This window comes from Mesocricetus auratus, unplaced genomic scaffold (assembly GCF_017639785.1).
Source record: "Mesocricetus auratus isolate SY011 unplaced genomic scaffold, BCM_Maur_2.0 Super-Scaffold_100008, whole genome shotgun sequence".
NCBI classification, from domain to species: Eukaryota; Metazoa; Chordata; class Mammalia; order Rodentia; family Cricetidae; genus Mesocricetus; species Mesocricetus auratus.
Genome location: NW_024429192.1, coordinates 23,969,245 through 24,041,333, shown reverse-complemented (window position 1 = coordinate 24,041,333; position 72,089 = coordinate 23,969,245). Strand labels below are relative to the sequence as shown.

Genomic DNA, 72,089 nt, shown 5'->3' with positions numbered 1-72,089 from the left:
TTAAAAGTTATTATTATAAACAATTTAGGTTAATTAAGGAATTTAATTTAGTAGTTAGTCATCTATAACAATCAAACTTTCAGTCATGTTTTCAAGGTCAAAAAGAAATATATTATGGACTTCAGGGACTTCAAAAACCTACAGACATGGCATATAAGATGTTTCAATAACAAGGGTTTTCTTTTTTTAATTATTTTTGTTTAGGTTAGAAACAATCTTGTTTCACATGTCAATCCCAGCTGCCTCTCCCTCCCCTTCTCCCCCACCCTTCCCACCAGGTCCCCCAGTCCACCACCCAATCTCCACTCCAATCCCCAAGGAGGGTGAGGCCCTCCATGGTGGATCTCCAGTAACTGTCATTTCATCCAGGGCAGGGCCTAGGCCCTCCCCCAAGAGTCCTGGCTGAGAGAGCCTCCCATATTGTAGCATGGGCACTCAAAGTCTATTTGTATGACAGGGCTAAATACTTCCCAAGGCCCCATAGATTACCTAGGCCTCCTCACTGATACCCACATTCAGGGCGTCTGGGTCAGTCCCATGCTTTCCACACAGCCATCAGTCTGGGGTCCAAGAGTTCCCCCTTGTTCAGGTCAACTGTTTCTGTGGGTTAAACCAGCCTACTGTTATCTCCTTTGCCCATCAGTTCTCTCTTTCTGACACTGGATTCCAGGAGTTCAGTTCAGTGTTTATCTGTGGGTATCTGCCTCTGCTTTCATCAGTCGCTGGATGATGGTTCTGTTTCCTAGACTCTCTGGCAGTGGGATTGTATGCTGGTACTCTCCTGATTCATGTCTAAAATTCATAAATGAGTGAGTACATACCATGTTTCTCTTTTTGTGACTGGGTTACCACACTCAGTATGGTTTCTTCTAGTACCATCCATTTGCCTGAAAGTTTCAAGATTCCATTGTTTTTTCCCCCTGAATAGTACTGCATTGTGCAAATGTACCACATTTTCTCTATCTACTCTTCAGTTGAGGGGCATCTAGGTTGCTTCCAGGTTCTGGCTGTTACAAATAATGCTGCTATGAATGTAGTGGAACAGACATCCTTGATGTATGAATGTGCATCTTTTGGGTATATGCCTAAGAGTTGAATTGCTGGATCTTTTGGTAGACTGATTCCCATTTTCCTGAGGAATTTCCATACTGATTTCCAAAGTGGCTGCACAAGTTGGCACTCCCACAAACAGTGTAGGAGTGTTCCCCTTTCTTCACATCCTCTCTAGCATGAACTGTCATTGAAGTTTTTGATTTTAGCCATTCTAACAGGAGTGAGATGGCATCTCAGAATTGTTTTGATTTGCATTTGGCTAGGGATCAATGTACATGCTATAATTATCCCACAGACCAACTTAATCTAAACAATCTTATTGAGACTCCCTTCTCAGATAAGCCTAGGTTTTGTCAAATTGACAGCACAATCATATAAACTTTTCCTCTAAACTTCTTCCTTTACATGAAATACACATTTTCTAATGTTTAAAATATGAATTTATAGTATCATAGGACCTCATAAGATAGATTTTGCAGAATATTGAAATATAATTATACCCTAACCAAGGAAACATTTGGATTACAGAGATTTTCATTTTTTGGAAAATAAACATGCTTTGCTATCAGGTGCAGTGTTGTTCAACCTGCAAGATTGTATTTGAGCTCCTTTGATTTATTTGTGGATAGAATGTAAAGGATGGAATCCATGTTTTGTTATTTTTTTCCTTATATTAGGAAAGTGATACATAATTCTTAGTTTTAATATTATAAAGACAAGGTATTAATGTATTTTAATAGGTTTATTATTGAGATGATCTAATTCTTATGAAACATTATGTGATTTACAATATGCCTGGATCCAAAGCAAACTTATACTTCATGTCATGATAGTATTCCTTGGTCATGCACATCTTCAGCAGATGTAGTGCTGTCTTGCTTGTTACTTCTGTGTCAGCAATCTTCCCAAATGGAATGAAGAGCAGATTGTGCAAGCCAGTCACTACATGGTCCTTCCCTTGAGATTTCTTACTCCATCAGGTGATGTGTAGTACCTAAAGAGGCACAGGAACCATGCTACATACTTGATTTGGAGAATAAATTATAATTAAAGAAGGAGCTGTCTTTTTTCCCCTCTTGATTCCTATATCCATGCTTTGTTTCTGCAATTCCGTTATTCTGTTAGTTTGGTTTAACTTCTTGTGGAAGGAAAAGGTCCGTTGTCTTAAAGTAACATAAACTCAAGTAGGTGATCCTTCCTTTACCTAACTTGAGTCACTACTTGTGTCCTGAGTGGTGGCTCAGTGGGTTAGAAGTCTTCACCGTACAAAAAGAAGGATATATGATCAACCCGTCAAATACATGGTGGGGAAAGAAAGTTTACTCCACAAAGCCTTATGACCTCCATGGGGCACATTAATAATAATAATAATAATAATATTATTAAAATACATGTGATCTACATTGTCATATAATTTGAATATTTATTGTTATACAACATTATGTATAAATATAATAATAATAATATAAAAAAGTAGCAGCTATTCATGGGTGAGAAGCTTAAAACTAGATGATTGCATGTATCTCCCGGTAGTCTTTCTATAGCAATCGTGAACAGAAAAGGAACCACGGCAAAAGATGACTCAGAATTCAGTTTTATTGAAGTGTCATCTCATACGCAATTTCATCCATTTTCAATTAGAAGTAGGCAAGCCATACAGTGCTTGCAAGTGTGAGGATTGAAAATTGTCTCCTCTCATATGATGTGCTCTGTTTACAAAGGTGCTATGTGAAAGGTCAGAAGAGAGAAAAAGGAAGTCTTATTTAGCTATATTTAAAATAAGCCAATAGGTAAAAAGAGAAGAAATTCAGCTGATAAAAATAAATATGGCCATATCTAGAACTAAACAGATGCTCTCATAAATCCTTAATTGACTACAAGATTGGATATGGGTGGCAGTGTTTCAGATGCTACTGGCTGGAGGTAACGAGCCGAAAGTACTAAAAGTTTAAGTGACTCCTAAACTTTATAAAACCTGTTAGTGGCAGACCAGATTTTAAAATTCACCCCTTGATTCCATTAAGTCCTGGAGCTCAGTCCATTAAGTCATGCTGCCTCCATTTAAAACCTATTAGCAGGTCTTTCACATGCCTAGAATTCAGTGTTTGGAGGAATCTATTCATGACAGTTGAAGCAGCATCGCTTTGTATAGGTGCATACATACTTGCTAAAGGTCTCTCATTCTCTCTCTTGCCATAACATTTAAATTCATGAATTAATAATCATGCATGACTAAGAATTTCTGTCTATGTTAAAAGCCTTAAAATAATCCATGTGATTATTTGCAGAGTAACTGATGTTAATTTTGCAAGCTGTGTGGGCTGAACGGATATCTCCTAAATCACTGTGCCTGCTAAAGGGAGGAGGTTAATAAGGCATGGGTCATTACAATTGTAGACCTATCCTAATTTATACTAATGACTTACAGGCCTAACATCAAATAAGAGTCTGTGCATTGGAAAGTGAAATGGCTTGATTAAAAACAATGAATTTTGTGAGCTTTAGTAACATGCAAAGAGAATAATAATTTTTTATGTCATCCATTCAACAATAAAAACAGGTGAATACTTATGCATTCGTTTTACAAATAAGGGTATTCACAGACTCTAATAAGTCAGGTCCTGGCACGATGATCTCTGAGGAGTCTGGATGTGGTGCTTAAGCTTATATTTCGGTGAAATATTTTCAGAAACGAAGGGTAATCTGCTGTAGTAATTTGTTTTATGGAGACTGTTATTGAAATTATTTCTGTCATGACAGGATTTGACCTGTAGATGAAATCAGTTTAGCAGATTTCTTTGTGAACTAACACATAAATAGTCTTGTTTGGATTTTCCTTTATTAATACATATTCAGAAATGACAAAAAATACATGCTATAAAAGAGAAATAGGAGCTAGAGTGATGGCCTGGCACTGAGGTTACCTTTCCAGAGGATCTGAGTTTGGTTTCAAGCACCCACTTGGAGTGTCTCAGCTTACACTCCCTTTGGGTATCTTACCTGTACTCTAAAGCACCCTATTTGGGCCTATGTAGGTAGCCACATATATGTGTGGCAGGCCCAAACAAGTACATAAAACTCAAATATGTTTATAAAATGGGATAAGAGGCTTCAGCATACTTCCTGAGAATTATGCTGCTGTCCCAGGCTCTAAAGTTGCTGAACAAGTAATCAGAGGGTCATCTTAGACCCACTGAGAATGGCGGAGAAAGCCTTCACTTCCATTCAGAAAACAAGTAGATACATGTATACTCACATCCACTGGCTCCAAATGGATATTTATTTGTGCATTGAAACCTTTTACAATTGTGTGCATGTGTACATATGCATCTGGGTTTTCACCTGGATTCATGAAAAATGGATTTTGAGGAAATGACATTGTGCTATTCATGGGTATGTCCCACATATTCTCAGATAAACTATAGCACACTTAAAGAGGTTCTCCTGACACTGGCAAAATATGATAAGTGTAAAAAGGATGGGGATGAAAGACACTTTTAGATCTGGAGGGTATGGCAACTTATCATCATCCTCAGGGCTAGTTTGGCCTGTGTGAGGCTGTGCAGAGATTGGCACTTCTATGCTGACTATAATTACAGCATTTATTATTATCCTTGGCTTAACACAAGGTAGCAAAATTATATTGTTTGGGTACTCATTTCACACAATCTCCATTCTTCAGTAAGTTTCAATTTTGTGAATTAACAATGGCCCTCTATGGGTAAGAATGGTTATTGAAAATGTTAAAGAAAGGTTATTAAAAAGCTTCTTAAAAATTACTATTTCCAGAGCGATTCTGAGACTGTTAATTTTGCAGTGTCTGGTGTTTCTTAGGAGAGTAAAATGGCTGAGGTAAGTGGTGTGAGCAGTTGCAAATTATTTAACCTTCAAGGACTCCCCTATTGCCACACATGGAATGAGACCCATGGTGGTAAAACTCAGAGCTGTAAACCATGTTGTTGAGAAGTAATCTGTTTCAAAAAGGATGCTAGGAGCCATTTCTAAATGATGAGTTACTTGTTATAGGTGGGGCAGCAAAAGAAGAACTAATTAATGAAATAGGCATAGATGCAGATTCATATCCAGAGAGGGGTCAAAGAATGAATGCGTTATAACATTTGTGTACAATAGTCGGCAGTATCTTATTATTCATTCCCATTACATAAGACTGGTACATAATAATTTCATGGAATAAAAATGAATAAGCTGACCTCTGCAAGCCCTATGCATGTTACCACAGTCTCTGTGAGTTTGTGTGTGTGTCAGTTATATACCCTCTTGAAGGCCTTGACTCATTGGTGTCCTTCATCTCAGACTCTTATAGTGTTTCTGCTGCCTTTTCTATATAGTTTACTGAGCCCTAGATTGGGGGAATTTGGTGGGGTCTTGTGCCCAGAAGTAGATGCCCAAGACAAAATGAACTTAACCACATCTTTGGAGGTTCTTTGTCTCATAATGTTGAGTCAGGATATTGACTTTTATTTTTATTTTTCATGTTGCATGTTCTTTCTTTGCGTGTAGATTATCAATTCTGGTTTTATGTTTTTATTCAATTCTAGTGTGTGAATTTGTGTGTCCCTTCATCTATATGTCTTTTGTGAGCTTTTTGGCTCCTTTTCTTCTGTTTGTTGGTTTGTCCTATTCTCGTTTGTTGGTTTGTCTTACCTTATGTATTTTATTATTATTCTTCAAATGCTTGTTTGCTTTCTAATGAAAGAGAGAAAGGTTAGTGACTACTGTGGGAAGTTTTCTTCAAGGATATGAGCATTGAAAAATATTCCATTATCTGACAGATGGTCCTGCATTCACACACATACAGGTATCACTAAGAAAATTCAGTGGGTTTAAAAAGTAAGAGGAAAAAATGGTGGGGGAAAGGTAATATTTGATCAAAACACATTAAACACATGCATGAAAGTCTCAAAACAATAAAAATTTAGGGAAGGGAATTAAAGATGCCAGAATGGTTCCACATAACCAAGAGAACACTTGATGGAAAAGAGAACAAAGAGGTTAAAAGCAAGAGTGTCTTCTCTACTTCCCAGGGAGAGGGTGTTAGTAAGGGATGCCTCCAGAGTCAAGAATTCCTCTCCCACAATAAAAGAAATGTGAATTTAAAAAAAACCTCTGTATAGGAGTGGGAGAGGACGAGGATCTTTGTCAAGGCCCTGCGTGTGCTAGTCAAATGGTTAGGCCCTTTACATCCCCTAGTATTTATATAAAGGGCATATGTATTTATTGTACACTGTATCCTAGAGTTGCCCAGAGATAAACTTTTTTATAGAAAATATTTTAATCTACTTTATCTTCTTTTCCTACATAACTATATAATATAAAAATGTTAGCAAGAAATATGTATTTCAGATATTTTAAAAATATAAATAATTATTTGGATGTTTGATAGTACTATAGCTAATATATTAAATCTATTATGATATATCCTGTTTTAAATTTTATTGCATATAGTACTGAATTGTATTATCCCTACAAGTAATTTGAACAATACCATAGTTCTGAACAAAATAGCATCCCATGGGATTTCATAAAATTTCAGTTGTTTGAAAGTGACAGTATAAGTGGAGTTATCAAGGTGACTTCCATTATTCCTGTTATTTTGTCTGAAGTAACTAATGAAAACCTGTGTCCACAGAACTGAACATAAATTAAATGAAAGCAGTGCCACTGGTTTCCTGTAATAAATAGCAAGCAGACTGTCATGGGAACTTCCCACTGTTTTTCTTTGTGAGTGTGTCCTAGGAACAGAGAAAAGAGTATCTAGTTCATCTCTCAGATTTTTATGAAGTTTACTCTTGTTTTCATACTACTCCAGAGAGAGAATATTGGTGTAATTTAAAAATGAGCTATCTTGGCATTTAATGTGACAATTCACAGCATAAAACATAAGGGGGAAATCTGCATTTATATACAACATGTATTCTGCTGAAAGACTATCAGCTGTGTCGCTTTAATGAATGAAATACATCTTTTAAATGTAATCATCAGCTTCATTTATATTTGAATTTTAGAGCCTAATTCCTCATTTCTGTATACCATAGTTGAGGTGAGGAAATGTGCCAGTTTGGTCAGGTGGGCAGTACTCGCAGATTTTGATGTAGCATTAGAAGCAATTGATTTGCTCCTTGTTAGTACTGGTGTACCCTTTGGAAAATAAGTTTCTCTGACTGGAAAAGCAAGGTGAGAATGATAGTCCTGACTGCTCTGGTCTCTTCTCAGGATATGCTGATAGACAGCTTCACAGAAGGGACACTGCCTACAGTGTAAACTCAGTCATCTCCAGAGCTTGTATTCTTCTACCAGTGCCTTCTACCAGTGTACATTCTTTCCCACCTAACTAATGGTCATTCAGCTTTTTATTAGACTAATCAGGTGTCTTACTCAGGCAAAGCAACACACATTTACATTGTTGAACAAATCAGCATAAACAAAAGTAAACACAGCATTACATAGTTAAAGTAATATTCTGTAACGTAAACAAATATAACACATCTTTACATAATTAAAGTAACATTCCACAACACCTTAGAAATCTTTCTACATTTTTATTGTTTTGTATATTGGTCTCATTTTATTTGCATAATAATAATACTTTAATTTAAACCATTTTAAACATAATTTTGTTTTCATTTCCAGGAGACCTAATCTCACAAGTGCTAATCAATGCCTCCATTAAAATATCTAATAGCCAACCTGGAAGCAACCTAGATGCCCCTCAGCTGAAGAGTAGATAGAGAAAATGTGGTACTTTGCACAATGGAGTACTATTCAGGGGAAAAAATAACAATGGAATCTTGAAATTTGCAGGCAAATGGACGGCACTAGAAGAAACCATCCTGAGTGAGGCAACCCTGTCACAAAAAGATAAACATGGTATGTACTTCAGACATGGCTCAGGGGAGTGCCAGCCTATAATCCCACTGCCGAAGAGTCTGGAAAACAACTTTCATCCAGTGACTGATGGAAGCAGAGGGAGACACCCACAGCTAAACACTGAATTGAACTCCTGAAACCCAGAGACACAGAGGGAGGAGTGATGAGCAAAGGGGTCAAGACTGGCCTGGGTTAGCCCTTAGAAACAGCTGACCTGAACAAGTGGGAGCTCTTGGATCCCAGACTGATGGCTGGGAGGCCAGCATGGGACTGATCCAGACCACCTGAATGTGGGTGTCAGTGAGGAGGCTTAGTAATTTATGGGGCCTTGGAAGTAGATCAGTGTTCATCCCTGGCATACAAATGAACTTTGGGTACCCATCCCACAATGAGGCATGTTCTCTCAGTCTGGACTCTTGGGGAGGGACTATGCCCTGTCCTGAACGAAATGACAGACTCTGGAGATCCCCCATGGCAGGCCTCACCCTCCTTGGGTAGCTGTGACTGACATGTGAAGCAGCTTGTTTCTAATTTAAATTAAAAATATCTTTAAAAAAAGTAAATGGCATTTGGATAGCACATAATAAAGAGGAACTGCTATTAATCTAAAATATATGAAAATATATAGCTATTTAATTTTATTGAAAAACTTTATTATAATATTGGCAATTCTTTGTTTTGGTTGTATATAATCTTTAAATTAAGATTTCCAAATAATATTGGCATTAATCACTTCTTTAAGACTATGAGAATGTTTAATGCTTACTGTTAAAATAAATGACAATATATTTCAAAAAATATGTAATAGCCATAATATCTGCTTAGTATCTGAGAAAGATCATACCTGACATCTGATTTTCATCCAAAAATCCATACTTTCTACCTCATGTCAATAGTAAATAATGATTAAAAGCTATATGTTAAGGCTAATTTTTTTCTTTCTAAGCATTATATTCAATTTATTGGAAAATTCTTAGTTCAACATGTGTTCAAAATCTCTTTGTAGTTAATTTATTTGTCAATATTCTGGCTGATCCTAATAGATACCTAATAAATAACAGAAATTCAATTCTAAAAGTTCTGAAGACTAGACATTATCATCCAGATGTCTGCCATTCAGTGCTCAGGTTTTGGAGAGCATCCTCTTATAGGTTAAGATAGCTATAGCCTTATATTTTCACACTTTACAAAAAGAATAATCTTATTCTCTGCCATTTATTTAGATGGGCACTAACCCATCTTTGAGTGACCATTCCTGTAACCTTATTGTCGTTCCACAACTCCATATCTCTGAATTATCAGTTTGGAAAACAGAATTTCAATGTAATAGTACTGAAGGACAAAACATCAGTAAGAGAGTGTCCTATCTATTCATGACATTATGCCCCTTGTATGACATGTATTTCATTACATTTTGAAGAAATATTTGAAAAAAACTGTGAAAAACATGGCCAGATCAATAAAGACTTCTCTATTTACACTACTTTTTTGTAAAAAGATGAATTTGTGCTCCAAGGTAATAGTGTTTTACAAGCAAAAAAAAAAGCAATGTCACCAGAATAATATAACACCATGACCTAATCAGTTAAATAGAATAATAAGTAGCCAATCATTCTCGAATCCAAGTGTCAAATTGAAATAAGGGGCATTTCCTAATCCCAAGGCTTGTGTAACATTTAAGAAATAATGAAAGGATTCTTCTAAATGCCCTATCTTTTGGATAACTCTCTGTACCTTGTCCCTTGATGATTCTAAGAGGCTTTAATGTTTCCATGTTTGAACTTCTGCACTGCTGAAAGAGTCCAGTTTAGACAAACTCTTGCTCTGTGATCAAACTGTCCTTTTACATGTAGAACTCTGATCTTGATCCCCAACTGTCATGTCCACACCCTCCCAGGAGAAATCTGGCACAAGTTCATTTATAGATCACTAGAGAGAGTCACTCCAGAAACTCTTCTATGTATGTCAGACCTCTTCCTTCTTCCTAAGAGGCCAAAAGTCTTTTGATAGAGTCTCAGGATTGCTTCAACTTGATAAGATGTCATTTTAGAGGCAAACAGTTTTGAAATGTTGAACACTAACATTTATATGTATTGCTTTTGGTCCTGAGTGACATGAAGAATCAATGTTACCTAGATAGTTATCTAAAGAGAAATTTAGTTCTATACAATATTAATACTGTATTACACAGCAGGTAATTCTTTTGCAGTCAAAATTACTTATTTCTGTAGAATATCACATGACTTCTCTGTCCCCCTCTTTGCTTCTAAACACAGAATAGTTTATGATTTATAAATTTACCAATTCAAGGTATTTATAAGCTACCATGGGTGTATAGGCAGGGGGATAAAATGCATTTTTTATTTAGGTTTATTGTTTTTACAGTTGAAAATGTTCAGGATTATTGATATTACTACATTATTAGCTTTGGTGACAATTTTGTTTATTCTTATTCAATATGATTCATGATTTGTAGGGGATAATAAAATACAGAAAGTAAAGTCATTACAAATAAATAATAACTGATTAAATATCTAAACATGCATGCACACTCATATATACCTGTACAGATTATATATATTACTTTGAAACATGGACCAGGACTGTTACAATTGATTTTCTTACTTAATCTAAGTATGTACTTACTTTCTGTCAGAGAACCTAGTATGAATAATTAGAAATTTTAGCAATAAAATGTCATTGCAATTGTTTATAAATTGAAGTCTAGATGCTAAGATTCATCTCCTGTATAAGAATACAATGCAGCCTACTCTTAAGATGTTTCTTAAAATATATGTTAGCCATATTTGAAGAATATTGTAGTATTTGGAAATTTAAAATGAATTTATGTATTATTTTTGGTCAATGTATTTGTAGGCTGAGAGAAAGTCTACTGACTAAAGACTTGCCACATGAGCCTGCAAACCTGAATTTAGCACAGAATCCAGAAAAAAAGCCAGATGCCTACTCCAGGCATCTGTAATACCAGCATGTCGCTACTAGGAAGATGGAAGCAGAGACAAATTCATCACCAGTAGCTTGTGGGACCAATTGACTTCACTTCAATGAGCAATAACTGAGACTCTGTCCTAAGCAATGTGGCCAGTGAGAACTCACACCTGAGATTTAAATTAACACATATTCTGCAACATGTAAACACAAATACGCACACACACACACACACACACACATGCTTTTAGGCTTCTATAACTTATTTTGTATCTTGGATATATTATTGATAAGTTTGTAATAATTAATTTTAAAAGTAGTTTTTGTAACATATTTTGATAAATAGCGATTATGCTGTGAAAATCTTCTGTAAAACATGGTCATATGTGTGAGGTATCATGGAAGACTTTCAAGAGGGGAGTAGGTCTTTGGACTATCTCCCACATGAATTGATGAAGGTTGTTATTACAGTAGGTATTATGACCCTGAGTAGGATATAGCTTGGAAAATATGATATTATTTATTTAAAGAACTTGGAAGAAATACAGAATAAAGTAGTTAGCCTTACATAGGAGAGGGCAGAATAACATTATAACTACCTGCTATATACAGTTCTGTATGATTGTTGTTCCTTGCGTTGTGTATTTAAGAATAGCATTGTGACTTACTTGCTATCTTTCACTTCCAAATGAACTTCCAGGTCACTTAAACATTCCAACACATCATTGAAAAGGATTTGAAAGGATTGTTTTTGCTTAAGCTTGTTCATTTACAATTGTAAGCAATACAAAAGATTGTATCTGCAGATAGCTAATGCATTATGAATATTACTTGCCTCCAAATGCAACCCAAATAGGAGGACTGTTTAGGGATTTATGATGGTTTGAAAAATTTGTCCTTTATGTGCAGTATAGCACTTCTAAAAGTGAAAATGCTGCTGGAAATTTCTCCTCATATTGCTTAAATATATGGAACTTCAAAGCAGCTGGATATTGCAAATAGCATTGCATAAATTATATCAACTTGAATAGAGCAGATTTGAAATGACTAGGAAGAGCGACTATCATTGGCTTTTCAAAGAAAGTGTTGCTGTTTGACAAAATACCATGTACTTCCCACAAACATATGCTAATTTGTAAAATCTGGGTCTGCTTCTCATGGATCATGTTTCCATTCAAGAGTGAGGGATATTTAGTCAGTGTCGTTGTAGTGATACATCAGCATTTTGTACAATTTTGAGCTAGGGTTATAAAAATCAAAGGTGATGATTGATGTTTTAATAACAAACAGCAGAATGAAATAGACATTTTTTGATAAACCAACATTCCATTTCAAGTTTTATTGAAAGCCTTAGCTAGTGATAGAGAAAGCAGTATATGTAAGGTTCAAACTTCTGAGTTACAGATATTCATGATGTCAATTCTGCCATCTTACCTTGATGGCCTCTTTTAGTTCAGCATTTTAAAAGTTTTTGTTTCAATTAAAATGATTATGATGTTTTCCTAATAATAAGCCAGTGAAATTTTTAATACATTGTAACGTGTACTCTTCCCACCAGCTGCCTGACTCAGCCCCCAAGTAACATATGAGACACTATATTAATTATGTAGCTGTTGGCCCTCTGCTATGGTTTCTCGTTGTCTACCTCTGACTTAATTATTAACCCATAATTACTAATGTAAATATTTTACAAGGACTTATCTTACTGAGAATGCAGCCTCATGTGTCCTCACTTCCTGAGATCACATGGTGACTACATTTCCCAGAATCCTCCTCAACTCCTAGTCCCACCTATCTTGCTTCTCTATTGGCCAATAGTGCTTCATTCATTAACCAATAAGACAGACATATTTACAGGATGGCATCTCCCATCAATACATTCATTTCTCATATAGAGTATTTTAATGAATGTAGTACTAACTTAAATGTGTTAATTTTGTTAGATGAAATACTTTAGGTATATATGTATATATATATATATGTGTGTGTGTGTATGTCTGTGTGTATACATACATATATATATATATATATATATAATTTAAATCCTATTAAATTTTGACAGCTAGAAAAAATATTCTCTGTAATGAAATAGCCAGTAATATCTGAGAATGATATAGTCATATCTCAAAACAACTTGTCAGATCTACTTTCAACCTAAATTCAAATTTCCCAGTTGTTTTATAAGCCAATACTATTTTATTGAAATAATTGCATACACATTTTTCCTAATTATAAAACTTTAGTTTTGCCAGAGAAGACTAAATCAACTAAGAATTACATTTTACTTTTTTTTTACAATTGGTACAACTTCTGACTTAAATATAATATGTGTATGTAATTTTTTTTGTTGTGTCTATAAATCTTTACTAACCTCTTGGAGAAAAAGGTATAAGAGAAATTATATAAGTCCTTTGATATTTTCCCTCTCAACTTTTTTTTGGTATTGTTCATACTTGTACTATCAGATACCATAAATTGAATATTCTTCTGTGATTACTTACTCAAATCAGAATAAAACAAGATAGCAACAAACTGAAGACAAAGGCTATTTCCATTTGTTGTCCAACTTTTAACAACTTGACACAAATCTAGACAAAACCTGGAAAGAAGGAGTTTCAGGTGTGTGACAGCTTCAATCAGGGTGCCTGCAGGCATGTTTGTGGACCATTTTCTTGATTAATGATTGATGTGGAAGAGCCCAGTCCACTGTGCCATTCCTAGGTAGATGGGATTGGGCTGTATAAAAAAGGTAACTGAGGAAGCCAGTGAAAAGTATTTTCCTGTGGTCTGTGCTTTAGTTCCTGCCTTCAAGTTCCTGCCTTGGCTTCCCAGGGTGATTGACTCAGAGCCAAATAAACCCTTCCTCCCTTGAGTTGCTTTTGGACAATGCTTTACCACAGCCACACAGACGCAAAGAAGGAGAAAAAGGCTCCCAAAACACAGTTCACTTAAGAACTTCTAATAGAATAAAAACTGGATAAATGCTAGCAGAGAAGCACTGCAAAAAGACTCATGAACTTCAGCTTGTCTGTAAACTCAATGTGAGTCAAGTGTGACACGCCCATCTTAAACAGCCAGTGCTTTGAAGGCTCTATTAGCTCAGAAAAGAGACTGAGACCAGTGGGAGGTGGGGATGGGAGAATCCAACTTTAAAAGCAGTAGAAGAAAGCAAGAGACTCGTAGATTAGAGGAGAGAAAACTCTAGGGGCAGATATGACAGCTGTCTTAAAATAGTTGAAAAACTCTAATATAGAAATCAGGATTAAATAGCAGTGAATGGTTGGAACTATTTTGCATCAGCTTATGACCTTTCAAGTACAAGACAATGTGACTGTGATCAGTATTAACCTCTTCAGGTAAGCGAAAATTGTGATCACTAAAACATAATGTATCATAGCCTATATTTTGAAAATTCCCATCACCGGCGACCTTAATGTTATCTGTGTTCAACAGCAGCGGTGAAAACACCTGAAAGGCAATGCAGAGGAAAAGAGATATAATTGGACCTTGGGGATTTGGCAAGCTCAGCAGGGTTAGTCCTTTTTAGAAACTGTGCTAAGAATAAGCTTAGAATCCCCCAAATCTTGGTGTGTGTATATTCTCTTCCTGGCTATAACCAAGATCTAAAGGATACTATCTTGGGGTTATATCATTCATTCGAAGACTTTGAAGAGTAGATAACAGGCCAATTCTTAAGCCTATTAAGTGAAAATTATGGCACAGCTGACTACAGATCCTCAAAATATCAGTAATTGCTATGGTGATTTAGATCACCTTCCAATGTATCATTTTGAAACCCATTGCTATTGCCATCAGCAACAGTGTGGCATTTAAACAGAGCAATGGATTCCCATCTATATAGGATTATCTAAATGATTGCTTAGAACCCCAGATTAGTTCTATTTTTATCTTTGAATATATGTTAGTTTTATAATAATGCTCTTTAAAAGACATTAATTGTTTATGGGATACAACAGAAGGCTGAGCGGCTGAGGTAAATTTCCAGCTAAATGAACCGCTAGTCTCCCTAGTTTCAAAGGATAGGATTTATAGAACACTACAGAGTGTGAAGAAAAATATGTCATTTGAAGTAAAGATGAATTTCTAAAACAACAGCAAGGTTATACGGAAGCCAGAGTTGCCTCTGTATAAACCACCCAGGTAAGATCACTGGTTCTTCAGTTCAAAGACATTAGAATCCATAGGGACTGGAACAATAGATATAAATACTGGTTTCCTCGGCATCACAACTCTCCTCTTCAAAACAGGACAGCTTAAGGAGATGAAACAATTCTGAGCCCCTGTCAAAAGACCTTTTGACCTCTTAAGACGTCAGTGGAATTTGACATGCATTGCAAAGATTTCTATAGTAGTTCCCTTGAGGCTCATTCAACAAGCACTTTTGACTGACAGGAATTGTACTAGGATGTCCACCTCTGTAAATCTGTAAGAGTATTTTTAGTTATTAAAATGGAGGAAGGGAAAGGTGTAGTCTAGTGAAATAGTACTCATTTGGTAAGAAACCATATGGATGGCCTTGCTTTTCAAGCAAATGAGCTAAATAAAAATAATACAAATTAAGAAAGTCTATGATACTACAATGACAGCTGATTCTATTTGGGGAGTCTTTGTGGGAAAGCTATATAGGAAATTTGAAAACAAATAATTGTTTATAATAAAAAATGATAATTGGATGTCATTCTAGCATAATAGCCTGTTTTTAACCTTCCTACTAGGTTTTTTTGCTTTTAATCATGAAATAACTTACACTTACCATCTAAATAGCCATTTGTAGAGTAAAATCAATAATATTTTCCATTATTTTTTCCATTTCAAAAAGTGAATCGACCTCACCGGGCTGCATTCTAGGTTTATTATAAAGATAGGATTGCTTTTCATTATGTGGACAGTGGAGATGCTGAGCTGATCAGGGGTGATTGATTCATACTTTCTTGCTCTCTTGGTTGACAACAACTAACAATTGGCACATGTGTAAACAGGACTCAGATTAACCAACTGCATAGACACGCTTTATTGGAACTAGAGCCAGGCAGTTTGAAGGAAGGTTCTCTGCTTGCTTTACTGTAGGAAAATACAAGCAGAAGAATTTGAGGAAACAACACACTTTTTTATGGCAAATAAATTTAACATCAACAGGTTGCTTTATGCCTGCTATCTATAAATCCAGGTACAGGAATCTATGGAAATAAAACATGAGCTATGAGCTATTGCCCCTGTTTCAAAGAGGCAACATGCAACTCTCATTTTTTCCTTAATTCCTGCTTCAGTTTAACCAGCGACAGAGAGAGAGAGAGAGAGAGAGAGAGAGAGAGAGAGAGAGAGAGAGAGAGAGAGGGAGGGAGGGAGGGAGGGAGGGAAGGAGGGAGGGAGGGAGGGAGGGAGAGACAGAGACAGAGACAGAGACACAGAGAGAAAGAGAGAGAGGGGGGAGTGGGGGAGGGCGAGAGAGAGATACTCAGGACTCTTGAAGCTGATTCTGATTGCCTGCTGCTTTTGCTAGGCTGTCCACCAGTGTGAGGGGATGTGCTACACCAACTACCGAGTCATCCTTACGATGGCTAACACAACTGCTTGCCAAGATTAAGCGTGGTTACTTAAATATAAATTCCCTATGATAGAAAACAGAGTAATTCTTTAATTTAGTCACATTAATCACATTTCAAATGTTTAGTAACCGAACATGATAAGTGGGACTTTATCATAGAGTTTATAGATTTGACACTACCTTCTCTAAAGAAAGGTGAATGGACACCACTGCAGGAGTCCCTAGAATATGAAAATGGACATCTGAAAGCCAAGAGGCCATGGTTGGAGTCAGGTTTACCAATATTTTATATGCTATAGAAAGCTGCTTGTTTTTTAAATTCTATTTCCTTCTTTTCTCAAATGAGAAAATGAAAATTCATGAAGTCTGTTCACGAATGATGCATACATAGTAAGAGAGTTCTCTTACAATATGTAGCTCAGAGTCACCTGGGGTGGCACGAGCAGACAGATGCTTTTTATTTTGAAAGTTTCTGAATGTAGAACTGCAACTCAAACTGAAATTTGACTTAGTTTCTTTCAAGGGTCAAGATCTAATACCAAGCAAACAAAGCACTTTAAAGTGTTGTGACTGATAGTGAATATTGCCCAATACATAAAAATGCAGAATTGAAAGAATTTTTTATATATAATCTGCATTATCCGTCATATCGGCCAATCTACCAGGGTGATTTGAATTGTAAATATTAAGCTTGTTTTGGTAGCTATGACTGAAATGAAAGTTTAACAGAATACCATAGTTACATTTGTGATTTTATTGAGAGTTGTTTTCACTAGGGAACTCTCAGCCTGTCGGATTAAAATGGTAAAGAGACCTTTTACTGTGAGAGCTTTGACAGTGATCCCCTTAGCAAAGTTTGCTTTTGTGATAATTACACCTACTCTTGTTTACCAAATGAATCGCTGTTCAGTGCTGCTTTTAACCTTGACTGCTTTCCCTTTGATGATTATTTTTTGCTATGATGAGATGCTCAGAAATGCATTGCACGTTTTGCACTGCTCTTTTTCAAGTAATGTTTGCTCTTGGTTTTGTTAAAAGTAGATTTCCAAAGTTCATGTTAGAGGGCAGATGAAGTGGGGAGAGAAGAGCAGGTGTATGTCTTTCATGTACAAGAAGAGGGATGTGTGGTGGGCAGTGGGACTAATGATAACTAATTTCGTGCTGCCCTTGGGCACACCTACCTATCTCCAAACCCACTGTGCATTATGAGGAGAGGTGAAATGACTCAGAGAACCATAGGTGAAGAGGAAGCATATGGTTGCTCATATTAGGGTCATTGTGAAGAGGTAGGTTTCTTAGCAGAGCAGTAAAGATCATGCTCAGACAAAGAACACAGAGATGATAAAATTTGGGCTCCTGTTTTCTGAGCACCCGTGATTTATATGCAATGCTTATTAATACTAATCCAACCTTTTAAGTACCAAATAGAAAGTCTTATGATTTTTCAGTTTCCTAGCCATACGTAGGGGGTGTGGCAGTGGAGGACATAAGACTTCTTTATGATTTTGCTGGCAGCAGTAGGAAGACATTAAGATCAATCAGTGTCAAGACGTTTATAAAGCATCCATCACAGGAAAGGTACCACCAAGGTATGAAGAACCTAAGAAGACCCTAGAAGGCAGCAGCCATGATGTACATCAGTTAGCAACAGAGCAGAGAAGATGACTGGTAAGCCTGTTGGTACCAGGTGCCAGAATTTCACGGAAAAAGAAGGCAGATGAAGTCCTGCTAATTTAATATTGCTATTCCAAAAAGTGTTACCAGGAAGAATAACAGGCAAGGGAAGTATGAACGTAAACAGATATTAGTGTCTGAAGACCATCCCTGTATTCCCAGGAACCTTGGCATAATAGCATGATTTTCCTTCTTGTCACAATGTGGTTCACAAGTCAATGTCTTACTCTTCTGATCTGGGTTTCCTTCTCCAGCAGTGGGTACTGGACTGTCATGCCTGTAACACTGCTCCTCTGAAAAGGAACCCAGAGGAATGTCTGGATCACCATGGAGATAGAAGGTCCTACTAAGTGAAATTCTGAAAATTCATAATTGTTCCTGACTAGAAAAGTCAGTATTCTCTCTTGAAAAGCACACTTCATTTAGCTATTTTTGCCTGATTGTGCCAGATTTAGGGGGTTGGGGTGATTTCTGTCTTTTCAGGTTCATCCTAGTTTGTTACTCCCTGACTTTCATTATTTCTGTTTTGAAAATGTCTTATTTTCTTACTCCATGTGATCTACATGTACAGTGGGTTCTATGAGATGAATTTAAGTACCAACAACATTGGAGTGCTACCCAAATATATACTGCAGGCCAGATTTCCTCCTTAAGCTTCATAGAAAGCTCACCTACATCTTGAATTCATTTTTCCCATTTTACTTTCTATTTACTTGTTTCCCACTTCTACTAAAGTCTCTCATCTTGTTAATTACACAAGAAGAAATATGAAAAAGTGGTTACTAATTCACCCTGTTGGCCTTAATTCTCAGTCCTCTAGTGACAACCCTGGACAACAAAGCTCTTTTGGTTCTACTGTCTCAAAGTTCAGTTTTTCCATCTTCCCTGATCTCTCACTGTTTTTCTTCAAGCTACTTCTCTGTGCTTTTCTTAAACGCTCAGCAGTAACATTCCACACATTTCATATGGCATGTATTATGTGTCCTTAATTGATCTATTGTAAAGTCAGCTTGTTCTTTTAAAAAATGAATAATAAAATTCAGATAGCCTCATCCTAGTAGCCTCCAGAAATTCCTTACTATCACTCTCTATGGTATGTGACAGTTGTGGTATTACCCTGCATATTTCTTCTCAACCCTTAACTTGACTATTCCCCTTCAAACTAACTTTTAAATTCAAGTTTTAAATTTCTGGGTTTTTCAGGTATCCCCTTCTTTTTACCAGTCTCATACATTTTATCATATGTATGTGTATATATCATCTTTATATATCATAATCTATATTATCTGTCTCATTCTTCTGAGGATGACCCTACTTTTCATATCTTAAAAACAGACTTTTCTTCAAGAAAATATTTTTGTGCATTCTATCAGTCTTATTTTCCCAAATAAGTGTTTCCTATAACATCTTCTACTACTAATACACAAAACCAAATTGGAATATAATACTTTAAAGCTCTGCAATCTACTAATAATTGTGTTAACTTCACCTGTCCTTAAATTAACATCGATTGTCCTTAAATTAAGATAAAGGTTCTAACATGTCTTGAAGACATTATACATGTATGCATATACATGGACAGAGGTATATAGAAGTAAATTCACTACTCAATATCACATCAAATTTAAATGTACTGAAGACTCATGAAGACATAATGACATGCATAGGTAATTCTGCTGTAATACCATATAAGAATTCCTAATGTTTGGGTTTTCAGAGTTTCACACTAATAATAATTAACCTCATTGGGAAAAAGGGGCAATAAATGGAGATTTAAAACCTTTGTAACTTTTTAACTTGAGTGTTAACCAACCTTCACACTTAATTTTACTTTTCATAAAGTTGTATTAAGAGTGCTTCTCTCAGTTGCTGGACTAAGGGCATTTCCCTGTCTTGTTAAAAGATATAATCCTGTTATATCTTTTCCAACTCATATTTGCTTGGAAATCCTGCTTGTGAATTTCCATGATTTCCTATTGGCAATTAAGTGGTAGTTGAACAGTGTCAGAAATATTTATTTGAAAAAGAAGCAATATGATATTGGACGTGGACTCTCTTGATGTCTACTGATTCCCAGGTTTAATTTCCGAAGTCATAAAAAAGTGAAGGCAATGTGTTAATTCTTTTCAATCATAGTGAAACAATATGGGCTGTTATAAAAACACTTGATGTGGGAAGGGAGCAGGAGCTCAGTAACAGAATCCCTGGAATGTTCTGGAACGAGAGATACATTGAAGGAGGAAGATGCCCAAAACCGTAGAGGTCACTTGGGAAGTAATAGCTCAAAAAAAGGAAATGGGGTCTGCAGGACTTCTGCGACACTGATGTGGTCAAGCGAGCAAACTCTTAAAGAGATCTGTGTAGTTCAGTTCCTCTAGCTGATTGCAGTATGCTGTCGGATCTGGTGATTACATGCCAAGAGGAGGTGGAGATTTCGTCAAAACAATTTTCTGTATGGAACAGGAAGGTCTAGGAAAAGCTGGAGCCTGCTTCCACTTCTGTGTCTATTATTTTCATGCCTTACTGTCCTGACTTTTGGAAAAGAGACAGTGTTTTCCATCTGCCTTCCAAATCATGTGTAGGTTTCTCTTATGACAAACTGAAATTTGGAGTCATATTGACAATGGAGTCTTTTCACAAGGTTATAGTCACCGTCTAGGCAAGCAGATATATAGAGGGAACCTAAGTAAATGGCTGAAAGAAATAGCAGGCCAGGGAGTATTAAAAAACAAAACAAAACACTCAAAAGTTGCTGGGCTCCAGAGATCATGTGCTTTGCTGTCGTCTCTGCTTTCATAAGAAACTTTTGCGGAGGTGGACTGGATTGGTAAGTTATTAGACACTTTTGACTAGAGTTCCGAACTCCCAGAATGAGATGTGAGGTAGCTAAAGGCCAATGAAAAATTAAATCAAAAGAATGATGCCAGAAATATAGAAGTAAAATATGGTAGACAATGGTTATTCTAAAAAAATACAATCAAGGAAATTATATGGAGTCTAATCTAAGTGACACCGGGTCTTAAAGGTCTTAGAAATGAGAGCCACCTCTCATGAGACTTTTTATAAACAAACCACATGTATTTGGGTCTTTACTTTCGCAAATATTTTCTTCTCTGTCTCTCTTTTTTAAAAAATAAAGTACCTATCTTTATATCTGTAGGTCTCATTTCATGCAAGACCAGGCTCAATTGTCAAATAACCAAGGAAAATATTAAAATTATTGGCACATCGTCTTTCCTTATACACATTCATATTTTTAAAAACATTTATTACTATATTAACTTAGTTGTTTATTGTATTTTTGTAGTACCTGACTTTTTCCATATACACACACTGTATGAGGGCAAAGATGTATTTGAGTTTGCATTTACTCCTTCTCTCACCCTTGAATAAAGTCTAAGGAGTCCTTGTGACCTTGGTCATAAACAATGCTAGGATATTAGCAATAAGTCTTACAACAGTAATGCCATGCCTTAAGCACATTAGTTTAAAGGTCCTGACCTCATAGTCCAGGTAGAACTTTGCCTTTACAAAAGGATTAGTTCCTCATTCAATATATTTTTGGATTTGTGAAGATTTTTAGATGTAGGTATAGTCATAACAGGCTATTTTTATCTGAGTCAGTAGATGACCTTATTCAATACATGGTAAGGAAAATACCAGGAGCCCACTATGTCCTTTTCCAAGTGTTTAGAGTGTTTATAAATTTGGCTGTCTTATTCCAAGTTGGTGTAGTCCTAAACAGAGTTTATGTTTCCTACTATTAGAGACTTGCTATGATTAAACAAACCTGCTGGTGTTGGTGACAACTTTCCATTTGTTCTTGAACATGATTAGCATAATTGATAAATGGCAAAGTGGAATAATATAGATTGTATGAAAAGTTGAATGTATTCAATAATCATTATGGATACAGACTTTTTTCAAATAACCCAGATGAGGATATAAGATAATGGTCTTAGAAAGAAATGGTGCCTTTTGTAGGTCCTATGTAAAAGAATTTAAAAACAGACTGAAAAAAAAATCTTTGAAGTAAAATTTATTGGAGTTTGATAGATACCATAAACAAGACAGATAAGCCAAAGATCTAGGTAGCTTCTGAAAGACATAGGTAGGAGGAAAGATAAAAAGTTGTGTTTTCTAGCCAGATGTTGGTGGCACATCTGGGAAGAACTAGGAAGGGAGAAGCAGTCAGATTCCTGTGAGTTCAAGGCCACCCTGATCTACAGAGGAAGTTCCAGGACAGGCTCCAAAGCTGCATAGAGAAAGTCTGTCTCAAAAACAAAAAAACAAAAAATAAATACAGAAACACATAAATACATGTTATGTTTTCTGAGTTAGAGAGCAGGCACACAGTCATGTGGTTTGCTACAGTTCTTCGGGAAGACTTAAGGTTTAAATTGGTGTCCAAAGGGGGAAAGCAAAACACAAAAGACAAACATGCTAACATCACTAACAACAAAGATATGCTTTCTGAGTGAGAATTCATAAAGAAGGTAGGTATAGCTGTGAACCTGACAGGCAGCAGCTGATTAGGGAGCTGGAAATTATAAGCAAATAGCTTGTTACCAATGTTATTATTCCTCTGTCTTTTTAAACTCGTTTTTAGATATAACACTTTTTCTTGGAGGTTCTGGGACAGATGTTTTCTTGATGGTGACTAGCAAATCAGTTTGGTATAATTCTTAGTGAAGGGATGAACATTACGTATTTATGATCTTACAATCATTTGGGAAGAGCCAGGGGTACTACTCAGGTTCTATTCTTTCCACCAATATGCATATATATGCAACCTAGGTTAAAAAGAATATATGAAAGAAGGAAAGAAAAACCACCATATTCCTCCTTTTCATGACACTTTCTAAATGGGAAGGAAACAATTTGCATAGTGGTGCAAACCTTTAATCCCTGAACTGAAAAAACAGAGTGAAGTGGATCTCTGTTAGTTTGAAGCTATCCTTGTCTACATAGAGAGTTCCAAACAGTCACACCTACATAAAAAGACCCTGTATTAAAGTAGGGAAGGGGGTTTGTGACACTTCCATAATAAAGCATTTCAAATTCTAAAGAGGCCAACTGTTGTACTTTCCCTGTATTGAGCAGGGCATTGGTGACGTACGCCTTTAATCCCAGTACTCGGGAGGCAGAGGCAGGAGGATCTCTGTGAGTTCGAGGCCAGCCTGGTCTACAGAGCGAGTTCCAGGACATCTTCCAAAACAATACAGAGAAACCATGTCTCGGAAAACCAAAAAATAAATAAATAAATAAATAAATAAATAAATAAATAAATAATCACTGTGTTAACAGAGAGACTAGGCAGTTGACTCCTAAACTCATTATGAATGATGGGTTCCATCCCTTAAGACCTCAAGAGCTTTAAGCCTATCAGGGTAGTACCACATTTCTGACAGACTATATAGATAGCAGGGATTAGCCTCAGGGTTGAGTAGAAGGTTCAGGTTTTACTAATGCATTGAATGGAAGTTTGGCCTTAATAAGAACAACAGAAGAGTGAAAGAAGATCTGCTACACAAAGAAATGGGAGGAATATTAAATAAGTCTCAGACTATTTGTGTTGGAACGTGAAAACAACACGGAATAGCCTCATTTCCTATATTCTTTCCCATCATCATGGGTTTAGCAGTAGCATAGGCTCCTTTAAATTACAGATTTTCTTGAGTACTGAAGTCCACATGAACAAAGAAACAAAAACATTGGCATGTATGTTAAAAAGACATCCTTAAATGCCAGCTCCAATGCCTGCAAATCAATGTTGGGCTGAGTGAAACTGTGTTAAAACCAATGAATATGAATAAAAGTTCATGGCAATTGATGCAGGAGTAGATTTCAGTTGTGATTTCATGTGCTGGCATCTATGTGGAGTTTTAGGTACATTCTTGTATTTGATCACTGAGCATTTTCAGAGTAAGAACAATTCTATTATTCCTTTGCCTACTCTGTACTCTGCTTTGTTGCAGAATACATCATTTGTGTTGTTGTTTTTCTTTCAGAAAAAGAGCCTAGTGCTGCAGTAATGGACTATTTATATCATTTGACTCATCTCAGAGAGTAGGGTATTTATCGCGTGCGCGTGCGCACGTGTGTGTGTGTGTGTGTGTGTGTGTGTGTGTGTGTGTGTGTGAAGGTTCTGTTGATTCTGGTCGTCTCTGATTGTTCTCTGATGCTAAAGATATTCTGTAATTCCAGGATACCTTTGAGGTTATGGTCATCAGTTGCGGGGTCCTAGGAACCATCAAACCAAAGCTTCTGGATGAGAGAACTCAGTGAGTACATTCCTTAGTGTTTTTGTGAGTGGCTAAATTTTTATATGATCAAAATGTGTATCCGTGCTTCTCTGCTGTTTAATTATAGGGCCAAGAAATAGGCAGACACATTGAAGCAGCATTCAAGTTAGCAGGGAAAAAGCTAGGGGGATTATTACAGACGTCTGGATGGTGTCCTCAATTCCCCTGTAGTTATTGAATCTCAGCTGTCTGCAATCAAGAACTGAGTCACAAAATCGCTTGTATTGTGTAGCTATTTCAGTTTGACAGACTGCCTTTCAGCATGGAAATTGTGAACAATGCACCAGGTTTTTAAATTTCTAGAAGAAAAAAACACATTTAAATGCAGCTAGAACTTTAGTTATAATAGCACTAAGTATAATTCTACAAAAATATTTTAATAATTATATGAATTTTCAGTAAAACCTCATTAAGTTGAAAAGTAAGGTGCAAACTCCCCTACCACAAGCAGATTTTAAACTAACTGTATTCACATAAACCAATAATTTTATCAAAGGAAAGTAGGGGAATTACTTTGTATAATATACAATTTGGAAAAAAAAGATACCCGATTAATTAGGCATTTCTGAAAACAGCCAAAATATTCTACCACTTATTCTGCTAAAAATGTTTTACTGAGTCGCCATTTTCCTGATACAAAAATTCAAATTTGCAAATGTTTATGTTTACTTTATGTGTGTTTGCATATGACTGTATGCAAGTATTTTATATTTTGCTCATTGGCACATATTGACATTCACGAGAAGGATGCAACGCAGATCAGAGAGATACAGGGGAACGTTTATCTTGATTATTTCCATCAGCATTGAAAATGTCCTTGCCTATGCTCTCTTAAGAAAAGTTTTGGGGAAATCTATGAAAGGAAGCCTCAGTGCTTTTGAAATGCAGCTCCTTTACCATTCAGACAGTATGTTTCCTTTACAGCTTCAAAAATGTAGCAAACGCGTTTTGAAAGACTATTGCATGCTGATGGCTTGGGAAGGCAGCAAGGGCTGGAGGATTTCTGATCATGAATGCCATCAGAACGAATAATCTGTTACCATTCTAATCTCAGCCTAATGGGATAGAGTTACTGTTCTTCCTTTTTATCCTTGTTTTTCTGTGAAATCACTAAAAGGAAGCTAAAATGTTCTGTGTTTTTCACTTTTTTTTAGCTCAATTCAAAAAATACATAGTTTACAAATTAGCATTTTGGATTAGAGGTTTTTCTTTTTACTTGTCTCAAGTGGCTTAAAAAAAGTCTCTCACCCTCCTCCCCATTTAGTTTGTAGTTTCTTTCATCTAGCCAAGGACAGTTGAAATAAATCAAAAGTTATCTCACCCAGGAATTAACTGAAGTAAATAAACAAACAAGCAAGGCTAATAATTAGGCAACTCACTGAATAGGTGAACCAGGTAAAGAAGGAAAGAAATTATTCAAGTTCTAAACCTTTCTACTTGCAAATTAGCCAAAATCAATTGCAGCTTAAGCTTTGCCTCACCTTGATTGATTTTAAAATGGAGCACTTTGTGTTCACATTTTGGGGTGTCCTGAAGGACTTGGCAATGTGTGTCTTTTATAGCATGGTCTGCATTTAACTCTCAAAATAGCTTCTTAACAACGAGCAAACTTTACAAGAGTGTATCCTTGTTTCCCTGTCTTGAGATGGATGGCTCAGTGGGTAAAGTGCTTTCTGTGCAAACATCAGGACTGGAATTCAGATTCCAAAACTCATGGAAAAACATGGCAGGCATGATACACACTTTTGTTTTATCCGAAAACCAGGGAGACAGAGACGGGGAGCTTCTTGCCAATGCATTAGAAAGACTAGCTGGGGTTGGCAAGCTCCACATTATGCAAATGGCAATAGCTCAACAACCAGAGTGTAGAACAATTGAGGAAGATATCTGATGCCTACAGCGGACTTGTACACACACACACACACACACACACACACACACACACACACACACACAAGTGCAGCCACACATATGAAAACGTATAGTTTGATGTTAGCTGTTGGTTTACTCTATATTGCTTTTATTATATTCAGGTATGTTCCTGTTATCCCTGATCTCTCTAAGACCTTTATCATGAAGGGGTGCTGGATTTTGTCAAAGGCTTTTTCAGCATCTAGTGAGATGATCATGTGGTTTTTCTTTCGCAGTTTGTTTATATGTTGGATTACACTGATAGATTTTCTAATGTTGAACCATCCCTGCATTCCTGGGATGAAGCCTACTTGATCATGGTGGATGATTTTTCTGATGTGTTCTTGAATCCGGTTTGTGAGTATTTTCTTGAGTATTTTTGCATCGATGTTCATGAGGGAAATTGGCCTATAGTTCTCTTTCTTAGTTGTGTCTTTGTGTGGCTTGGGTATCAAGGTAATTGTAGCCTCGTAAAAAGAGTTTGGCAGTGAGCCTCCTGCTTCTATTGTGTGGAATACTTTGAGGAGTATTGGAATTAGCTCTTCTTTGAATTTCTGGTAGAATTCTGCACTGAAGCCATCTGGGCCTGGGCTTTCTTTTGTTTGGGAGACTTTTGATGACTGCTTCTATTTCATTAGGGGTTATAGGTATGTTTAGATTGTTTATCTGCTCTTGATTTAGTTTTGGCAAGTGATATCTATCCAGGAAATTGTCCATTTCCTTTAAATTTTCAAATTTTGTGGAGTACAGATTTTCAAAATATGCCCTGATGATTCTCTGGATTTCCTCAGAGTCCATTGTTATGTCCCCTTTTCCATTTCTGATTTTGTTAATTAGCATGCTCTCTCTCTGTCTTTTGGTTAGTTTGGACAGAGGTTTGTCTATTTTGTTGATTTTCTCAAAGAACCAACTCTTTGTTTCATTGATTCTTCTCAGTGTTTTCTTGGTTTCTACTTGATTGATTTCAGCCCTCAATTTGATTATTTCCTGGCGTCTGCTCCTCTTGGGTGAGTTTGCTTCTTTTTGTTCTAGAACATTCAGCTGTGCTATTAATTCTCTAATATGACTGTTCTCCAGTTTCTTCATGTGGGCACTAAGTGCTATAAACTTTCCTCTCAGCACGGCTTTCAAAGTGTCCCATAAGTTTGTGTATGTTGTGTCTTCATTCTTATTGAATTCCAGGAAGTCTTTAATTTCTTTTTTTATTTCTTCCTTTTCCCAGGGATGGTGCAATTGTGCATTGTTCAATTTCTATGGTTTTGTAGGGTTTCTGTGATTTGTGTTATTGTTGAATTCTAATTTTAATGCATGGTGGTCTGATAAGATACAGGGGGTTATTCCAATGTTTTTGTATCTGTGGAGATTTGCTATGTTTCCTATTATGTGGCCAATTTTAGAGAAGGTTCCATGTGGCACCGAGAAGAAAGTATATCCCTTTGTGTTTGGGTGGAATGTTCTATAGATGTCTGTTAAACCCAGTTGGGTCATAACTTCTATTAGTTCTTTTGTTTCTTTGTTAAGTTTCTGTCTGGAGGTCCTGTCTAGCACTGAGAGCGGAGTGTTGAAGTCTCCTACTATTAGTGTGTGAGATTTTATGTGAATTTTGAGCTTTAGTAATGTTTCTTTCATGAATGTAGGAGCCTTTGTATTTTGGGCGTAGATGTTTAAAATTGAGACTTCATCTTGATGTATTTTTCCTTTGATGAATATGAAGTGTCCTTCTTCATCTCTTTTGATTGATTTTAATTTGAAGTCTAGTTTGTTAGATTTTAGGATTGCTACACCTGCTTGTTTCTTGGGACCGTTTGATTGGAAGGTCTTTTCCCAACCCTTTACTCTGAGATGACGTCTGTCTTTGATGTTGAGATGTGTTTCTTGTATGCAGCAGAAGGAAGGGTTCTGTCTTCATATCCATTCTGCTAGTCTGTGTCTTTTTATAGGCAAGTTGAGGCCGTTGATATTGAGGGATATTAATGACCATGGATTGATGGTTCCTGTTTGTGCTTGATTTATTGTTAGTGAAGTTATTTTATGTAGTTTCTCCTCCCTTTTTCTTTTTGTGTTTTGTAAAGTGGGATTATATATTGCCTGTGTCTTTGTGAGTGTAGTTATCTTCCTTGGATCTAGGTTTCAAACTAAATGGAGAGAAACTCAAAGCAATTCCTCTAAAATCAGGAACAAGACAAGGCTGCCCACGCTCTCCATATCTCTTCAATATTGTACTTGAGGTTCTAGCTACAGCAATAAGACAACAAAAGGAGATAAAGGGGATACAAATAGGAAAAGAAGAAGTCAAGCTTTCACTATTTGCAGATGATATGATAGTTTTCATAAGTGACCCGAAAAACTCCACAAGGTTACTCCTAGAACTGATAAACACCTTCAGCAATGTGGCAGGATACAAGGTAAACTCAAAAAAAATCAGTGGCCCTATCATATACAGATGATGAAGTGACTGAGAAAGAAATCAGAGAAACATCACCCTTTACAATAGCCATAAACAGCATCAAATATCTGGGGATAATGTTAACCAAGGAAGTGAAAGACTTGTATATCAAGAACGTTGAGTCTTTAAAGAAAGAAATCAAAGAGGATACCAGAAAATGGAAAGATCTCCCATGCTCTTGGATTGGTTGGATCAACATAATAAAAATGGCAATGCTGCCAAAAGCAGTCTGCAGATTCAATGCAATCCCTATCAAAATTCCATCACAATTCTTCAAGGACCTGGAAAGAACATTAATCAACTTTATATGGAAAAACAAAAGGCCCAAAATAGCCAAAACAACCCTATACAATAATGGAACTTCAGGAGGCATCACCATACCTGACTTCAAGCTCTATTATAGAGCTATAGTCCTGAAAACAGCTTGGTATTGGCACAAAAATAGGCAGGTAGACCAATGGAACTGAATTGAAAACCCTGATTTTTAACCCACACACCTATGAACACTTGATTTTTGACAAAGAAGCTAAAACTATACAATGGAAAAAAGAAATGGTGCTGGCATAACTGGGTACTGGTATGCAGAAGACTGCAGATAGATCCATGTTTATTGCCTTGTACAAAACTTAAGTACAAAAGGATCACAGATCTCAACATAAATACAGCCACACTGAAACTTTTAGAAGAGAAAGTGGGAGATACTCTTCAACGAGTTGGTACAGGAGACCACCTCCTAAACATAACACCAGTGGCACAAACACTGAGATCGACAATTAACAAATGGAACCTCCTGAAACTAAAAAGCTTCTGTAAGGCAAAGGACACAGTCAATAAGAGAAAAAAAGGCAGTCCACAGAATGGGAAAAGATATTCATTAACCCCACATCTGAGAGAGGGCTATTCTCCAAAATTTACAACGAACTCAAGAAGCAAGTCTCCAAAACACCAAAGGATCCAATTAAACGTGGGGTACAGAACTAAATAGAGAATTCTCAAGAGAGGAGGCTAAAATGGCCAAGAGACACTTAAGAAAGTGCTCAACATCCTTAGCCATGAGGGAAATGCAAATCAAAACAGCTCTGAGATACCATCTTACTCCTGTCAGAATGGCTAAAATCAAAAAATACCAATGACAGTTTATGCTGGAGAGGATGTGGAGAGAGGGGAACACTCCTCCACTGCTGGTGGGAGTGCCAACTTGTACAGCCACTTTGGAAATCAGTATGGAGATTCCTCAGGAAAATGGGAATTAACCTACCACAAGACCCAGCAATTCCACTCTTAGGCATATATCCAAATGAGGCAAGTTCATACAACAAGGGCATCTGCTCCACTATGTTCATAGCAGCATTATTTGTAATAGCCAGAACCTGGAAGCAACCTAGATGCCCCTCAACTGAAGAGGGGATAGAGAAAATGTGGTACATTTACACAATGGAGTATTACTCAGCAGAAAAAAGCAATGGGATCTTGAGATTCGCAGGTAAATGGATAGCACTGGAAGAAACCATCCTGATTTGGGTAACCCAGTCGCAAAAAGACAAACATGGTATGTATTCACTCATATATGGATTTTAGACATGGATCAGGATAGTGCCAGTCTGCACTTCCACTGATAGAGAGCCTGGGAAACAGGAAAGAACCTAAAAGATATGCATAGTACCCAAGAGAAGAGGATTGAGACAAGATCCTCTGAATGGATGGGGAACACGGCAAGGGGTGGGGGAGAGTCGGAGCTGGGAAGAAGAGAGGGGGAGAAGAGGAAGAGAGAGTAGGTCATGGGGGAAAGGAAGGTTGAGTGGGGGTGTAGAATAGGGGGAAGTGGGAATCATAGCTTAGAAGACAGATCAGGCACCAGAGTGACCTCTAGTGATCTAAAGGAATGACACCAATTGGGAAGCTAAGCAATAGTGGAGAGACCACCTCGAATGCCCATTCCTGATAATGAACTTGATATCTATAACCATATGGGAGCCTTCATCCAGTTACTGATGGAAGCAGAGGCAAATGCCCACAATTAAGCACTGAACTGAACCCAAGCAACCCAGTGACAGAGAGAGAGGAGTGATGAGCAAATTGACAAAGAATAGGCTGGCAAAACCAGCAGAGACAGCTGATCTGAACAGGGGAGACCCCTTGGACCCCAGACTGACAGCGGGAAGGCCAGCATGGGACTGTTCTGGACCCCTCCCCCCTAATGTGAGTGTCAGTGAGAAGGTCTGAGCAACCTATGGGTCCCTGAGCAGTGGATCAGTGTCTATCCCTGGAATACAAACAGTTATCGTGTGCCCATAGCACAAAGAGGGATGCTCTCTCAGCCTGGACTCTTAGGGGAGTGCCTGGACCCTACCCTGAGTGAAATGACAGACTCTAGATATCCCCTATATCTAGGAATTGGCAATAGGGTGGGAGGCTGGGGGGAATGGGGGAGTGCGGGAGGAGGGGAGAGAGAGGGAACTGGGATTGACATGTAAAACAAGCTATTTAAAATTAAAATAAAAAATTAATAAAAAAGAAAACATATACACATTCATTATCATTGCACACACAACCCAAAGACAAAAAAATATATATATATGATTTAGATTTTGTTTTGCAAGTCACATAGTGGTTTATGTATCCTTGCAAAAGCATCCTTCACTCCCACAAAGAAGGTAAGAAACAGCTTTTTTTTCTGGAGCCAAATATGAGTGATTATGGCCAAGTAATACAAATTCAGCCTAGCCAAAATTCCAAATTCAAGCACAATGATGATTTCATGAAGTTTCTATAGTAGTACAATAGAGAAAGTCATACGTTAAAGTACATTTGAAATACACTGGTGGAAACATCAAGCGGATGGTTTACTACAAAGCTCAGGAGTCTCTACTGCAGACCACAGATGGGGACAATATTCTTAGGTGTTTTGGTTGGTGGAAAGTAGTGGTTGTACTACATTCCAAAATATTTTATCTGTTAATTTTAAGGATATTTGATCAGAAATTAAAATGGGCAAGGAATGACAATTAAGGAATAAACATAGCACCTTAATAAATTAAAGATAGACTCTGGCCCCACAGCATTCCAAATGCTCCACCATAGTTGAAGTTTTAAGCAGTTAATTATTGGTATAGGTGGAAGGTGTATTTCTTTCCAAGAATTTTAATTCAAAGATATTCTAATCTGTAATTGATTTTATCTGATTCCCTCAAGACAGAGAATATTATTTTTTTAATGTTAGGATTGAAACAGTCTTTAAAAGGGTAAAAAATGTGTCAAGATATAATTAAGTCCTAAATTTGCCAGAAATTGGATTAGAATAAAGAATGATTGGTTGTGTAATCAAAGGATAGAAATTTGCACAGAGTTACGAGGACAATAATTGTAATCTTGAACAAATTTTGTTTCTACTATCATTTCCTTTATGATTGTGATTTTTGTCTTTAGGGACGATGATAAGTTAGGCCTTTGAATACTTGACAAAAGCTAGGATGATCTGGGGGTAGGGAGGCTCAGTTGAGGAAATGCCTCCATGGATTGGCCTATAGTTTAGTCTGAGAGATATTTTCACGATTAATGGTTGATACTGGAGGGCAAGGCTCACTATCCTTGGTGCTGGCCATGAGCAGATAGTACAGGGTTGTATAAGAAAGCAAATTGAAGGAGCCAGCAGGAACAATTCAGGAAGTATCATTCATCCATGGTCTCTGATTCAGTTCCTGCCTCCAGGTTCCTATCTTAAATTCCTGCCCTGAATTTTCCCACTGATGGAATGTAAAATTTCAGATAAGATAAGCCCATTCCATCCCAACTTGCTGTTGATCATTTTATTTATCATAGTAACAGCAAGCAAGCCAGGATAATTGGATTTTTAAAGATTATTTTTATGTTTTTATTTAAGTTAGAAACATGCATGCTTCAAATGTCAATCCCAGCTAACCAAACTTCTCCCTCCCAGGCCTACTCACACCCCCCAATCCTCCACCCAATCCCCACACCATTCCCCAGGGAGGGTGAAGCCCTCCTTGGCGGGATCTCCAGAGTCTGTCATTTCATCCAGGGCAGGACCTAGGCCCTTCCCCATGTGTCCAGGCTGAGAGAGCATCCCTCCATGTGGAATGGGCTCCCAAAGTTCATTTATATGCCATAGTGAACACTAATCTACTACCCAAGGCCCCAGAGATTTCTGAGGCCTCCTCACTGACACTCCATTCATGGAGTCTGGATCAGTCCCCTGTTGGCCTCTCAGGCATCAGTCTGGGATTCAAGAGCTCCCCCTTATCTGGTCAGCTGTCTTTGTCGGTTGCACCAGTAAGGTCTTGACCCCTTTGCTCATCACTCCTCCATCTCTGTCACTGAGTTCCAGGGAGTCAGTTCAGTGTTTAGCTGAAGGTATCTATCTGTCTCAGCTTCCATTAGTCACTGGATGAAAGTTCTAGGATGGCATATAAGGTAGTCATCAACCTTATCATCAAGGAGGGGCTATTAGTATAGTCCCTCCCCTAATGTTTAGTTTTCCAGTTGGTGTTATCCTTGTAGATCACTGGAGATCTCACTAGTGTCAGCTCTCTCCTCAAGCCTATAATGACTCCATCTATTATGGTATCTCTCATCCTGCTCTCCTCTATTCTTACCTCGACTCTACCTTCCTGTTTCTCCATGCCTTCTTCTGCCCTCCTCTTATCCCCTTCTCTTTTTCCTGGTTCCCTCTCACCTTCCCCTATGTTCCCGATCTGCCCAGGAGATCCTAGAACCTTCACCCAGTGACTGATGGCAGCAGAGAATGTTGAAGATTTTTAGTAAATGTAACCTAAGAACAGCACTGGGTACAAAAAAGTAAGGAACAAATTTCATATTTATCTCTTAAAAATTAAACTAAGGCACTTTACACATTGAGTGATTAATGAGGCATTAGTATCTACGCAAGTTATGACCCTGTCTTCTGGTACCCTTTTTCTACACACTCTATTTTCTTATGAATTGTACAGTTTATCTACAACTATCACACTTGGGACACCTATGGAAAAATGTGAGTTTTGGAATTACGCATGATACTGACACATGTAAGTGACAATTGAAGTTAAAATAGACAGAAGTGACAAGATGCCATAACATAATGTGAATGTTTATATTTTGCTTTTGTAACTTGTCACACATACACTAATTTACTAGATATAAGCCTTTTCTTCTTGATCTGAGAATATTGTTTTCCATTTCACAGAAAACATACATTCTGTATAATGGAAATGGGTCAAAGGTTAGCTGAGCTGAACTAGAAGTGTGTTACATTATTTTATCCGTTATTCACTTGCAAATATTGATAATTCAACTTTTTAAAAAATGCACTCTCTTGGCTGAACCAGTATTTTAATTTGTAAAAATTGACTGGAAAAAACATTAACAATTGGCTTCTAGTTTGCATTAGCTTGTGTTGTCAAATATTTACTCTTCTGAATCATTATCAATGTGTGTTTGCTTGTGTACAAGGCTTTGTAGGTAGTATCATTCAAAGTGGTTGTGACTTCAGTATGGCTAGTCATGTATTTTAGCCCTGTTTTCCCACTGGATAGAACCACTTGTGTCTACTCCTCTCCACTTACAAACCCAAATCTGACATCCTCAAGAGCCAGGGAAATTTCTCTCAAGAGAAATATTTTCAGCTGATCTTGTATGCTCCAAGAAAGCTCTTTGATATCCTTCGTAATAATGACTTGTAAAAACAAAGACTAAGCTGCAACTTGAAACTTCCCTTTTTTCTTGTGCAAAGTCTTTATTTATTTATTAATAAAAATCATGTCAGTTGGAAATGCTTTCTATTTTGAAATCAGAGACAAAAACCGTCTCTTTGGAGTCTAGGCACGAAGCCTCAATCAGCACTTGTAATATATGCATTTCAGGGAAGTATGACCAATTCAGACAATCTCACTACATCACAAATGAATCTTTAGCACAATTCTCTAGGGTGAGGCATGCTGATGACAGGGCCTTATACTATGACAAAGAGTTGTAGTTATGTTGCTGTACAACCCTGTTTTCTCATTGTTTGTTAGAATTATTGGACCTGCTTGAACAAATATTTTAAGACATACTTGCCTTTATGTAATTAGGTAAGACAAAATGAAAATTTGGAATATGACTACTTTCTACTGCTAAGCAAAATTTGTACAGTCTGGAAATTTGGACATCCCTGACCCAGACAGTCTTTGCTCACTGCATTATTTTCAGTGAAGACCAAAGAGCCACAAACAGATTTGCCAGCCTGAAATCCTGTATCACAAACCATCTGTGGAGAACGCTTTGGTTTCTCGGCACTCTGATATCATCCATCACATAGCCCAAGCTGGGTTCAATATCCTCCCCCCACCTCCCACTCTCTTTTCCCTTCAAAAGAAGTCTGGTGTATAAATAACGTGAAAGCAGAGGTGATGGTGGGGTGAAACAGTTTTTACCAGGAGAGTTTGTGTGAACTCCCCATGTACGTCCAATTCTTTCTGCTGAGCGGAGTGCATTTTATCAAATCATCTAAGATTGTATTTTTGTCTCAATGGCAGCTATGTGTCCTAGAAATAGAGGATCACCATGTCAGAGAACATGATGGGCAGGATAATACTTTTATTTTTGATCACTACATTTCTTTGTTATATTTTGTCTACCTGTACTCAATTTGTTCAAACACAGACTCTACTACATGAGCAGGTATTGCTTTGTCTGAGTGGAATACCCATGCTAGACCTGGCTAAAATAAGCTTTCATGACTTTACAAGAGCGGATGCGTGGCACCTTCGGCGCTATCACCTCATAGTCTAAACTCATTCGCATAATACATAATTCTTTTAATTTTTGAAAATTCTTTTAGTTTTTATACTTAGCATTTAAGTTTGTGAAATATTTGGTATCTTTCTTAGTATTGCCATTTAAGTATAGTATACACACAATGAAATGGACACATTCATCAATTCTGACACACGTATGTACCCATGAAATGTCCACCTCCAATAGCCATGTCGTTTATTTTCCCCTCTATCTCAGACAACCATTTATCTGACTTCTACTGATGCAAACTGGTTTTCGTCTTTATGGTAATCTATATCAATGAGATTAGACAGAAATCAGTGTCATGGCGGCATAACTCTACATTAGTCAATGATATAGTTCATATGTTCTTGGTCACAGTGTTATGGGTGCTGAAGCATAACTTACCTACTGATGTTATAGCCATGGTGGTGTTAGTAATGATGGTGGTTTTAACAAACCTACTTGGCTAACAGTTGTTTTTACTGACTTTCAAAACTATGGTTTCTATTTCATTTATTTTAATTTTTTGAAATTAAAATGTGATTTTATCACTTATCATTTATTCTCTTCAGTTTCTTCCCTTCAAGAAACACACACACACACACACACACACACACACACACACACACACACACACACATCCTGCTGAATCCACATGGTGTCATTTGTATGTCTGTAGTTTCAGACCTGATCCTTTGGTATTGAATACCCAATATGCAGGCTCTCCTCTAAGGAAGATTGTTTCTCCTACTCCTAATTTTCTGAGTACTTTGTCTAGGTTTGAGTCTCTATGAGATTTCCCCTTTCTGTGTTACCTTGTCTATTAATATTTCTGGAAGAAGAAACAAATGTCCTTAATGTTCAAGGTCTGTTATACCCCAATTGAGTAAAGGGTTAGGAATTTTGCTTCATGAATTTTATCAAGAATCAATATTGTACCTGAGCTTAATGGTGGATCTTTTACTTTGTTCTGTGTGCCTTCAATTGAATACCAAAACAAAACTATTTTTGCATTGTAGTATCTTAATAAGTTTTGTACGTCTGCAAATGTTACAAGCTCCATAATATATTAGTAGTTTTGCTTTAAGCAACCAATCCTTTAAACTTTAAATCATAAGAACTATCACTTACAAATTTCCATGAAAATTATGTTCAGTCCCCTTCATTTTTCTAACAGCATCTCTTAATGGTCATTCTTAGTTTCAGTAAAGTCTCATCATGCTGGATATTGATGTCATGTATCATTTTCTGCTGTGCAGCTAGGCTGATTATGATTCCTTCCAATCTTTGTGTGGCTGAAAAACAAAACCTCAATTTTACTAAAAATATAGTTTTGCTGAGATTAAATTCATTGTTGACAGCGTTTTGTTGCTTTTATTTTCTTTTAATACCGCAGAAGTATTATTTCTGCTCTCTCTTTTGGCTTAAGCTTATTCCAAAAAGAAATTTGCCATCATATTTACTGTCATCTCCCTTTACCTTATGTGCAGCTCCTCTGCTTGTCTCTTGGTCTTGTTTAGAACTTACTTGAATCCCTGTCAGCTACATCTGATGGGGAATGTCCTTCTGTGTTATATATATTTCTCTTTAATTGGTTGATTTATAAAACACTGATTTTCCAGTAGCCAGGCAGGGAGCATAGTGGGCTACTAGACGAGGAGAATTCTGAGGAGAGGATGGCATCAGGGAAATGCCATGTAGTGCCTAAAAGGAGTAACATGCCGAAGCAATATGGGTAAACCACTGCCTCATGGCAATACATAGTGTAATAGAAATGGGTTAATAATTAAGAGAGAGCTATTCAGGAGAAGCCAGAGCCACCAGCCAACAGTTTCTAATTAATATACGCCTCTGTGTATTTATTTGGAAGAAAATTGTTGTGGGATCAGGCAGGAGAGATACTGTCTACATATATCTTTGTAGTATTAATTGACTTTAGGACAAAAATTAATCATTATTTCTGCTACTATTTATTTTTTCTCACTGTCACTCTCTTTCCTCCTCTTTCATAGCAATTATGGGTTTATAATATTGCTTCAAGGTGTTCCACAACCCCTCAGTGCTCAGATACTTATTTTCAGTCTTCTTGTGTTTCATATGGTACAATTACAACTGGTATGTTTGCAGATCTAGTAATCATTTCTGTTGAAATGCATAATTTCCTATTAATACCAGTCAGTATATTTTGTTTATTCAGGCATGTATAGACGTTTGTTTTGAATATTTTGTATCCTTCATCTCTTTTTGTGTTCTCAGTCTTTCTTCTAGCAGTATGAGCACGTAGAATATGTTAGGGCTATTTAATTAGACTTTAGTAATTTTGTAATTCTTTCACAATTTCAATATCTGTATTAAATATTTTTTCATTATGTTATATTTAAATGCTTATTTTATGCCTAATTCTCTGAATTTATTTTTTGTGTGTGCAAGTTCATTTGCTTATATGTGCACATGCTTATATGTGCACATACACGTGGAAGCCAGAGGTCTAAATTAGGTGTCATTCTAAAGGTACTATCCACATCTTTTCAGTTACAATGACTCTCACTGAATAAGCTAAACTGGATGGGTGTTGAGCCCCACGGATCTGCTTCTGTCTTCTAGCACATTCAAAGATTACAAGTGGTGGAAGTAACAGTATTAAGTTTTATTTTGTTTTTTATAAGTATGAAATCATGTTCTCATGCTTCTTACAGGGTAAACACTTTTTTAATTAATTTTGATTAATTAGATGTGTGTGTGTGCAGTGATAATTAGGTCGAATATAACTCTCTGAAAGTAGGAGGTTGAAAGTAATTGTGAAAAGAACAAATTTTCACTATAAAAGTTTAAAACAGCTGCCTTTAATCCCAGTACTCTAGAGGCAAAGGCAGGTGGATCCCTATGAGTTCAAGGCTAGCCCAGTGTACAAAGCAAGTTCCAGGGCAGCCAAGGCTACAGAGAGAAACCCTGTCTTGCTTTATAAAAGAAATCAAAAGCAACAAATGGAGTTAGCTTAAAAGCATTTGGCTCTGTGTGATATTCTGGGTTAGTAAAGTCACTTCTTACCATGTAAGACTCCAAAATCCTGTGTGGCTTCTCAAGATGCTATTTCCTACCTGAACTGAAAGAGATGAAGCTTTTTTGTTTCTGAGATTCCGTTTCTTAATGTTGATCTTAGTTCCTTAGTTTCAGTCTTCTTTTCACGAAGTCTTTTTATGTGCTGATGCATCCAAGTCTATTTCCCACTTTCTCTTTTTATCTTGTTCAGTGTATCTGGTTTTATGTGTATGTCTTTGACCTACTTGGACTTTAGTTTTGTTCAGGGTGATAAATATAGATCTGTTTGAGTTCTTCTACATACAGACATCCAGTTTGACCAGCATCACTTGTTGAGGATGCAGTCTTTTTTCCAGTTGTGCTTCTTGCTTCTTTGTCAAAAATCAAGTGTCCAAATGTCTGTGGGTTTATGTCTGGGTCTTCAATTTGAGTTCATTGATCATATATGTCTGTTTTTATTTCAATACTATGTGATTTTTATTACTCTATAGTACAACTTGAAATTGGAAATGGTGGAAGCTCCAGGAGTTCTTTTATTGTTCAGAATTGTTTTGACTACCCTGGGCATTATGTTTTTCCATATGAAGTTTAGATTGTCCTTTCAAGTTGTATAAAGAATTATGTTGAATTTTTATGAAAATTGCATTGAATCTATAGTTTTGTCAGATGGCTATTTTTAGTATATTAAAAGTATAAACTGACAACAGGTTCCCATTGCTGTGGACTATACCCACACAACTCACTGAAAACCAAGAAGTCACGCTGATGACTACATGGACCCCTCTACTTTATGTTTTAGACTGTCAGGTCTTGGAATGTGCTATGCATGTTACCAAAGGAGAAATATAAACACCAACCTAGACATAAAACCTTTTTCCTACAATCTCTCCTTCCTGCAAAATATCCTAAGGAAATGGCTGCACAGTATTTGTGGGAGGAGCCAAGCAATGTCTCATCTGACTTGAGACTTACTCTTCAAGAATGAACCCATGCCTAACACTGTATGGGGAACCAAGAACCTGAAACTAGATGGTCCATAGACCTAGAGTAAAAGCAAAACACTACTGTACTTAAAAAATGGATCAATAAAAGGACTCCCGGTATTTAAAAAGTAATAAAAGAAAAAGATGAAGCCAAGCTATTTGTTTTTTCCTGAAGGAAAACCCTGGAACTCCTAGAAGAAAAGTTTTCATAGCAAAGAACCTAGGCCACAAATATGGCAGAGATAAAAGCTTTCAAAAAGACTTAAAACATCAGTGTTGTTTTAAATCAGATCAGTAGTCACAGACATGGGACACACAGACTTCCGTGTTTCCTATGAAGTTCAAAAGGCAAAGCCATAGTCAAGATGAGAGTGGCAAGGCTGTTGTCACCTTGAGGAAACATGAGAGAAAGTGCTTTGATGCTAGCCGCTGTCAAGGTCTCAGAACACCTGGTTTCAGAACAGTTCCATTCTAACTAACATCAAAAAATACTTCTTATGATACTCAAAATATTATCCATTAGATTTCACTATATTTTTCTCAGGTCCTAATGCTACAGAAAAAAGAGGAGTTTGCACACTAAGAAAAATGAAGCTGTACATACAGGCACTGTGGACCACCAAGAGACCCTAAGGGGTGTCTCCTAGGATTGGTGTTAACAGCCCAGTCTATCCTCAGGAACTAAGGATCCTTATCAGTATTAGATATGCATTCCAGACACAGATGACGATGATACTGCAGGGAAATGTCTTACATTTGCCTGGTGATTAACAGCTATTTCTTAGGCATTGATCTTAGTTTAAATGAATTGTTTCCCATCTGTAAGAATAGCAGTGCCCATAGATATGGGACCTGTTACCTTGTTCATCTCCTAAGTAGAAGTATACTTCATGGATTCAAATCCTCCACTTATTGATAGTCCTAGTAACAGGTTCATCCCTGAAGCTGGAAGAGCAGTTATAAGCCCAGGTTAGGAAAGTGGGATTAGTATTGTCAGTGATGAGGGCAAAACCTGCCAGTGCCAGTAGCAGATTAATCTATGAGGTGTGTGGATGGGCTTGTCTTTGCAGAGATTGCTCAGATGAGATTTCCTATCGGATAGAGAGGGGTGGACCTAAAAGTTACTGTCCATTATTAGTGACAGTGCACTAGAAGCTCTTCCACGTTGTTGTGAGCTTCAAACATCGAATGAGAGGTGGCAAGTCAGTCACAAACCCTCTCCAGGGGATGACCAGTAACTTTCAATCTGTTTTTATCTTAAATGCTTGCTTCCTCTCCAGAGAAACTTACAATTTTTTAAAACCTCTGAAACATGGCTTTTACCTTAAACCACTATACATTCTTGAGCCGCTTTACATATTCCTTAGGTAAGTGCTCCATAAACCATTTCTCAGTTGATGGATAGATATTTGCCTCGACTTCATTTCTTTCTGCTATAAAGATGTAATGTACTTCTAATACTTAAGCGATTCTTTCTGTAAGCTAACTTCTCATTCAAGTGATCAATGAGAGAATACCTATACTTAAAATGTTAAAATAATGGTTAAATTACTTTCTGAAAAGTTGAACTCATTTGAAATTAAGTGGTCATTGCCAGTATGGCCATATGAGAGTTTTGTGTTATTAAGTTTCCGGCTTTGACATATTTTTGTATGTTTTTCATGGAACTTCATTTCTGTATGACTTTCCTTTTCCTCTTTATCTTCTGGTGTTTATTTTGTTACTATGTGATTAGCTCCTATGGGTCAACCTCTGTGCTGGTTTCTCACAATACAACATTGAGTAGAATATTGTGATTTCAACCTTAATGGACCACAGCATCATTACAATTATGAAGGTATTCAATTGGTTATAAGTGTGAATGATTGCAATTATCCACAGGCCAAAGACACTAATATCCCAGTTTTATTATATTTTGCTTTAAGAAAAGTCTTAGTGTCTGAATAGTAGAAAAAATGTATTTGAAAAGTGATGCAAGAAACAGAATCAAGGAGTAAAAATCTGGAAGCCATTTTAATTACTTCTATTACAAATTACCTTAGAAATAACTGTCTTTTCACACCCAGCCCAGAAGTTCTAGGCCTTTTCTGGTTGGTTGCTAATAGACAACTGTGAATCTCCAATATCTTCGAAAGTTTGTTTGCTATAGAGTTCTTTTCATTTGTGTGGACAGCATGACTATTTCCTGCTAGTCTGATGAGGTCTCCTGGGCCTTGGGGCAGGACCTTAGCCCAAAGCAAGAGTCTCCTATGAATTTAACATTGGTCATACATGGAACTTAGTTTTGTTTGTTCCCATGACTCCGTCTTGTCACATTTGTGTAACTTCTTTTGTGTTACTCATTTGGAATGACCATAAAATTTTTGCTTCACTTCTCTGACTATCCTGCAGAGCAAAGACAAATTTTAAGTTATAGAATACTCATTATTTCTCATAATATGGAAAATTATAGAAAATCCGTTCACTGCTGAATGCACTCACCAATGATTGGCTCAAAGGTGACTATTATTAATATAAGAAAAGCAACTTTCTCAGACTTTGACCTTGGTCTTCTTAGCCCCTCTCACATATTGATTTTCAAACTAGCTTCTAGAGATTAATTGAGATTTCATAGAACTGACTTAAGGACTAAATGGACTTTGGTAACGATGCAAAATAAATTAAATATGGGTAAATTTCTAATCCTATTTGCACAACCTTATTTACATGTACAATTTCTAAGATTTATTTTAAGGAGTAATTTCAGTGCCTCATGTGAAAGCATGCAAAAATAGCTCCCTTAATATATGTATCTCTCTGTGAGTTATTTATATTTCACAGATTTAATTTAAGGAAGAAGACCCCAAGGGGACTTAAAAACACATCTAATTATGAAAGGTCTCTTGGTTTTATTAAAGATTTTTACGATATGAGATCAAGGGGCATTGTGCAGCTTTTAAATTATATTAAACAGGTAAATACTTGTTCTAAAGAAAGTATCATTTATGCATGTTTTCTTTACCATAAATAAGCAAATACAATGATGCATGGGTTATCTGTGATTGCAAATAATATTTATTAAAACAGTAGAATTACAGCCCTGGCTTCATTTCTACTTTGAAAACAACTATAGATGACAGAAGAATTTGTTAACATGTGTTAAATACAAGACTGAGGCTGTGGTGGCTAAGACAAGAAAGGAGTCAATTAGAAATCTGTTAAAATATCAGTGGCAAATTTCTGTATCTCTTTTCCTGTGAAAAGACAGAAAATGTTAGAAGAAAAAAAGTCATTTCAGTATAACCAAATTGTATATTAAATGAGAAACAAGCAAGATAAAAAGAATTAGAAACAAACACAAATAAAACACAAACATACATGCACACACACATTCACGTGTGCGTACGCACAACAGAACAAAACAAAAAATCATCTGATATTCTTGATCATCCAAGTGTCTTTTTTAAAAACCAAGTAGGTCCCAGTCTCCTATTCACTATGATGTGAGCTATTAATGATTATTTTTCATCTTTTATGTTGAGAAATGTAATCATTGAAAAACATGGCAACTTGTGGGCACTATAGGCAATGAAGAATTTGCTAACAAAAAGAAATCTTCGGATGTCTGTAACATTTCAAAGTTTCTCAGAAAGAAACTAACATGTGTGATGTTTGGTTTTTCCTGTGCTGCATCATTGACCTACATAGGCCACTGACCAGAGCTTAAGAGACAAAAAAAGAATGTTTCATCACAAAAGCCAATGATAGCTTTTGACATCTATGTTGGATCCATTTCTTCCCTGCTGTGCTTAATTTCTGAATTCAGTTCTGTCATTACAATAAGAACCTTGTTGGCTTCTCTAGCCATGTGCCACATTCCATCAATTTTCCCCGAGAATCAGGTACAGTTTCTAGGTGCCACTGTCACATGGATTTATTTAGAATTTTAGATCTTGCTACCCTGCTGCATGAGTTGATCTTGTGCATTGTGGGATGGCGTTTGACCTGTGGAGATATATTATTTCTTGATACTTTCCTTCAATCTTCGGCCCTGAAATGACCTAATTCTTCTATGCATGTCCTTGAAGACCTCACTTGTTCTTTCTCTCTCTTCTTATGAAACTATCTTTCTGCTGGGGGAGAACTGATCATTTGCATTGTGCAAGATACTGTCTCTATCAAAGCCTGCTATCATAAGCAAACGGGGTCTGAGCATGCAGACACAGTGCATATTTTCAGTGTCATCCTCCATCCTGTATCGTCTCTTGAATTCTGGTTTCAAGCTGCAGCTGAGAATGCTAACTCTGAACCTCATCACTGAGTAGCTTGCATTGCTGAAGCAGTAAGGATGTCAGCATCTTTCAGAAACCGATGCTGGGAGAACTACTGATGCTATTGAATCTTGACATTACTCAGAGGCACAGAGCAGATACCGCTATGCTATATATGCTCTCTGATCTTAGAAAGGAATACGGGGGGATTCCAGGTGCTGAATAAAAGGGGGGTGGATATTCCCTCCAGAGTATCAGAACTGGCAACCCCTCTTGTTGAGTTCTGTTTTGTAGCATTACCTAATAAATGCACTTCTGAGCTCATTTTTATTAGTTTACTAGTAAGGGAGAAAATAGGTGCTATGTAATCTTGTCCATCTCCATATTCCTCTTGAGCAGTGACATCTGTCTATTCTGATCCCCAAGGAAGAAACCTGAGTATTGTTTTGTATTCAAATAAGGACAGAGTTCTACTCTTTTAACTTTCATAATTGCATCCCATACCCATCTTGTCTTTTTCTACTCCGATGATTGCAGGTTTCTTATAGAACATCATCTGGATTTCTGTAATCAACTTCCTGATTTGTCTCCAGTAGCTCTGGAGAGGTTTCTGTATAGGAAGATTATGTCGCTTTCTTTCTTAAATTCTGAGACTCCCCATCATGTACTACAGAGCTTAAGAATAAGGTAGCATAGGTTGGATAGGTACAAATCTTGCTGAGCAATTCCAATCTATAAGTTTTTCCCTCAAATTGGAAATAATAAAGCCAAAAGATAACAGTGGCTAACATTTAAAGCAGATATTTTAACAACTGAATATGTATTTATGTTTCTAAATGTCTTATGGTATGGCACTATTTTATGTCCATTCAAGAAAACTGAAGCACAGAAGTGATAACTTGTCTGATATTATAAAACCCAATCCTAGCAAATCAAGAAGCAAAAGGGCATTTGTTAGATCCCAGATCTATTCCCCACAACTTTCCACTTTTTACCTTACAATTCAGTGTTTAATTTTTGCTTCACTGTGTATGCAAATATTGGTGATTTTTGTAGACGTTCTGTTATATTTCTAGTTCCTGTCTCCCAGAATTTAAAGAACTCTTCTGTGTCTTATTTAGGATTCTTTCAGGAAGGGATAATTTTGTTGTAAAAGAAGCAGAGTTTTTTTTATTTTAAGTGAAATGATTTACAGAAGCAGGTGGCACAGACAGTTATAAGCAAAACTTTAAAATAAGACAGGTGTGAAGGAGATCATCCCAGAACAGTTCAGTGAGAAATAGGAACTGGAAAAATATACAAATGATAGGATAGCATTGTATTTTCTGATGAGGCACAATGTCGCATTTTTTCCTCTAGTAAAATGTGATACATATAGCACAAATAATAAAATCCCAGAGACAGATATTAGGATTCAAGCTGAAAATCAGAAAAGCAAAGCAGTCAACCACTAGAGAGTTCTTAATTCTACCAAGGCTCAGACCAAAAGGAGCAATCTTGTCCTCAGTGTTACTGCAGACTGAATACACTTCACTCCTGTCTCCACCCACCTTATATTTCTCTCCAGTGCTGGGATTAAAGGTTTGTGCCACCATTGCCTGGCCTCTATCGCCAACTAGTGTGGCTTCTGGGACTAAAGGTATGTACTACAACTGCCTGGCCCTCTATGAATGACTTGTATGGCTGACCTAACACTCTTATTTTCAAGGAAAGCTATATTTTTTAGATTAAAAAATATCACAATTGCATTAGCCAAATAGATTAAAACAGGATGTCAATAATTCACTTACATGCATTCTATAAATAGCTAAGTTATTGACAATAAAAAAAATAACCAAGCATAATTTATTCAAGAAAGCTGGCATGGCAATGGTTTATCTGCAACAAATGAGATAAAAAAAGACACTAAAAATCCTCAAAATTGAAATTATAGAACTGAAAAATAAAGTAAAATATAGAGTGCTTCAGAGATATATGCTTGTAGAGGAAGGGCTTTGCATGGGAAAACTGGCTCTTCATGTACTTGCTGCTGAAAACAATACCAAATATCAAAATTTCCCATAAAGAAAACTGCAAGAATTATTTTTAATATGAAATTTTCAATGATAATAAATTTCTGAGTCGTAAATTATCACTGGTACTAAAATAAGCTTCAAAAGACACTTTCTCACACACACATTCCTTCACATATACATAAACATAACACATACACATGTGGATACACAAGTGCCTATGCCCACATGAAATGTGCATTCTCATATATGCATACATGATACACATGTACATGCAGAAATTTCTTTCTTGGTATTTTCTTAGTTTCTCATTATAGATGATATAAAACACTAATAAGGAGATTCTAGAATCTTAATCATACTGTCTTAGGCACATGTCCTTATGACAGTCGGGGTCAAGGTCCCTATTTTGATTTCTCCCATAAGAACTTTTAAACAGCATTGTGTGTCACTGGATAAGAAGCACTGTGTAACATTAACTGTAGAGAAGACAGGAAATGCATGATGATTTGAGTTATTTTTTCAAAAAAAGAAAGTATGAAGATATAATGTCTGTTTTAAGCATGCAGTTTGAAGAAGTCTGGCTTCTCTACAGAGCTTTGCATTTAGTATTATTGTTTAGTGTAATATGTAGTTTTCCCTGTGAGCTGCCTGGGCCCTGCCACAGTTGCAGTACCCAAATAACACACAGGACACTATATTAATTATGAAGCTGTTGGCCATTTGCTTGTTTCTTACTGGCTAGCTCTGACTTAAGTATTTAACCCATAATTGTTAATCTAAGTATTTCTCTTACCGGACATAAGAGTCTGGACCTCTTACTCTTCTGGCAGCCTACATTGTGCCTGTCAGTGCCTTTCTTTCCCAGAATCCTCCTCGACTCCTAGTCCCACCTATCTTGCTTCCCTATTGTCCAACAGTACTTTATTCAACAACCAATAAAAGAGACAGATTTACAGAATGACATCTCCCATCATCTCCTCTTTTCTGTCTAAATAAAAAGAAAGGTTTAATTCTAACATAGTCAAATTATATATAGCAGAGTAGTTATCAAGTAAGAACTATAGTTATGATATTTTGTCTATTAATATTTAGTAAGATTTAAAGAAAATATCATCTATCCTATCTTTGTGATTCTAAAGTCTTATATGTAGCTTATCTTTTATCATAACTAAGGAAAACTATAAGTACAACTATCTGTCTTCAACTCCATCAAAGACTACAGAAGGATAATACATAAACACCAGAATTGACATAGACATCTTGCTACCTGGACAGTCACCCAAAGTTCCATCTTCAGCCCATAGGCCACAGTGTGTCTGGAAGACTTCTCAGCAAAGCAGGCAATTTCAAACTGTCCATCTGCACTGGAAGTCTGTCAGTCACTTTTCTGTGTCCTGCAGAAAGTCTGGCAGACTCTTCCATGAAGCAGGAACCCTGAAGGACTGTTTCAGTTCAGCAGTCACTTTCCTGTGGGTGCTGCATGTCCAGTTTATACAGTAACAGTCAAGCAGTCCAGGCAAGAGCAGTTTCTTGCCCATATGCCTAATCTTGCCATTTTGAAAGCAAACTCCATAATGAGTTTCTTTGATGCCCATCTTCCTCTCAGACATAATTGATGTGCCAGGAGCAGACATTTCTCATTGTCAAGAAAAACCCTAGGGCCTGGCGTTGGTGGCGCATGCCTTTAAACCCAGCCCTCGGGAGGCAGAGGCAGGCAGATCTCTGTGAGTTCAAGGCCATCCTGGTCTACAGAGTGAGTTCCAGCATAGCCTCCAAAACAATACAGAGAAACTTTGTCTCGAAAAACCAAAAAAAAAAAAAAAAGAAAAGAAAAAAAAGAAAAAAATCCTAAACCATTTTAAATGTCATTTTCCGAAGGTCTTTGAAAGGTTGGAAGACTATCTATCTCAAATATATCTCTGTATATCTAGAACACCTAAATTAGCAAACTATAAGTTCTGACTATTATAAGTAACTATCTATAGTCTGTATTTAATTATGTATTATGTTTTAAAAGATCAGTATAAGCATAATATTTAATCAAGAGGAGAAATATACATATCACAAAATTGATCTTGAATTTGCATCAATAAATGAAAAACCATACCAATACAAAGTATTCATTCCCATATCATAATTCCCATTTACCTTTAAAAAGAAATTAGTTGTGATCATTAACCAATTATAAGCAACCCCACTGAAATGAAAACAAAGATTTATAAACAGTATTTGAGAATTTGGACATTTGCAAACTGCTTCCTGCTGTTAGGGTGCACTGTCCATACCATGGGGATTATGACAAAACACAGAAACCTATTTAAGTCCTTGTTTTGTGGTCTGTAAGGTTGCATCATCTTTGCTGTCTTAGATGTTGGAACAACGGGCCCACTTCTTCCGGGGGTCTTGGTTCATCAAACCACAGAAGCCTGGAAGGAATCCATAGCTTTCCATTTTATGTGGAAACAGAAATAAAATATCTTTTCCAAAGTAACATATGCTTATACTTAAAATTTGAAGTCAAAGGATTTTCAGAAGATATAAGTTGAATTAACTCAACAGCATTTATAATCAAGTATACTTTAGTAGTTGTTCCTTCTTTAGCATTCAAAAAAACTGAAAAGCACAATAGCATACAGTATCCAGACTCTCTGTGTATTTTACATCTTTATGTGGCTTATTTATTTATCTATTATTATTACTCTACCTTTTTTTTACTTTTATTTATTTATTTATTTTCTCTGAGACAGGGTTTCTCTGGAAAGCCACCTGCTTCTGCCTCTGGAGCAAATCCTACTTGTGTGTGACACTACACCCAGCTTCTCTATTTATTATACCACTATCCTGTTTCTTTTTCTCTCTCAATCCTACATATATTTTTAAACACACTGTAAACCTTTAGAGGTTTTCCTTCATCTGAATATGATTTTACTGTAAATATTTATGTTTTTTTCTGGCCATGTGTCTTATTTGCTAAAAACCATGGCTGTTTATACTGCAGTCTTTCCAAGATGGTAGGTGTAAGTTTACTGCCAGCAGTGACCATGGAAGTCTCTGCTTGTCTCTAGCAGACCAGAGGCCACTGAGAAAAATGCTGCTACCAAGAAGCCATGCTTCTCTCTGTCTTTTTTTTTCTAAAAGCCCTTTTTATCTCTTGTCATTCTACCTGGAAATTCATATCCCATATGCTGACACCATTATGTAATGTGTAGTTTTCCTGCCAGTCTCCTGGGCCCTGGGCCACAGTTGCAGACCCAAATAACACACAAGACACTATATTAATTATGAAGCTGTAATCTAAGTATTTCTCTTACTGGAGAAAGGGTCTGGACCTCTTACTCCTCTGGTGGCCTACATTGTGTCTGTCTGTCCCTCTCTTTCCCAGAATCTCCTTGACTCCTAGTCCCACCTATCTTGCTTCTCTATTGGCCAACAGTGTTTTATTCAACAACTAATAAGAGAGACAGATTTACAGAATAACATCTCCCTTCAGTTTAGCTTTAAGACATTTATGTTAGCTAGGGAAGAATTTTTGCTTATTTGTCATGACTGTCAGCCCTACCTCTAATTATTCTAACAGGTCTTCTACCTTATATCGTTCCATATTTATGTTTTAAATTTTAAATATTTTCAAAATGGAATTATGTGGTTTTGTAAGGCCCCTCTGAAGGACTTGTGAATAAATGTTACTACTTATTCTTGTGTTCAAGTGTCTATGATACACTTCCTCTAGAATGAAGGTGTACATTCCTAGAGGAGCTGTATTCTATGTGAGGAAATGAGAGAATTCCAACACCATTTTTACTCAGTGACCTGGGAAAGATTATCACACATTTTTTGTAACATGTTGAAAACAATAGCATTTACTTGCTTTACAAAGGTTTACTAGTAATTAAATTGTTAATATTCTTAGACTACATCATAGAATATGGTAATACAAGAAATTCTTTTTCATTTTTTCATATATTATTATTTTTATTTTCTCATTGCTATTTTGAGGCTCATTATTTTACATTCCAGGAAGTATAACAGAGCTATGCAAATGGTGAGTGTTGAACAATCAGGGAAGTTGCTCTTGAAGTGGTCCCTGGAGTAAAAATCTCTTCCTGGGCAGAAACGGCAGGGGTGAGTCTACTTCTCCAGGCATAAGATTAACACATTAGTGAATGGTGACTTCCTAACTTGGGTTGGAAACAAATTTTCCTTTCATCCAGGGAAGGATAAAGAACACATCATCTCTCTCACACACAGTTGTTCTTCCCTTCCAACTTCTTCTCTCCCTCCTCCCTTTTGTGAATCACATAAGTGCAGTTTCCTTCTTGAGACATTCCATCTTCATAACAGAGAAAAAGAATCAAGTGGTTATCGGAAAATTGCACAATTTTCTCCATTCTAACATGAGAAAGGAAGAATGACCTTTAAAAAAGAGGTCTGTATGGAGACGAATTTCTATAGCAAACTTCAAAATACTCTCTATTCAGCAGCCACTCTGTCACTTCCAATAGATCTTTTTTTTTTTTCAAAGCTAAATGGAATAGATTATTTACTCTAAAATTTGTCCCGCGAAATCTAACTGGTTGACCAATCTGGGTGGGGGGGAAACTGGGGAAGCCATAGGTATTATAGTCCTCAAATGGCTGCCAAATAGGAGTACCCTTGAACACCGAGCAATGTCTTTGTGTTTTGTCTTTTTTTCTCTGTTGTGGAATGCTGGTAAAACTTCCCATTATCTTTCTGACTATTTAGATGGATTGTAAGGGAAACACATCACTTCTAATGAACAAATGTCATTTACTATGGAGCTGCATTTTCCAAGGCATCAACAATACATCCCCTGGTAAACAAAGTGATTGTCTAGGGGAGCTGTTTACAGACTGGTGTTGTCAAGTCGGTCTTGTAAAAGGCAGTTGTCTCTGGTACACAAGTTTTATAAAGAAGGGCAAAAGGAAAGTAAAAGAATGCAAAAGAAGATATTTTATGTGAGTATTTATATTTTCTTCTGGATTCAATTAAAACGTCATAGCTTTATGGCTCAAAACATAATGAATTGATTTTCTCACAGTGACTCTGACTAAATTTACACAGCCTGCTTTTCTTTAATTCTGCCTATAATATATCTGTTATTTGAAGTAATAAGAGTATAGTGACTCTAATGAAACAGTTTGTAAATTACATGTTTCCTTTCAGAGTTAATTTAAACCATCACCCTGGCATGGTTTTTGCATATGCAATCACTCTATGTTTTATAAACAAAAATACTTACCATACTCTTATGCACATAATCAGTAAGATTCTATGAAGTTTGATTTTAATCAACTAGTTCAAAATTTTATTTTGTTTTCTATTAATATGTTGTTGAATATTTTAATTTTTTTGTTTGTTTTTACGAGACAGGGTTTTTCTGTATTGTTTTGGAGGCTATCGGTCCAGCCTGGCCTTGAATATTTTAATTTTAAAAATTTATTTCAACTACTATACAAATATATGCATGACAACTGGTATGGCATAAACAAAACCAGTTATTTACTAAGCAATATATATATATATATATATATAATTTGTGATAGTTAATGTTCACTGCCAGTGTGACACGATGCAGAATCATCAAAGAGTGAAAGCTCTGGGAAACTTGTGAGCGATTATGTAGACTGAGTTCAATAAGGTATGAAGAACCACCTTAAATGTGGGCAGTTCCATTTTCTAATCGTGGGTCTTGGACTGAATGAAAAGAAGAAAGTTTGTTGAGCACCGGCCTTCCTCCTTCTCTGCTCCTTGACTGGAACACAGTGAGTGCCTTCTCCCAGGACTTAAAACCCTAACTTACTTCCACATGGTGACTTCTGAACCACTTCACCTGTGAGCCAAACTCAAACCTTCCTTTCCTCAAGTTGCTTTGTCAAGGCATTTTATCATAACAATGGAAAAACAATTAAAGTCTAGTCTAGTAAAGACCATTTATCATAAAAAATGAGTAGTGATTGAAAGGTACAATGTAGGATTTTCTGTATTGAGATTATGAGCTAATCTAATTTTTTCTTGTAGTTTAATTTTTAAATTTAAAAAAATTATTAATATCTAAGGATTATACAATTATTAACATTATTACATACTCTAGGATGGTAATCTATATCACATTTAAGTCTTCACTAATGATATTTTTTTTTCAAATTCTGGTTCTATCACTTCTCAGCTGTGTGTGACATCAGTTAACCTGTATAATGTCTTCTTTTGAATGCTCTTTTTGTAACAAAAATTTACCTACCTCATAGAATTCATCTCTACATTAAAGTCAAGTAAAATTTAAAGAACTCCACCTGCTTTTTATTTACTTTGAGAAAAATATTATCCATTATTACATCTGTAAGCATAACACTTTTCCAAGAACAGGTTGTAAAACTGATTCTGCAGTTTGCTTATGTTTTCATATCTACAGTAAGAACAATTTAAGTGGACAGGTTCAGTTATCCATTTAGCAATGACTTCGGTGAATTGTCTCAACCATGTATTTTGTGGGTAGCAGAGAACTGTGAATTTTTTTTATCCTAATGTAAATTCCAACATCTCCCTATAACAATGACAGATAATATTCTTCATTTGTTAAGTATTATATCTCATGTAATATTTTATCTTCCTACCCACAAAGGAAAAGTCATCTTTTTCTGTTTAACATTAATAAATTTATCACACATCTCAAAATCCTAGCAGTTAGTGAAATACAATCAGAGGTTACCCTGTTTAGTAAAGTTGTATTTTTAACTTCCATTAAGTCGATGGCCTAAATCATCCTCAGAATGTCTTGTAGGAAATGCTGAATTTTGCACAGTAGCCATTCCAAATAACAGAATAATACATCTGTCTGTATTCTGTTGTCTCATGCTCTGTGCTTTTGAAATTTACCTGCTGTTTAAATTCCATAGCTCGGCACTCTGATATTAACCTTGAGCCCCAAACACCACAGGATTTACCAAACATACAGACAATGTCCTATTAACTTGCTCTCTGACTCCCTTTCTCCGTGTTTCTCAGATATGAGCGTGTAATTTTCTGTGGTGGGGCACTTGCGGATAATAGCTTGTGCCATCTAATTGAATGAGAGGTTTAAGGAACATTAAGCACTTAGAGGGAAATTGTGCTGGGAGAGAGTGCCCATTCCAGGCTGTCAGCTAGCCATAGGGGCCCTAATCAATAGACTGATCAGCAGTTCTAGAATAGACACAGGGAGACAGAAAACCATTCAATGAGTGGGAAACAGAGATAAAATCAGATTTTTTTCCAAAAGGGAATATAAATAAAATTCAAAAACTGAATAAAAGTAATTGACTTTATATAATCTAGAAACAATTATAAAATGTCTACTGTGCGCATAACACTGAGTAATGTTTCAAAGGAAATGAGACCACATTCTTTCATCAGTGGTGTGATGCATTTATCTAATTATCCTTTATCAATAAAAACTAGGGAGCCAGATACTGGGGTAAGAACCTCAATGATCAGAGAAGTGGAGGATAAGTAACCAGTAATCTCCTATCTCTTTCTTTCCTCCATCCAAAAGGAACAGAGACCTGTCTAAGCCCCACCCAAATACTTCCTGTGTCTATCCGCCCTCAGTCCACCAAAAACTCTATGGTTAATTTTGGTCGGCTAGTAGCTGTCTCTGCCCCATGGTTCAAGACAAACTTTATTGTCAGTCTTGGAGCAGAATGCAATCATATATCACACATCAATTGTGTGTCTTGGCAACTTTGGAAAATGACTTTCAGTGTCTGAATGCCTGATTTTGCTGTTTTTATCATGGTGATGCTCACAGGGACACGCCCTCCTCCCTCCTGCACCATTAAATGTAGACTTCTGTTCTCTCTTTAACAGATGAGCATAGTTACATAAAATATTTGACAATTAAGGTGAAAGTAGAGTAAACCATTGGTATCCATGACAGGTGAAAGGAGGAGGTTATGTGGAAAGAACCGATCTCTCCTAACTCCACAATGTCCCTTTAAAAAATCCCTAACCGTATCCAGGTTGAAGAGTCATTAATGATGATCTGGCTGGGCTTATTTACAATCCTTTTGCATATTAAATCTACAAAATCTGCTTAGAGACTAGAGTGTGTTGGGAAATCATTTGGCTAGGAGCAAAAGGATAAGAAAAGAAAGATTAAAGATATAAAATACCTATGAAGAAATGTAAATTTCATTCCTCTTTACAAGTAGTGAAGAAAATAAAAATACCTTCATTTTTTAGAAGCAGAGTCAAAGCTACTGCATGTGTCAGATCAAATATAAAAAGCAAATTTTAATAAATAGTAGTCCAAAAAGGATTTATAAAACTCAGGAGATGTGAGCAGGACTGACCAGTTAGGGAATTCCACAGCTTGGGAGCATAGCAGGTGAATGCTCTGTTGCCCATGGATGAGAGGCCTGACAAGGGGGTTGATGAATTTAAGATTTATTATTAGAAAGTAAGGACCGAGGGTGTGTGTAAATGGGGGCCAGTTCTGATGGGAATGAAAGGGAAGTTCCAGGGAGGTAATGAAAAACTCTGAGCCAAATTTTAAAGCCAATGTACTGACTGATAGCAGTTGAGCATAAATCTGCCATAACTGGAGTAATGTGATTGAATTTATTGCTGTGAGTAAATGCATGGGTTGTGGTGGGCTGAACAATGATGTGCATTTGAGAGGGATAGGCTTTTGCGAGTTCCTATATTAACATAATCTCATCATAACAGCATGCATTAGGGCAGAAAAAGAAGCAGATACTTTAATAGTAATCATGGATTAACTGATTTAAACCCTCAGAATAGCTCAATGAAAATATTTTCATTTGATAAAGCTTTTAGACAGTTAACTGTAAATGATTCTGGAGAACAAAGAGTAATGTGGTTATAAAAGTTTTATACAGCAATAGTGGGGCTTTCATAAAACCATTTAAACTGAAAATGGCAATCGTGGGAAGCAGCTAGAGGCACACATTAACTGCTCACAGTAGAAGGTGAAAGGGAGTGTATGGTGTCAGCAAGCTACGGTGTTACATAGACAAATGCTTCGTGTAAGAAAAGCAAAGATCAATTTTAGTTCTGAACAAAGGCTGGTATTTCAAACAGAAAAACTACACTGAAATATTTGAACTCAACATTTCTCAGTCAGTTCTTTTCTGCATCTATGATTTTTTTAAGGACTATCGTAGTGATGGTGGATTTTAAAGGGTTCCAACTCACTATTTAGACATTTTAATACACACACACATGCACACACACACACACACACAACTTTCACATGTATCAGTGAAAGAGAAAATGAGAAAAGAGGCAGTTTGTTCACCCGCTTCATGATTTCAGTTTAAATAGTAAATATTTTTAAAACAACTATACTGTTACAGATATCCCAAAACACTTGAGAGGTAACCGAAGTGATGGCAAAGTTTTCTCTGGTCGTGCAGCTTGCACGTTGGTGAGAAGATGTGGAAGAAACAGCACAAATACATGCGTATTGAACATCAGCTTATCCAGTGATGAGTGATATGGAGTAGAGCACAAGAAAAGGTCTATGAGGATAGAGAATATAGCAGAGGGGATAAGGATGCTAAAGTTAAAAAATCAGTGGTTAGAGGTAAGTGAAGAGTGGAAACAAGTGTGCAAGTAATAAGTTTGAGGATTTCTGGGGGCAACACACAGCATACAGTGTTCAAGGCACCAGCACATAAGGCTCTATCTAGCACATAAGGTTTGTATTGCACAGGTGAGCACGAGGGAGAAGTTCAGCCAGGGACAGCTTTTCATCTTTGTGTGTATTTGTGAACCTGAGCTTCTGTCGAATAACAAGTGTATAGGATCCAGCAGAGGCCAGAAAGGAGGTCAGATCCTCCGGAACTAAGGTAATAGGTGAATGTGGACTGCCAAGTGGGTGCTGAACCCAGGTCCTCTACAACAGCAGCAAATGTTTTTTAATTCCTGAGCCGTCTGTTCAGCTCCTACACAACTACATTCATATTCTTGGGGGACAGGCTGCTTGATTACATAAGGCATCTGAAGCCAGAGAGATGTGAGATGGAGAAGTTCGGGATATAAACATTGGGCTGAACATAACGCAGGTGTTCAGTTCTCAAGTCAAGAGCTTTTCTTAGTAGGACATAATGTTTCCATCAGGAGTGTTAATGTCTACTAACACATGTTTGCATTCATTTATCCCTCAAATATCATTTACCATCCTGGATGTTCAACTATTAAATCAATAGTATAAATAATAATTGGAAGATGAAAATAAAACTCAACAGTAAGATTTTGCCTGTGGTCACATGGTACAGTTTGCTTATATCTCCCTTTCTTTACTTTTACCAGCATGTACTTCTTTATCTCTTATATTAGCTAAGTTATACAGTTAAAACATTCCTACATGCTAAACATTTGTACAATAATTCCTAAAGTCAACTCTTTTGCTGCAGAATTATTGTAATGTTTACCACAGTGACAGTATTTCTTTAGTAGAAATTACAATTATACAAATAATAGTCTTGAGTTGCGCATCCAATCTTGAGCCCTCCATGTTTCAATGGATAGTTAGAAGCAATGTAGAGATGACCCTGGATAAACACTTTGGGTCACAAAACAAAAATACACTAATGTGGAAAGGAAATGAGAAGTGTTCAAGAGAGATAACAGAGGATAGATGCTAAAACTAATTCAACATATTATACACATGAACAAAATTGTCAAAGGACCAATGTAATTGATTTAAAAGGAAATAATCATGCACTTAATTGTGAGGCTATCGAAAGCCCTTTATCAATATTTAAGAGTAGACATAATTTCTAAGTTAACAAGAAAATGTAAGTAAATACATGCAGATAGCTTTACCAAGACTAATTCTGGACAGAATTTCATGCAAATATATGTGGCAAAAGCAGAAATAGAAACACAGAACTCTTACTTCATTGGGAGACAGCCAGATGTTTCATTTAGAATTGTGAACTATGTATCAGTGATCTCTGGGTTAATTTGAAAGTGTATATGTTCAGAATTTCAGGGGTCAGAATGTTACTGCCGTTGCACCTTACAATCACAGCCTTTTTCTCCTTATTGTGCCAATTTACTTCACAGAAATTCTCTTATGGGAAAGGAAGAAGAGGTCTCCTCATTAAACAATGAATATTTCCTCTTTTGATCTTTGTAAAGGTTTTCCAAGACTATAAATGTTCATGTAAGAGGTCTGAAAAACTCCAAGGATGAATATGTTTTCTTCATCTTTGAGCTGGGCTTCTTCTCCTTCTTCTATACCTATTATTGGTCTTTTCACTGTGTCCCATATTTCCTGGATGGGGGGCCTGGTGGGGGAGGGAGAAGGGGGAGGGAAGGCAGAGGGAGCTGGGATTGAATGTCAAACAAGCTTGTTTCTAATTTATATTTAAAAAGTTGTAAAAAAAAAAAGAAAAAAAAAAGATTCCAGAGTGGAGGAGCTAGAGAAATGGCTCAGTAGTTAATAGCATTTACTTAAGCTCTTCTAGAGGACCAAGTTTCCGTTCCCAGCACTCACATGGCAGGTCACAACTGTCTGTAACTCCAGTTACAGGGGCTTTGACACCATCACACCAATACACATAAAATAAAGTTAAATAAATTTAAAAAAAAAGAATCTAGAGTGGGACCCTTTCCATAAATCTAAAGGACTATTTCATCTTGGGCTCTTCAGAATCACAGATCAGAAAATCAAGGACAATTACTAAAGATGGAGCCCCATTTAAAAATCATGAAAGAGGGCCAGTGAGATGGCCCAGTAGGTAAAGGTGCTTACTGCCAAGCCTGACTACTCAAGACACATATGGAAACAGAAAACCAATTCTCACAGCTATTCTCTGACTGAGACAGACAGACAGACACACACACACACACACCCTCCCACTCTGTATCCATCCATCCATCCATCTATCTATCTATCTATCTATCTATCTATCTATCTATCTATCTATCTATCTATCTCCTCCATCTCTTTATCACGCGCTTGAGCATGCACGTGCACACACACACACACACACACACACACACACACACACACTCACTCACATAATAAAAAAAAAGCAAAAATGTCCAAGGTTTCAAATACTATCAGTTTGTATCAACACTAAAGTCTATAATTTTTAAAGCCTTCTTACTGGTGTGGACACAACAAATCATGGGTAGGTTTGGTAATTAATTTCAATGTCTACTCCAAGTTGACATTGTTATCTTAGCAAAGTGGCTAATGTCTTCATGCTTCCTCTGTGTTGCATAATTTACATGTAACTTTAGTCTCTAGTTTTTTGTTTTAATATATATTTTTCCACAGCAGACTTTTAACATTTTAAGAAAAATCATTAAAGCTGTTATTTTCACTCTTGCAGTTCCTTCTTTGACTATTCTCATGACAGTAGCTTCCACTGAAATGAAACGGAATAGTTTCCTTTTCCCATCAAATCAACAATTGTGTGATGCCTAATTAAAATTTTTTGATGAGTTTTTAACAAAACAGGAGCTCTTGTGCTGTGTGAACTACATGATCTCGTGAGAAGCTGAGCTTTAAGGATGGTGTTAGGAGACAATTTATGGGATGTCATTTACCTCTGCGCTCTGCATACAGGAAAGCTAACAAATGTCAGACATCCGTGTCCTGTCACTGAGACCTGTCTGTGCTGTTCCCTGCCACATTCACTGGGAAGTGATATTTCTTGTGCAGCACCAGAGAGTGAGTTCTCTTCAGCATCAAACCACAGTGACTGTCATGATGCAATCAATGCTAATATCTGCAAACCGTCTCAAGTGACTTAATAATTAAAAATGTTTCTCATAATGTCACTTCTAAAGAAAACTCTCTTAACGTGTTGTTAAAAGTTCTCCTAAAATACTTTGGTAATTTGATGTCTTAGTGAAGGTATTCATGAAATTCTTTACTATCTTGGTTTTAATTAGAGAGCAGTTAAATTCTAATTATTTTAATCTTGGCCTTCTCTGACAAGTTCTTAAATCCATTTTACATTTATCAAAGTTATGCGAATTAAGCTTAACTCAGAAAACTCCAAGGAGGAATTAATTTTCAAAGGTTTAAAATTGTAAATATGTTGTGTCTAAATTCTTGTATTTATTAAAAATTCATCTTCAATCATTTCAACAAAGCATTTATTTTCATCACAGTGCAATCAATGTAATTTGATCTGAAGTGACAAACTATGTAAATGAGTCTGTAAATAGCTATGCAGGCAAAGACTGCTTGATTCTCCCTAAAAGAAAGTACTTCATTCCCCTTTGATGGGTTTCAAAATCCAAAAGCTCACTTTCCCCAAGAGGAATAGAGCAGGGAGTGGAGACTGCTTTACTGTGTTTGCATACTGCAGACTACAGAGACCCATTGTTAGTATCTTACCTTCTTTTTTCTTTCCTTCTGTGTGCCACTGAGTACTGAACATGCAGTATTGTACATTCTAGTCAAGCACTCTATATTCAGCTGCAGGCCTAGACCTGGCATTTACTAATAAAAGATTTTTTAAGTTCGTTAATCCATCATTTAAATATACCGTTTTATCAGTAGAATTTAAGAATTTCTTTCTTATATCACTGTTACATGGCATGCATACCATCTCATTAAAATAAGTAACTTCCAGCAGAGATCTGTCAGCTAATCCCTGTTTTTCTTCCCAAAGAAGGTATATCCAAGGAGTAAAATTATCCAACTCCAAAAGAGTGAATTTGTAAACTCATTTAATGTATTCTGCCTTATAGTTTCTGATAAAATTTATAAACCTGTCATTGATAATATTAACTCCCTAGTCTTTACTATTTTAATAATTAAATATTTTAGTTTCTTAATAAGCATATTTTACATTACTAGTAAATTGTGCTTAAATATCAGAAATTGATGATTTCTCAGACATTTGTGACTCTTGTTTTTCATTTTTAGTCGTTTGAGAGTTTGATACATCTATGTGATGGATATCAACCCTCTCTCGCTGTGCTTCACCCCTTCTCCCGCTGGCACCTTTTTCCAGAGATCTCTCCCCCACCGTCTGCATCTTCTTGTGTGTGGACTACGAAGTTTAATCAGAGTTATTTGCCTAAGTTTGGGTTGAAAGTCACTCAGTGGAACAATAAAAAGATGTCCTCTGTGTATTACCTAGGCACCACAATCATGAATTCACTGTACCCTTGTTACCTGCAGAAGAGTGAGTCCACCATTATTTCTATTTTTGTCCTTTCTTTTTTAATTTAAATTAGAAACAAGCTTCACAGGTCAATTCCAGCTCCCTCTTCCTCCTCCCCTCCCCCGACACCACAGCCCCCCAAGGATCCCACCCAATTTCCCCTCTGCTCCCCAGGGAAGGTGAGGATCTCCATGGAGGATCTCCAAAGTCTGTCATATCATCCAGGGCAGGGCCTAGGGCCTCACCCATGTGTCCAGGCTGAGACAGCATCCCTCATTGCGGAATGGACTCCCAAAGTTCACTTGTATGCCAGGGATAAATACTGATCTACTATCCGAGGCTCCAGAGATTGCTGAGGCCTCCTTACTGACACCCATATCCAGCGGTTCTGGTTCAATCCCATGCTGGCCTGTCAGCCACCAGTCTGGGGTTCATGAGCTCCGTCCCCCTTGTTCAGGTCAGCTGTTTCTGTGGATTTCACCCACTGTGTCATGACCCCTTTGCTCATTACTCTTCCATATTTCAACATGAATGATGAAAAGATTTACTCTTCACAAGGGACTGTTAGTAATTCTCAGGTTTTGTGAGGGCAAGTTAATGCTAGTTTTTAATCTTCCCCTTTGTGGGACAAAAACTACTAGTATTATTTTTTCCGTAATTAATGCTTTTCACAAAGTTGTTTCCCATTCCAAAGTGTGTCAGCAGTGGTTTAAATCCATTGTTTCAGTTATTTCCACAGTCCGCGCACTGAAAGTAGAACTGTTTTTGTCTTTTGGAAATCTGTTCAAACTGGGCAAGTAGATGATGCTGGCCTCATGCATATGGCGATTTCTGCCACTTCAGCTGACCAAATGGGGTGCTGCTACTCTAGGATTTCTGGTGATATCCTTCTCAGTATTCTCTGTTATCTCATTTCCTTCCCTCCATCTTTCCCCGGCAATATTTCTTAACTTTGGCTCTAATCGTAATGTAGGTTGAGGTGGTTACTAAGATCATCCAATAGCTGTCAAATTACCTCATCCCAACACTAAAGATCTAAGGGAAATTTTTCCCTCCCAAATTCCAAATTTAAGAGTTTCCTAATTTATCAGAAATTAAAAGCAAATTGAATAATTGGAGGCAGACTGTCATCTTTGATGTAAGGTGCTGTGTTTTGATATAAAAACAGAATACAGGTAATATCTTGAGGAAACTGTTATGATGTCTGCTTCATGAAGAGAATAATATGAATGCAAACAATTTTAAAATGAAAATTGTTACACATGCTCTGTTGGTTATTTGAAGTACAGTACATCAAAAAGCACTTAATAAAAGTCTTTCTGAATGAGGGATATCTAAGAGAATCGCTGATAAAAAGGATATTTTATTGGATATCAACTAAAGGTTCATCCAGTTTTTCAAACTTCACTTAACAATAACAACTTTGAATAGACTTGTGGTTTGCTAAAGCTTTCAATTTGTCTCCTCCAGAACTCACATTAAAATTTAATTTTCATTTTGGAATAGCAGAAGAATTGGACAAGAGGGAATTCGGTGTAAACTTGATTGAAGCACATTATATGCTTCTCTGAAATTCTCACACACAAAAAGAAAAGACAGAAAAATCACAGTATAGAAATTCCAAGGGACATGAAGTAATACAAAGGACATGCAAATAATATAAATTGTGACATATGTAAGTTCATTTCTTACAGACACTTTCAGCAGCTCTAACTCTCAAATCAATTTTATATAGCTTTCACACAACACAATAGAAGAATGTATTTTCTCATCGGTATTTACTTCTGTTAAGTTGGATTTTGTTTATTTTAAAAGTTACTTTTTGAGATTATCATACAATTACATCAGTATCTCCATGGCTTACATCCCTTCAACCTGTCCCATGAAACCTCCCTGGTATCTTTCAACTGCATGCCTCTTTGCTTCATTATCTGTCTGAATGTCTGTCTGTCTACCTATAATAAACCCATCTTTTATGCATCTTTTTACATAAATATATAAATATAATGTGCTGGATCTATTTAGTATTGTTTGTATGCGTATGGTTTCACGGATGATCAGCTAGCATTGCATAACCACTTAGGTGGCTAATCCCTAGGAAAGACTAATTTTCTTCTCTCAGTAATCTTAATTATTTGTACTTCTTCAAGGGGGGATGGCTGGTGATATTTGCCTCATTCACAGTGGCATAACATTTGGTATTGTCATCATTCAGATATTATTTAAGAAGCCATGTTGTTTTATCACGGATCTAGTTTCCCTGTCATCTCTAGGAGACAAGTTCTCAAAATTGACTTCCTGTCCTCTGGCACAGACATTGCTCTGCCTCCTTTTGGAGAATGTTCTCTGAGCCTTAGATGAAGGGGTTTTAGTGATGATGATGTATCTGCTGGGGTTGGTGCCCCATAACCAGCTGGTATCTGTGTTTTGACCAGTGATGGCATTCTGAAAGGATCTTTGTCTGCTGCAAAGGTGTTTGTGAATCCTGGCTCCAGTTTCGTCTCCCTCCTCTTCTACCAGCCCCTCATCCCTACTTCTAGATATAATCCTTCCTCCTCTTTCCCTTTAGAAGAGGACAGACCTCGAAGGGGCATCAGCCAAACATGGTATACCAAGTTATAATAAATCTAGTCACATCCCTTCAGATTAAGGCTGGATGAGGAAACCCAGTAAGAGGAAAAGGGTCCCTAAAGCAGGCAAAAGAGTCAGAAACAGTCCCTGATCCCACTCTTAGGAGTCCCACCGGGATACCAAAACACATAACCATAGCAATATATTCTAGGTCAGACCCATACAGGCTCCCTGCTTGTTGATTGAGTCTCTGTGAGCCTCTTATAAGCCATGGTTACTCGACTCTGTGGCCTGTTTTCTTATAGTGTCCTTGACCATGCTGGCTCCTACACTCCCCCACCCTCCTTCACAAGATTCCATGAGTTCCACCTAATGTTTAACTGTGGGTCTTTGTGTCTACCCAGTCTCTGGTTCCTAGCTTTCCAGGCAATCGTATTTTTCCTTGATAATGAATAATAGCTACATATTTTGCTGCATATATTTGCTTTCAAATATATGGGTCTTTGTTTAATTTCATATATTTTTACAACATAAAATGTGGCTCACAAAATTGAGAACTAATTCTCCTTTTACAATTAGAAATATTGAAGACAATATCCAGATATCAAATAGATATACAACACTGCTTGACTTTAAATTGCAGAGTTTTCATTTTTAAATAATGATAAATATTTTAATAAACAAGATATACTTTTCTGTAAGGAAATTAGGCTAGAATTAAAAAAAGAAAATTTGTTTTAATTTCTCATATGACAAATCAATAAGGTGCAGTTATTGAAAAAATAACACTTATAATGCTTAAATGAGAAAATATCACTTCACTTGGTAATGGGTAAATGGAAAATACTATTTCATAGTGTAACAATGAACAAGTTAAACAAATAATTATTATTTTCACTGAAGCAAAGTGTACATACACAAAGTGTATGTTTTAACAAGCTTTGATATACATGTATATTTCCTACACAATAACTATAGTCAAAAGAGTGAGAAAATGTGACAAACCCTAATTTTCTCTTTTTCTCTTCGACTGTCTTTCTGTTATCATTCCTATTCAATCTTGCTTGTCTTACTATTAGATGAGTTCCTGGCATTATGAATAAAATTAAATTTCCCATATATTTACAGACAGAATACGCAGCATTTATATACGTTCTCCTGGCATTTTTAATTTAGTCAAATTATTTCTACATTTACTCTCATTATAGCATATATGAAGAGTTCATTGAATGTATTTACTTATAAGTAATATTTTATTCTTCTGTCATGTCATGAGATTCAGGTAATGTACTGCATTTTGTAAGGGAGTGTGAGGAGCTGCCCTCGCTATCGCTATCGCCATTAGAAGATGGCGCTGACATCCGCTGTCAGTTGGAGTTCACCGTTTAAGCTGTGCCTCTCCCGTGGTGTCATCTGGGGTGATGAGCAAACCACCAATCTCGGCTCTACACGTCTCACTCGGAGCTCCTAGCCTTATATAAGGGGCTGGGTTTCTTAGCTTGGGGTCTCCCTCTCAGAAGCTGATCATCTATCTCTCAAGATGTATTAAAGCTTTACTGCAGAAGGATCCGAGTGTCCTGCGTCGTTCTTGCTGGCGAGACGGTAGCGCGGGACAAGGGAGTAGAGTAGTATATTTATCTCAGTAGAATAACAAAACATGAATAACTTTAAAGAAGTAAGATAAGTTATATTATAGTTCAAAGGACATCATGATGGACAATGTAAGTGTGTGTGAGTACTAGGTTGAGGAATATTCCTTTTTGGTATTGTAGATGTGGTAGACTAAAAATAAGCTCTAAATCTCAATTGAAAAAAGTATATAAGTATACTATATATAGTATACAATTTTCAAAGGCAATGGAAAAGTCTTCAGAGAGGAAGGTAAAAAATGAATGATCATGATCTACCAAGAAAAATAATTATGGAATACATGTCAGCATAGTATGCAGTCACTTAAATTGCTTGAGTCAGAATGATGTGTTTATTTTTCAATATATAGCATTTGTTATCCTACAGACTGAGCACATTATACTTAGGAACATATGTGATGATATATATATATGAATATAGCAGTTAATGAAAAAAGAGATGAATTTGAAAGGGAGTAAGGCGGGATATATGAGAGGGCTTGAAGAGAGGAATAGGAAGAGGGTTTTATATTGTAACCCCCAAAAAAGAAATAATTAAAAGTATAGAGTTACAGAAAACAGTAATAAAGAGAAAATTAAATATAGCTATATTATAAGTGTTATTCGTAAATATGGGATCACACGTTAAGTTTTGTGCATGGTTTTGAGTTTATATATGTATTTAGATTTTTGTTATACCATACTTAGTTAAACTTTATGATAAGATTGTTGCAAATTTTATGTTTAAAAGATACATTGGTTCATACTTTGCATCATTTATATTATAAATATTCTACATAGATGGAATGAGTATATTATTTTAAAAATTACAATGTTGCTTAATTGTTGGTATTATCAGTTGAAAAATTCAAATGCACTAAATAGGAAAGCAAATATGAGGAAGAAAACATTAAACTTAGCTAGCGTAATGTTTACAGAGATTATCTGAAGACAAAAGTATTGGGATAATTTTCTTAAAAGACACCCAGTGTGTTCATTGTCATATTTTTAATAATGGAAAATTACTGTAACCTCATCAACAAATTGTAAAATCATAGTTTGCTACTATTTAACTAAAATGCAATAAAAATGCACATTTAATAACAAACTATGAACCTGTAGTTCAATCTCAAGGTATATAACTTCCTGTGTAGTTTAGTGGATTCATACCCAATAATGTGGTTCTTCTTGCCTTGTAATTTATTGTCATTACTGCAGCAACTTACTTTGTTAATAACCTTGAAGCAAGATTAATGTGCCAGATATGAGATCTGATGGGGAAACTAAAAGATTTTGATTCATTCTCTTGCCTTTAGCAAATAACACATCTTTTCTCTGGGGTCTCTCAAGTTTACTTTACCGTATAGTAATTAACCACTGAGGTATTGGCTATTACCCCAGTTAGCTGCTGAGGAAACATGGGTCTTTATATTCATAGGGAAGTGATGTAAGTTCCATAAAACTTTTCAGAAACTTGTGTTTTTAACAAGTGTGATAATTGAAAAGTGATTTTTTTCCTTATGGGTCCATAACAAATGAAATAATTGATAATGTAATAATTAAAAACACACTGATGTGCTTAATAGCACTTAAATCAGAAAAACAAAATATTTTAAGTAACTACAGATTACAAATTAAACTAATTCTCAAATAAAATTGAAAACAACTTAGAATACTTTTTATAAAATATATAATTATCAATAACAGATGACATTTACCAATAATTTATATATCAAGGGCTATGGAAATAAAAATCTTTCAATTAATTTTTAATAATTATGTAAGATAGGTTCTATTACCACATCATCATTCTGAAATCAAAGTCTAGGCACATATTTCCTTTCAAAATATTGATACATACCTGTAGTTAGGGAGATTAAATAGTCATATTGTGAGGTCAAAGCCAGTCTTAGCTATATAGCAACGCCATGTCTCAAAAACCACAAATTAAAAAAATATGTTTAGGTTCAGTTTATATGAATGTGTTAGAACATTGAATTTAGAAGAATTTATGCCTTAATGATCCTGAAGTCAAGTAACAACGAGGCATGGTAGCATAAGCCTGTAATAATACCAGTGCTCTGGAGTAAATGTCAGGGATATTAGAAAGTCAAATTTACCTTCTGTAGAGAGTTCAAGGCAACTGTGGTCTATGCAAGACACTATCTCAACAATCACAGCAATTATATGTCAAATCAATAATAAAATTAGTAATAGAAATACAAAAAGGAACATTGAGATGACTTGGCTAATGAGGACTCTGGGATGATATATTGTTTATGGTCCAATAAAGCCACTGGAGATCAGAATGAAAAGCTAGTCACAGCCATAACAGCTGGGCAGTGGTAGCACACACATTTAATCACATGACACAGGAGACAGAGGCAGATGCATGTGTGTGAGTTCAGGGCCACCCAGGGCTATACTAAAAGTATATAAGAAGGAGCCCAGAGTCTCATATGGCATTTAGTATTCAGTCTCAGGGCAACTAGTCTCCAGACATGGCAAGGACAGGATTTCCTCAACCATGGTAAATGTAAGAGCTCTCTGGTGGCTTTGCTGCTTCGGTTTTTCTTATCTTCAGCTTAAACCTCTATATATATATATATCTAGGTTTTTATTATTCCTGCTACAGGATGGTTGGTGCCAAATCCACTAATAGATGCCTTCTATCTGTCTTCTAGCCTCCATAAAAACACCATGGCCTGATGGGGGAAGTCCTGTGATTATGTCAATAAAGCACTGTTGGCCAATAGGGAAGTCAAATAGGTGGGACTATGAGTCCAGGAGGACTCTGGGTAGGAGGGACACAGAGAGTCAAGATGTAACGCCATGGGGTAGGAAGCCCGGAACTATTCTCTGGTAAAAGAAATACTTAGATTAACAATTATGGGGTAATTACTTAAGTCAGAGCTAGCCAGTAAGAAACAAGCAAGGCCAACAGCTTCATAATTAATATAGCCTCCTGTGTGTTTATTTGGGACTGATGCGGCTCTAGAACCAGGCTGGCGGGAAGGCTTCTCTCAAGGAAAAAGCTTCCTTTTACAATGGCTCATGCATGAGAGCTCATTAAATAAAAAATGTGATCATTTTATTTGTCTTAAAAGAAATCAAGTCAAATGTGTTTATGCATTTCTCAAATGTTTCAAGGATGTTGAGAAACATCATATAGGTGCTAACGAATGAACAGCCCCTTGTGGAATGGGGAAGGAAGTATGCAAGGTAGGAATTGGGTGTTCAGAGACATGGGAGTCTGAGAGAGTGTGTGCCCAGGACCTGTGTGAGGATCGCTTTGAAATGTAGTCATGCATTCAGACCCTACTGCTTGTCCTGAATTGAGATTCATAGCAAAGTAATCCTTGCCAAACATGAACATGGTTATCTTTTTGTCTCACTCTAAACTCAGTCTGTACTGCTCATTCTCCTCAGTGGAAAGTTTTCAGAACTTATCCCTACAACATTGTTTGATGAGGGTGAGATGACACAGGATAGACAGTGAGTGTACCAGTGAGTGTTCCAGAGAAACACAACCATGCCTTTCTGCAAGTACACCACTTACATCTCTAAGGAGAAAGATTTGGTTAAATAAATTGGCTTTGGGGATGTTACAAGTTCACAAGCTGCAGGCTGGAAATTTAAGGTTGAGTTGGGGTAAGAATAGAGGGGACCAGGATGAGAGATACCATAATAGTTGGAGTCATTATGGCTTTGAGGAAAGAGCTGACACTAGTGAGATTTCCAGAGATCTACAAGGATAACACCAACTGGAAAACTAAGTAATAGCAGAGAGACTACATTAATAGCCCCTACCTGATGATAAGGATGATGACTACCTTATATGCCATCCTAGAACCTTCATCCAGTGACTGATAGAAACAGAGACAGATACCCTCAGCTAAACACTGAACTGACCCCCTGGAACCCAGTGACAGAGATGGAGGAGTGATGAGCAAAGGGGCCAAGACCATGATGGTGAAACCCATAGAGATGGCTGATCTGAACAAGGGGGAACTCTTGAACCCCAGACCGATGGCTGAGAGGCCAACAGGGAACTGATCCAGACTCCATGAATGTAGTGCCAGTGAGGAGGCCTCAGAAATGTCTGGGGCCTTGGGTTGTAGATTAGTGTTCACCATGGCATACAAATGATCTTTGGCAGCCCATTGCACATGGAGGGATATTCTCCCAGCCTGCACACATGGGGAAGGGCTTGGCCCTGCCTTGGATGAAATGATGGACTCTGAATATCCCCCCAAAATGGGCCTCACCCTCCCTGGGGAATGATGTGGGGATTGGGCCTGAGGGTGAAGGCTGGTGGAGGGACAAGGAGGGGGCAGCTGGGATTGACATTTGAAGCATGCGTGTTTCTAATTTAAATAAAAACATAAAAAAGAATTAATATTTCACCTAAATCCTGAAAGCAGGCTACTGGTCTAATTCTTGGATAGGAGGTCAGTCTTGAATGAGACCTCCAACTTGCCAGTGATTAACCGGCTTCACTCTGGTTGAAATGTTAATCTCACCGGAAAAGTAATACTTTGAAATCAACATCCAGAATAATATTTTATCTAATATCTGAGAGCCATGAGCCAGCCTAGATGCCACATGAAAATGTAGCATAATCACAGAGTCCATGAAAAAGGTAAAACAGGTAAATTACCTTGGCGAGAAACTGGCTTTATTCTGCTAAATAGTTCTGCATAGAGAGAAAGTCACATTTTAAAGGAAATCTTAACAATAATAAATAAACAAATCTATCATCTCTCCTGAAATTATTAAGGATGTACTTGAAGGATGACAATCCTCATATACTTCAATAAAGGAGGGTCAGTAGCCTAGGCATAGTCTTCTAACAAAGAATAAGTGTTCTCTGAGAAAATGATGACAAACTTATAGCCAGTCACAGAGGGTAAAGAGAAGTATGGGTGAATGAGTTGAGTGTTGTATGTGAGTCCCCAACAACATTTGCAAATGGGTTAAGGAAAACACAGAGGCTTGTTGCTCTGTTGTGATAGATTGCTGAGACATCGTCAAAGAATGCAGATTTTATATGGAGGTAAGTGAATATTAATGTTCAACAATCAATACCATTCTGCTGGAGGAGCCCTCATGTGATATACCGTATCCCATTGCTGGAATCTCTAACTGAGAAAACTTATGGAAAACTTGCTCTATATCTAGTTAGGTTGATGTTTTACATCTAGGAAGGCCCAATGTCTCCCACAAGTTTTGAACATGATCACATTTATGTGTTGCCAAAGCACACTTGCAATCGTATGAAAGAAGGTTAAAGTGGATGATCTGAATTAAAGTAGCAGGTGTGAATTCATTATGTAGGAGGAAGTTTCAGGATATATTTAGAAGCAGATGTGACATGCATTATAGTAGCTTAAGGAAGAAAAGTATCACTTAGTGCTAATTTCCATGTCATTGGCCTGGGAGACAGAAGTGGTGTTGATGCCAGTCCTTAAGACAGAACGCAGAAATAAGTGGAATTTGGTAGGACATATAGTGCAAGAGGCTTGACAATCACTGTGATATCAGGTAAAAGATGACTTTTAGTCAGTTGAAGAAAAATGTTGGAATAGAAGACTTTAGACTAAAGAAAATGGTTTTTGAGTGCTTGGTACTAATCAGGTCAAATCATCCATGTATTCTCTATGAATAAATTTTACTGGAACATGACTGCAATTATTTGTTTACATATCATTAATGACAGCTTTCTGATAAAACAATGGTGTTTGCTGTATATCTATGATGTGACAGAACTATTATGGCAGACACAACCAAAAATTTATGTAGCCTTTTCCAGTAAAGCAAAAGAAAAGAATGTACCATACAGAAACTCCCCTAAAACCCAACTTTTAAAAGGAACACTGGTTTAGATGGATAGTGTTTACAGTTTGGTTTTGAACAAAGTGTCCAGGGGATGTACATGGGATACAGAGGAAAGACAGAGCCCAGATTTTTAAAGTAAGGAAAAGAAAGTACAAATCTATTTGGTTAATATCAGCATTTAGCAAGAATGGAAGTCCTTACCTTTAAATTTAAAGTTATGCATAGTATATATCTTTACTGGTTACTAATTAAGCTTAGTGGGAAAGAGAAAACAGAGAATACTGTCCCTATTTTCTCTCCTGCTCCTCTTAACCCCCTACCTTCTTCTAGTTATCATCATACTTCTTACACTCGCCCTGCCACTCAATAGAGTTTCAGGAAAGAAAATAGTTAGTAGAGAAAATAAGAAAGATAATTCCAGAATAATTGTAATCTTCCTGTGAGAAACGTAGGAGGAATTGAATGACACCCTGAGATCAGGAAGCTGGCCATTGGTTTATCAGCCTGCATTTTCAGTGGAAGATGATGAATCACACAGTCTGTTTTACTTCCGCAATGCTTTATACTCTGCTAGCCCCTTTTATTTAGTCTATGTGGGCTTTTCCCCAGACAGACAGAAAAATCAGTCTTTGGCCTAGGAAATAATATCTTGTTTCTTTTGCAGTTGTTGTCTTTCTGCAACAGAAATACAAATGTGCAGTTTATATTAAAGACCCAACGAACATGTCACTTGTTTGAAAAGGAGCCCTCTATCTGACTAGAAGAGACAGGGGCCAAATAAGGCGGATTCTTTCGTATGCCAGCCAGCAAAGCAATTACAGGGATGGGTGTAGGGAAGGGCAAAGCGGTCACTCACCCAAGCACACAGGTGCTATGTCCTTGAAATTGATGACTGTACTCAGAAGCCTGTCTCGGCCTGTCAGCCAGAGGCGGCAGCATGAGATTTCATAAATGACCCATATTGAGGCTCCTGAGCATGGGTTTTGAAAGGGATGATTCTTTAATTCTTTCTCCCCTGATAAGGGCTCATGAACCATACAATATTCTGATTTCATAACCCTTAGTAAATCCACTTTGGAGAAGCAGCAGGTAAACCTACTCCATTCACTGATGAGTTTAAAAATGCTGTCGCTTACTTCACTGTGGAAAATGGAACTCTTTCCGTATTTAAGCAGTGGTGTTCTCTTTTGATGCTGACAAGCAATGAATTGTCAAGATTGAACATCTTGCCATGAATAAAGATGACAACTGAATAAGTGACTCAGAAATAAGCCTGACAAGAGGAAGAAAGCTTGAATATAGAATTTATATATACTTCTTCCGTCATTTGGGGACACCATGCAAGTCAGGTTGCAATGGTTAAGCAACAGGCATTTGCACAGTAGCTCTCAGGATGCTTGCATTACCGAAGTGACCTTTCTCTAATGGTTCCTGTTTTGGAGGCTGTGCTTCAGTTCTCTGACAGCTTGGGTGCCATAAGAACCATAAAGGATGAAGCATCGGGGACCTGGTTAGACAGTATAGTTGGAGATCATTCCTGAAGATCCAGTGCCTTCAGTGCTGCTAGAGTTAACTATGCTGTTGGCTCTCATTGATTTGCTATTCAGTAAGAGATTTCTGCCAACAGACAAATAATAGGATGGGGTAATGGAGCAGATGTCAAGGAGGAAGATTTAGGGGGCCCCTACTCAAATACCTATACCCAATACCAATACTCAAATTTCTATACTCAAAATACCCTACATTTTCATGGAAACAAACATGAGTTAAAATGTACATGTTCCCAGTTTCATGGTTCTTAAAAGCTTAGCCTCGCATTGTGTATGGTATGTGATTCCCGAGGCAGAGGAGGAATTGAGTGCCACCTCTTCTTCACATAAACAATGCATAAATAACCTTTTATTTATAGATTGCCACAATAATAAAATCATATACATTGTTAATATTGACATCACATGCAAAGTAGGTTCTTTCCACACTGGATGTCATTGTTGTCCTACAATTGGTGTGATTTTTGACTCTTCCATTTCATCTGTATAT

The 72,089-nt window shown here is 36.8% G+C and overlaps 1 long non-coding RNA gene across 1 annotated transcript; it reads left to right on the top strand.

The window, feature by feature from the left end:
• The first annotated feature begins 24,281 nt into the window (after positions 1 to 24,281).
• Positions 24,282 to 64,026, top strand: LOC121141922. Its single transcript, XR_005878886.1, has 3 exons — positions 24,282 to 24,414; positions 33,513 to 33,607; positions 63,860 to 64,026. It is a non-coding gene; the product is annotated as an uncharacterized LOC121141922 (long non-coding RNA).
• The last annotated feature ends 8,063 nt before the right edge of the window (positions 64,027 to 72,089 follow it).